Below are 69,423 nucleotides of genomic sequence, written 5' to 3'. Positions count from 1 at the left end.
AAACATGACCATCATGACATCCCTCATGCAACATGGCCACAATGAAGTCCCCTTGCAAAATGGTCACAATGAAGTCCCCCATGCAACATGGCCACCATGACAACCCCCATGCAACATGGCCATCATGACATCCCTCATGCAACATGGCCGCAATGAAGTCCCCCTTGCAAAATGGCCACAATGAAGTCCCCCATGTAACATGGCCACCATGACGACCCCCATGTAACATGGCCGCTGTGATATCCCCCATGCAACATGGCCATCATGACATCCCTTATGCAACATTACTGCAATGATGTCCCCCTTGCAAAATGGCCACAATGAAGTCCCCCATGCAACATGGCCATCATGACATCCCTCATGCAACATGGCCGCAATGAAGTCCCCCTTGCAAAATGGCCGCAATGAAGTCCACCATGCAACATGGCCACTCTAACGACCCCCATGCATCATGGCCACCGTGAAATCCCCCACGTAACATGGCCATAGTGATGTCCCCCATGCAAAATGGCTGCCGTGACATCCCCCATGCAACGTGGCCATCGTGAAGACCCCTATGCAACATGGCCACCGTGAAGTCCCCCATGCAAAATGGCGGTAGTGACTTCCCCCCCATTCACCGTGGCCACGTTCCGCTCACTGCTGTTCTCACCTCGAGGCGATTTACAGCGGATAGGTCCGGTGCCGGCTGCGGACAGCGCGCTCCACGTGTTGCCACAGACTCCCTCCCTCCTTCTCGCTGCAGCTTGGCTCGTCTACACGCACACACACACACACAAAAACAATATTGCAGTAGGCTCCTCTACACACACAGACTTCACGTGAACAGTAGGCGTTAGTGCCGGGGTCGAACCCACGACCTCCTGTATACAAAGTGAGGTTGTTAACATCTCCTAGCCACCGTGGTGCCACAGAGTAGTGTACGGGCATCACAAACACACTCACTACATCTGGCGGAGGATCGTTCCCAGGTTCGGATCGCGAGTGCGAGTTGCAAGTCGATGTCAAACAAATACATATTTCATGGAAGCTCGTTCGTAAGTGTGGGTGGTGTTCGTAAGTGAGGGTGGTGTTGGTAAGTGATGGTGGTGTTGGTAAGTGAGGGTGGTGTTGGTAAGTGATGGTGGTGTTGGTAAGTGTGGGTGGTGTTGGTAAGTGTGGGTGGTGTTGGTAAGTGAGGGTGGTGTTGGTAAGTGTGGGTGGTGTTGGTAAGTGCTGGTGATGTTGGTAAGTGAGGGTGGTGTTGGTAAGTGTGGGTGGTGTTGGTAAGTGAGGGTGGTGTTGGTAAGTGTGGGTGGTGTTGGTAAGTACTGGTGGTGTTGGTAAGTGAGGGTGGTGTTGGTAAGTGTGGGTGGTGTTGGTAAGTATTGGCGGTGTTGGTAAGTGTGTGTGGTGTTGGTAAGTGCGGGTGGTGTTGGTAAGTGTGGGTGGTGTTGGTAAGTGTGGGTGGTGTTGGTAAGTGTGTGTGGTGTTGGTAAGTGAGGGTGGTGTTGGTAAGTGTGGGTGTTGTTGGTAAGTGAGGGTGGTGTTGGTAAGTGAGGGTGGTGTTGGTAAGTGTGGGTGGTGTTGGTAAGTGAGGGTGGTGTTGGTAAGTGAGGGTGGTGTTGGTAAGTGAGGGTGGTGTTGGTAAGTGAGGGTGGTGTTGGTAAGTGTGGGTGGTGTTGGTAAGTGTGGGTGGTGTTGGTAAGTGTGGGTGGTGATCGTAAGTGAGGGTGGTGTTGGTAAGTGTGGGTGGTGTTGGTAAGTGAGGGTGGTGTTGGTAAGTGTGGGTGGTGGTCGTAAGTGAGGGTGGTGTTGGTAAGTGTGGGTGGTGTTGGTAAGTGTGAGTGCTGTTGGTAAGTGTGAGTGCTGTTGGTAAGTGTGGGTGGTGTTGGTAAGTGAGGGTGGTGATCGTAAGTGTGGGTGGTGTTGGTAAGTGAGGGTGGTGTTGGTAAGTGAGGGTGGTGTTGGTAAGTGTGGGTGGTGTTGGTAAGTGTGGGTGGTGTTGGTAAGTGAGGGTGGTGTTGGTAAGTGAGGGTGGTGTTGGTAAGTGTGGGTGGTGTTGGTGAGGGTGGTGTTGGTAAGTGCGGGTGGTGTCGGTATGTGAGGGTGGTGTTGGTAAGTGTGGGTGGTGTTGGTAAGTGCTGGTGATGTTGGTAAGTGAGGGTGGTGTTGGTAAGTGTGGGTGGTGTTGGTAAGTGAGGGTGGTGTTGGTAAGTGTGGGTGGTGTTGGTAAGTACTGGTGGTGTTGGTAAGTGAGGGTGGTGTTGGTAAGTGTGGGTGGTGTTGGTAAGTATTGGCGGTGTTGGTAAGTGTGTGTGGTGTTGGTAAGTGCGGGTGGTGTTGGTAAGTGTGGGTGGTGTTGGTAAGTGTGGGTGGTGTTGGTAAGTGTGTGTGGTGTTGGTAAGTGAGGGTGGTGTTGGTAAGTGAGGGTGGTGTTGGTAAGTGAGGGTGGTGTTGGTAAGTGTGGGTGGTGTTGGTAAGTGTGGGTGGTGTTGGTAAGTGTGGGTGGTGTTGGTAAGTGTGGGTGGTGATCGTAAGTGAGGGTGGTGTTGGTAAGTGTGAGTGGTGTTGGTAAGTGAGGGTGGTGTTGGTAAGTGTGGGTGGTGGTCGTAAGTGAGGGTGGTGTTGGTAAGTGTGGGTGGTGTTGGTAAGTGTGAGTGCTGTTGGTAAGTGTGAGTGCTGTTGGTAAGTGTGGGTGGTGTTGGTAAGTGAGGGTGGTGATCGTAAGTGAGGGTGGTGTTGGTAAGTGAGGGTGGTGTTGGTAAGTGTGGGTGGTGTTGGTAAGTGTGGGTGGTGTTGGTAAGTGAGGGTGGTGTTGGTAAGTGAGGGTGGTGTTGGTAAGTGTGGGTGGTGTTGGTGAGGGTGGTGTTGGTAAGTGCGGGTGGTGTCGGTATGTGAGGGTGGTGTTGGTAAGTCGAGTGTAGGGGCCCATGCGTTACCTGCATGGTGTTGATGCTCAGAGTGGCTTCGCTCACGCAGCAGTCCCCAAGGTCTCTGTGTGGGTGGGGGGGTGGAGATGATGTAGAGAGTCACAACACGAACTCACATCCTCACCACTGACCCACATTCCCCCCACCAGGAACCCACCATTCTCACAACGAACCCCCATCCTCACCAGGAACTCCCAATACAGACTCACATCCTCACCACGAACTCACATGGACTCACATCCTCACCACGAACCCACAACACGAACCCACACACCACGAACCCACAACACTCACCACGAACCCACAACACTCACCACGAACCCACAACACGGACCCACACACCACGATCCCACAACACTCACCACGAACCCACAACACGGATCCACACACTCACCACGAACCCACAACACGGACCCACACACTCACCACGATCCCACAACACTCACCACGAACCCACAACACGGACCCACAACACTCACCACGAACCCACAACACTCACCACGAACCCACAACACGGACCCACACACTCACCACGAACCCACAACACGGACCCACAACACTCACTACGAACCCACAACACGGACCCACACACTCACCACGAACCCACAACACTCACCACGAACCCACAACACGGACCCACAACACTCACCACGAACCCACAACACTCACCACGAACCCACAACACGGACCCACACACACACCACGAACCCACAACACGGACCCACACACTCACCACGAACCCACAACACTCACCACGAACCCACAACACGGACCCACAACACTCACCACGAACCCACACACTCAGCACGAACCCACAACACTCACCACGAACCCACAACACGGACCCACACACTCACCACGAACCCACAACACTCACCACGCACCCACAACACTCACCACGAACCCACAACACGGACCCACACACTCACCACGAACCCAAAACACTCACCACGAACCCACAACAGGGACCCACACACTCACCACGAACCCACAACACTCACCACGAACCCACAACACGGACCCACACACTCACCACAGACCCACAACACTCACCACGGACCCACAACACTCACACGAACGAACAACACGGACCCACAACACTCACCACGAACCCACAACACGGACCTACACACTCACCAAGAACCCACAACACGGACCCACAACACTCACCACGAACCCACAACACGGACCCACACACTCACCACGGACCCACAACACTCACCACGGACCCACAACACTCACCACGAACCCACAACACGGACCCACAACACTCACCACGAACCCACAACACGGACCCACACACTCACCACGGACCCACAACACTCACCACGAACCCACAACACTCACCACGAACCCACAACACGAACCCACAACACTCACCACGGACCCACAACACGGACCCACAACACTCACCACGAACCAACAACACTCACCACGCACCCACAACACTCACCACGAACCCACAACACGGACCCACAACACTCACCACGAACCCACAACACGGACCCACACACTCACCACGGACCCACAACACTCACCACGGACCCACAACACTCACCACGAACCCACAACACGGACCCACAACACTCACCACGAACCCACAACACGGACCCACACACTCACCACGGACCAACAACACTCACCACGAACCCACAACACTCACCACGAACCCACAACACGAACCCACAACACTCACCACGGACCCACAACACGGACCCACAACACTCACCACGAACCAACAACACTCACCACGCACCCACAACACTCACCACGAACCCACAACACGGACCCACAACACTCACCACGAACCCACAACACTCACCACGAACCCACAACACGGACCCACACACACACCACGAACCCACAACACGGACCCACACACTCACCACGAACCCACAACACTCACCACGAACCCACAACACGGACCCACAACACTCACCACGAACCCACACACTCAGCACGAACCCACAACACTCACCACGAACCCACAATACGGACCCACACACTCACCACGAACCCACAACACTCACCACGCACCCACAACACTCACCACGAACCCACAACACGGACCCACACACTCACCACGAACCCACAACACTCACCACGAACCCACAACAGGGACCCACACACTCACCACGAACCCACAACACTCACCACGAACCCACAACACGGACCCACACACTCACCACAGACCCACAACACTCACAACGGACCCACAACACTCACACGAACCAACAACACGGACCCACAACACTCACCACGAACCCACAACACGAACCCACAACACTCACCACGAACCCACAACACGAACCCACAACACTCACCACGGACCCACAACACGGACCCACAACACTCACCACGAACCAACAACACTCACCACGCACCCACAACACTCACCACGAACCCACAACACTCACCACGAACCCACAACACGAACCCACAACACTCACCACGGACCCACAACACGGACCCACACACTCACCACGAACCCACAACACTCACCACGCACCCACAACACTCACCACGAACCCACAACACGGACCCACACGCTCACCACGAACCCACAACACTCACCACGAACCCACAACAGGGACCCACACACTAACCACGAACCCACAACACTCACCACGAACCCACAGCACGGACCCAGACACTCACCACGAACCCACAACACTCACCACGAACCCACAACACTCACCACGAACCCACAACACGGACCTACACACTCACCAAGAACCCACAACACGGACCCACACACTCACCACGAACCCACAACACTCACCACGAACCCACAACACGGACCTACACACTCACCAAGAACCCACAACACGGATCCACACACTCACCACGAACCCACAACACTCACTACGAACCCACAACACGGACCCACAACACTCACCACGAACCCGCAACACGGACCCACACGCTCACCACTAAACCCACAAAACTCACCTCGTCAAAAGTTTCTCTAGGATGGCTTCAACAGAAGTTGTTTGAAAAACGACGATGATGAAGCTGAGTCAGCTGACGTTTAAGAACCTGCCGACTCCTTCACGCCAGTCTCGTACCGAGGGAGCTCGTGATGATTGCAGCGTCACCGGTGATGTCAGAGTCCGAGTGACGTGACCACGCCCCCTTCAGCCACACCCCTCCGAGTGACGTGGCAATGCGAGACCACGCCCCCGGAAGCCGCCTTCCGCCCCGAGTCTATGGGCGCCCCCCCCCACCTCCACCCCCAACTTCTACTTCCGCTTCCGGTCGTGGCGAATTGCGGCGATGGCGGGAAAAATCTGAACCCTGACTGGGCCTCCTCGTGGTCGACTCAGCCTGAAGATGCCGACACGGGGCTCTGTGTGAGGTGAGTCTGTGGGTCTCTGTGTGTGTCTGTGTGTGGTGAGTTTGTGTGGTGAGTTTGTGTGGTGAGTCTGTGGGTCTCTGTGTGGTGAGTCTGTGGGTCTCTGTGTGGTGAGTCTGTGGGTCTCTGTGTGAGGTGAGTCTGTGGATGTCTGTGTGAGGTGAGTCTGTGGGTCTCTGTGTGGTGAGTCTGTGGGTCTCTGTGTGGTGAGTCTGTGGGTCTCTGTGTGGTGAGTCTGTGGGTCTCTGTGTAAGGTGAGTCTGTGGGTCTCTGTGTGAAGTGAGTCTGTGGGTGTCTGTGTGAGGTGAGTTTGTGGGTGTCTGTGTGGTGAGTTTGTATTTATCTGTGAGGTGAGTCTGTGCGTCTTTGTGTGAGGTGAGTGTAGGTGTCTGTGTGTGGTGAGTCTGTGGGTCTCTGTGTGTGTCTGTGTGAGGTGAGTGTGTGTGTCTGTGTGAGGTGAGGGTGTGTGTCTGTGTGAGGTGAGTCTGTGGGTCTCTGTGTCGTTAGTCTGTGTGAGGTGAGTCTGTGGGTGTCTGTGTGAGGTGAGGGTGTGTGTCTGTGTGAGGTGAGTCTGGGTCTCTGTGTGAGGTGAGTTTGTGGGTCTCTCTGTGTGGTGAGTTTGTGGGTCTCTCTGTGTGGTGAGTCTGTGGGTCTCTATGTGAGGTGAGTCTGTGGGTGTCTGTGTGAGCTGAGTCTGTTGGTGTCTGTGTGAAGTGAGTCTGTGGGTGTCTGTGTGTGGTAAGTCTGGGTCTCTGTGTGTGTCTGTGTGAGGTGAGTTTGTGGGTATCTGTGAGGTGAGTCTGTCGGTTTCTGGGTGAGGTGAGTCTGTGGGTGTCTGTGAGGTCAGTCTGTGGGTGTCTGTGTGAGGTGAGTTTGTGGGTCTCTGTGTCGTGAGTCTGTGTGAGGTGAGTCTGTGGGTCTCTGTGTGAGGTGAGTCTGTGGGTGTCTGTGTGAGGTGAGTCTGTGGGTGTCTGTGTGAGGTGAGTTTGTGGGTCTCTGTGTGTAGTGAGTCTGTGGGTCTCTGTGTGTGTCTGTGTGAGGTGAGTTTGTGGGTGTCTGTGAGGTGAGTCTGTGGGTTTCTGTGTGAGGTGAGTTTGTGGGTTTCTGTGTAAGGTGAGTCTGTGGGTCTCTGTGTGAGGTGAGTCTGTTCGTGTCTGTGTGAGGTGGGTTTGTGGGTCTCTGTGTGGTGAGTCTGTGTGAGGTGAGTCTGTGGGTGTCTGTGTGAGGGGAGTCTGTGCGTCTCTGTGTGAGGTGAGTCTGTGGGTCTCTGTGTGGTGAGTCTGTGTGAGGTGAGTCTGTGGGTGTCTGTGTGAGGTGAGTGTGTGTGTCTGTGTAAGGTGAGTTTGTGGGTATCTGTGAGGTGAGTTTGTGGGTCTCTGTGTGTGTCTGTGTGAGGTGAGTCTGTTGTTCTCTATGTGGTAAGTCTGTGGGTCTGTGTGCGTGTGAGGTGAGTTTGTGGGTATCTGTGAGGTGAGTCTGTCGGTTTCTGTGTGAGGTGAGTTTGTCGGTTTCTGTGTAAGGTAAGTCTGTGGGTCTCTGTGTGAGGTGAGTCTGTGAGTGTCTGTGTGAGGTGAGTTTGTGGGTGTCTGTGTGGTGAGTTTGTGGGTATCTGTGAGGTGAGTCTGTGCGTCTTTGTGTGAGGTGAGTGTAGGTGTCTGTGTGGTGAGTCTGGGTCTCTGTGTGTGTCTGTGTGAGGTGAGTGTGTGTGTCTGTGTGAGGTGAGGGTGTGTGTCTGTGAGGTGAGTCTGTGGGTCTCTGTGTCGTTAGTCTGTGTGAGGTGAGTCTGTGGGTGTCTGTGTGAGGTGAGGGTGTGTGTCTGTGTGAGGTGAGTCTGGGTCTCTGTGTGAGGTGAGTTTGTGGGTCTCTCTGTGTGGTGAGTTTGTGGGTCTCTGTGTGTGGTGAGTCTGTGGGTCTCTGTGTGTGTCTGGGTGAGGTGAGTCTGTGGGTGTCTGTGAGGTGAGTCTGTGGGTGTCTGTGTGAGGTGAGTTTGTGGGTCTCTGTGTCGTGAGTCTGTGTGAGGTGAGTCTGTGGGTCTCTGTGTGAGGTGGGTCTGTGGGTGTCTGTGTGAGGTGAGTCTGTGGGTGTCTGTGTGAGGTGAGTTTGTGGGTCTCTGTGTGTGGTGAGTCTGTGGGTCTCTGTGTGTGTCTGTGTGAGGTGAGTTTGTGGGTGTCTGTGAGGTGAGTCTGTGGGTTTCTGTGTGAGGTGAGTTTGTGGGTTTCTGTGTAAGGTGAGTCTGTGGGTCTCTGTGTGAGGTGAGTCTGTGGGTGTCTGTGTGAGGTGAGTTTGTGGGTCTCTGTGTGGTGAGTCTGTGTGAGGTGAGTCTGTGGGTGTCTGTGTGAGGGGAGTCTGTGCGTCTCTGTGTGAGGTGAGTCTGTGGGTCTCTGTGTGGTGAGTCTGTGTGAGGTGAGTCTGTGGGTGTCTGTGTGAGGTGAGTGTGTGGGTCTGTGTGCATGTGAGGTGAGTTTGTGGGTATCTGTGAGGTGAGTCTGTCGGTTTCTGTGTGAGGTGAGTTTGTCGGTTTCTGTGTAAGGTGAGTCTGTGAGCCTCTGTGTGAGGTGAGTCTGTGGGTGTCTGTGTGAGGTGAGTTTGTGGGTGTCTGTGTGGTGAGTTTGTGGGTATCTGTGAGGTGAGTCTGTGCATCTTTGTGTGAGGTGAGTGTAGGTGTCTGTGTGTGGTGAGTCTGGGTCTCTGTGTGTGTCTGTGTGAGGTGAGTGTGTGTGTCTGTGTGAGGTGAGGGTGTGTGTCTGTGTGAGGTGAGTCTGGGTCTCTGTGTGAGGTGAGTTTGTGTGTCTCTCTGTGTGGTGAGTCTGTGGGTCTCTGTGTGTGTCTGTGTGAGGTGAGTGTGTGTGTCTGTGTGAGGTGAGTCTGGGTCTCTGTGTGACTGAGTTTGTGGGTTTCTGTGTAAGGTGAGTCTGTGGGTCTCTGTGTGAGGTGAGTGTGGGTGTCTGTGTGAGGTGAGTTTGTGGGTCTCTGTGTCGTGAGTCTGTGTGAGGTGAGTCTGTGGGTCTCTGTGTGAGGTGAGTCTGTGGGTGTCTGTGTGAGGTGAGTTTGTGGGTCTCTGTGTGGTGAGTCTGTGTGAGGTGAGTCTGTGGGTGTCTGCGTGAGGTGAGTTTGTGAGTCTCTGTGTGTGTCTGTGTGAGGTAAGTCTGTGGGTCTCTGTGTGGTGAGTCTGTGTGAGGTGAGTCTGTGGGTGTCTGTGTGAGTTGAGTGTGGGTGTATGTGTAAGGTGAGTTTGTGGGTATCTGTGAGGTGAGTTTGTGGGTCTCTGTGTGTGTCTGTGTGAGGTGAGTCTGTTGTTCTCTATGTGGTAAGTATGTGGGTCTGTGTGCATGTGAGGTGAGTTTGTGGGTCTCTGTGTGTGTCTGTGTGAGGTGAGTCTGTTGTTCTCTATGTGGTAAGTATGTGGGTCTGTGTGCATGTGAGGTGAGTTTGTGGGTATCTGTGAGGTGAGTCTGTCGGTTTCTGTGTGAGGTGAGTTTGTGGGTTTCTGTGTAAGGTGAGTCTGTGGGTCTCTGTGTGAGGTGAGTCTGTGGGTGTCTGTGTGAGGTGAGTTTGTGGGTGTCTGTGTGAAGGGAGTCTGTGTCTCTCTGTATGAGGTGAGTGTGGGTGTCTGTGTGAGGTGAGTTTGTGGGTTTCTGTGTAAGGTGAGTCTGTGGGTCTCTGTGTGAGGTGAATCTGTGGGTCTCTGTGTGGTGAGTCTGTGTGAGGGTGAGTCTGTGGGTGTCTGTGTGAGGTGAGTGTGGGTGTCTGTGTAAGGTGAGTTTGTGGGTATCTGTGAGGTGAGTTTTTGGGTCTCTGTGTGTGTCTGTGTGAGGTAAGTCTGTTGTTCTCTATGTGGTAAGTCTGTGGGTCTGTGTGCGTGTGACGTGAGTTTGTCGGTTTCTGTGTGAGATGAGTTTGTGGGTGTCTGTGTGAGGGGAGTCTTTGGGTCTCTGTGTGGTGAGTTTGTGGGTCTCTGTGTGAGGCGAGTCTGTGGATCTCTGTGTGTGTCTGTGTGAGGTGAGTCTGTGGGTCTCTGTGTGTGTCTGTGTGTGGTGAGTCTGTGTGTCTCTGTGTGAGGTGAGTCTGTGGGTGTCTGCGTGAAGTGAGTGTGGGTAAATGTGTGAGGTGTGTTTGTGAGTCTCTGTGTGGTGTGTTTGTGGGTCTCTGTGTGATGAGTGTGTGGGTCTCTGTGTGTGTCTGTGTATGATGAGTCTGTGGGTGTCTGTGTGAGGTGAGTCTGTGGGTCTCTGTGTGAGGTGAGTATGTGGTTCTCTGTGTGAGGTGGGTCTGTGGGTCTCTGTGTTTGTGTGTGTGAGGTGAGTCTGTGGGTCTCTGTGTGTGTCTGTGTGTGGTGAGTCTGTGGGTCTCTGTTTGTGGTGAGTCTGTGGGTCTCTGTGTGGTGAGTTTGTGTGTATGTGTGTGGCGAGTGTTTGGGTCTCTGTGTGATGAGTCTGTGGGTGTGTGTGTGAGGTGATTGTGGATCTCTGTGTGAGGTGAGTTTGTGGGTCTCTTTGTCTTCAGCAGAAGTTGTTTGAAAGGCGACGATGATGAAGCTGAAGCAGCTGAAGTTTGAGAAGCTGCCGTCTCCTTCATGTCTCGTACTCTGAGGAAGCACGTGGTGATTGCGACGTCACCGGTGATATCACAGTGCGAGGGACGTGACCACGCCCCCTTCAGCCACGCCCCTCCAAGTGACGTGACAGTGCGAGTCCACACCCCCGGAAGCCGCCTCCCGCCCCTCCTTTTTGGGCGTCCCCTCCACCTCCACCCCCAGCTTCGACTTGCGCTTCCGGTCGGGGCGGATGGCGGGAAAATTCTGAACCCTGTCTGGGGCTCCTCGAGGTCGACTCAGCCTGAAGATGCCGATACGAGGTTCTGTGTGAGGTGAGTTTGTGGGTGTCTGTGTGAGGTGATTCTGTGGGTCTCTGTGTGTGTCTGTGTGAGATGAGTCTGTGTGTGTCTGTGTGAGGTGAGTCTGTGCGTGTCTGTGAGGTGATTCTGTGGGTTTCTGTGTGAGTTGAGTCTGTGGGTCTCTGTGTGAGGTGAGTCTGTGGGTCTCTTTGTGAGGTGAGTTTGTGGGTGTCTGTGTGAGGGGAGTCTGTGCGTCTCTGTGTGAGGTGAGTGTGGGTGTCTGTGTGAGGGGAGTCTGTGCGTCTCTGTGTGAGGTGAGTGTGGGTGTCTGTGTGAGGTGAGTCTGTGGTTCTCTATGTGGTGAGTCTGTGGGTCTCTGTGTGAGGTGAGTCTGTGGGTTTCTGTGTCGTAAGTCTGTGTGAGGTGAGTCTGTGGGTGTCTGTGTGAGGTGTGTGTTGGTGTCAGTGTAAGGTGAGTTTGTGGGTATCTGTGAGGTGAGTTTGTGGGTCTCTGTGAGGTGAGTCTGTCGGTTTCTGTGTGAGGTGAGTTTGTGGGTTTCTGTGTAAGGTGATTCTGTGGGTCTCTGTGTGAGGTGAGTCTGTGGGTGTCTGTGCGAGGTGAGTTTGTGGGTGTCTGTGTGAGGGGAGTCTGTGGGTCTCTGTGTGGTGAGTTTGTGTGTCTGTGTGAGGTGAGTTTGTGGGTTTCTGTGTAAGGTGAATCTGTGTATCTCTGTGTGAGGTGAGTCTGTGTGTGTCTGTTAGGTGAGTCTGTGGTTCTCTATGTGGTGAGTCTGTGGGTCTCTGTGTAAGGTGAGTCTGTGGGTCTCTGTGTGGTGAGTCTGTGTGAGGTGAGTCTGTGGGTGTCTGTGTGAGGTGAGTGTGTGTGTCTGTGTGAGGTGAGTGTGTGTGTCTGTGTGAGGTGAATTTGTGGGTCTCTGTGTGTGGTGAGTCTGTTGGTCTCTGTGTGTGTCTGTGTGAGGTGAGTCTGTGGGTGTCTGTGAGGTGAGTCTGTGGGTCTCTGTGAGGTGAGTCTGTGGGTCTCTTTGTGAGGTGAGTTTGTGGGTATCTGTGAGGTGAGTCTGTGCGTCTCTGTGTGAGGTGAGTGTGGGTGTTTTGTGTGAGGTGAGTCTGTGGGTCTCTTTGGCTCCAGCAGAAGTTGTTTGAAAGGCGACGATGATGAAACTGAAGCAGCTGAAGTTTGAGAAGCTGCCGTCTCCTTCACGTCTCGTACTCTGAGGAAGCACGTGGTGATTGCGACGTCACCGGTGATGTCACAGTGCGAGGGACGTGACCACGCCCCTTTCAGCCACGCCCCTCCGAGTGACGTGACAGTGCGAGACCACACCCCCGGAAGCCGCCTCCCGCCCCTCCTTTTTGGGCGTCCCCCCCACCTCCACCCCCAGCTTCGACTTCCGCTTCCGGTCGGGGCGAATGGCGGCGATGGCGGGAAAATTCTGAACCCTGTCTGGGGCTCCTCGAGGTCGACTCAGCCTGAAGATGCCGATACGGGGCTCTGTGTGAGGTGAGTTTGTGGGTGTCTGTGTGAGGTGATTCTGTGGGTCTCTGTTTGTGTCTGTGTGAGATGAGTCTGTGTGTGTCTGTGTGAGGTGAGTCTGTGGGTCTCTGTGTGTGTCTGTGTGAAGTGAGTCTGTGGGTGTCTGTGTGTGGTAAGTCTGGGTCTCTGTGTGTGTCTGTGTGAGGTGAGTTTGTGGGTATCTGTGAGGTGAGTCTGTCGGTTTCTGGGTGAGGTGAGTTTGTGGGTTTCTGTGTAAGGTGAGTCTGTGGGTGTCTGTGTGAGGTGAGTCTGTGGGTTTCTGTGTGGTAAGTCTGTGTGAGGTGAGTCTGTGGGTGTCTGTGTGAGGTGAGTTTGTGGGTGTCTGTGTGAGGGGAGTCTGTGGGTCTCTGTGTGGTGAGTTTGTGTGTCTGTGTGAGGTGAGTTTGTGGGTATCTGTGAGGTGAGTCTGTGCGTCTCTGTGTGAGGTGAGTGTGGGTGTCTGTGTGAGGTGAGTTTGTGGGTTTCTGTGTAAGGTGAATCTGTGTATCTCTGTGTGAGGTGAGTCTGTGTGTGTCTGTGTGAGGTGAGTCTGTGGTTCTCTATGTGGTGAGTCTGTGGGTCTCTGTGTAAGGTGAGTCTGTGGGTCTCTGTGTGGTGAGTCTGTGTGAGGTGAGTCTGTGGGTGTCTGTGTGAGGTGAGTGTGTGTGTCTGTGTGAGGTGAGTGTGTGTGTCTGTGTGAGGTGAATTTGTGGATCTCTGTGTGTGGTGAGTCTGTTGGTCTCTGTGTGTGTCTTGTGTGAGGTGAGTCTGTGGGTGTCTGTGAGGTGAGTCTGTGGGTCTCTGTGAGGTGAGTCTGTGGGTCTCTTTGTGAAGTGAGTTTGTGGGTATCTGTGAGGTGAGTCTGTGCATCTCTGTGTGAGGTGAGTGTGGGTGTTTTGTGTGAGGTGAGTCTGTCGTTCTCTATGTGGTGAGTCTGTGTGTGATGAGTCTGTGCGTCTCTGTGTGTGGTGAGTCTGTGGGTCTCTGTGTGATTTGAGTGTGGGTGTCTGTGTGTGGTGAGTCTGTGGGTCTCTGTGTGAGGTGAGTCTGTGGGTCTCTGTGTGAGGTGAGTCTGTGGGTCTCTGTGTGGTGAGTCTGTGGGTCCCTATGTGGTGAGTCTGTGGGTCTGTGTGTGTGTGTGTGAGGTGAGTCTGTTGGTCTCTGTGTGAGGTGAGTGTGGGTGTCTGTGTGAGGTGAGTCTGTGGTTTCGCTATGTGGTGAGTCTGTGGGTCTCTGTGTGGTGAGTTTGTGGGTCTCTGTGTGGTGAGTCTGTGTGTCTGTGTGTGGTGAGTCTGTGGGTCTCTGTGTGAGGTGAGTCTGTGGGTCTCTGTGTGGTGAGTTTGTGGGTCTCTGTGTTTGTCTGTGTGAGGTGAGTCTGTGGGTATCTGTGTGTGTCTGTGTATGGTGAGTCTGTGGGTCTTTGTGTGTGTCTGTGTGTGGTGAGTCTGTGGGTGTCTGTGTGTTGAGTGTTGGTAAATGTGTGAAGTGTGTTTGTGGGTCTCTGTGTGGTGAGTCTGTGGGTCTCTGTGTGAGGTGAGTCTGTGGATCTCTGTGTGTGTCTTTGTGTGGTGATTCTGTGTGTCTCTGTGCGAGGTGAGTCACTGGGTGTCTGTGTCAAGTGAGTGTGGGTGTCTGTGTGTGGTGAGTCTGTGGGTGTCTGTGTGTGATGAGTTTGTGGGTCTCTGTGTGTGGTGAGTCTGTGGGTCTCTGTGTGGTGAGTTTGTGGGTCTCTGTGTGGTGAGTCTGTGTGTGTCTGTGTGTGGTGAGTCTGTGGGTCTCTGTGTGAGGTGAGTCTGTGGATCTCTGTGTGGTGAGTTTGTGGGTCTCTGTGTTTGTCTGTGTGAGGTGAGTCTGTGGGTATCTGTGTTTGTCTGTGTGTGGTGAGTCTGTGGGTCTTTGTGTGTGTCTGTGTGTGGTGAGTCTGTGGGTGTCTGTGAGTTGAGTGTTCGTAAATGTGTGAAGTGTGTTTGTGGGTCTCTGTGTGGTGAGTCTGTGGGTCTCTGTGTGAGGTGAGTCTGTGGGTCTCAGTGTGATGAGTCTGGGTCTCTGTGTGAGGTGGGTCTCTGTATTTGTCTCTGTGAGGTGGGTCTGTTGGTCTCTGTGTGTGTCTGTGTGTGGTGGAGTCTGTGCGTCTCTGTGTGAGGTGAGTCTGTGGGTGTCTGTGTGAGTTGAGTTTGGGTAAATGTCTGAGGTGTGTTTGTGGGTCTCAGTGTGATGAGTCTGGGTCTCTGTGTGAGGTGAGTCTTTGTGTTTGTCTGTGTGAGGTGAGTCTGTGGGTCGCTGTGTTTCTGTGTGTGTTGAGTCTGCGCGTCTCTGTGTGTGGTGAGTCTGTGGGTGTCTGTGTGATTTGAGTGTGGGTGTCTGTGTGTGGTGAGTCTGTGGGTCTGTGTTTGTCTGTGAGTTGAGTATGTGGTTCTCTGTGTGATGAGTCTGTGGATGTCTGTGTGAGTTGAGTTTGGGTAAATCTGTGAGGCAAATTTGTGGGTCTCTGTGTGGTAAGTCTGTGGGTCTCTGTGTGAGGTGAGTCTGTGGGTCTCTGTGTGATGAGTATGTGGGTCTCTGTGTGATGAGTGTGTGGGTCTCTGTGTGTGTCTGTGTATGATGAGTCTGTGGATGTCTGTGTGAGGTGAGTCTGCGGTTCTCTGTGTGAGGTGGGTCTGTGGGTCTCTGTGTTTGTCTGTGTGAGGTGATTTTGTGGGTCTCTTTGTGTGTCTGTGTGAGGTGAGTCTGTGGGTCTCTGTGTGAGGTGAGTCTGTGGGTCTCTGTGTTTGTCTGTGTGTGGTGAGTCTGTGGGTCTCTGTTTGTGGTGAGTCTCTGGGTGTCTGTGTGAGGTAAGTGTGGGTGTCTGTGTGTGGTGAGTCTGTGGGTCTCTGTGTGAGGTGAGTCTGTGGGTCTCTGTGTGTGTCTGTGTGAGGTGAGTCTGTGGGTCTCTGTGTGTGTCTGCGTGTGGTGAGTCTGGGTATCTTTGTGTGGTGAGTCTGTGGGTGTTTGTGTGTTCTGAGTCTGTGGGTGTCCGTGTGTGGTGAATCTGTGTGTCTCTCTGTGAGGTGAATCTGTGGGTCTCTGTGTGAGGTGAGTCTGTGGATCTCTGTGTGTGTCTTTGTGTGGTGATTCTGTGTGTCTCTGTGCGAGGTGAGTCACTGGGTGTCTGTGTCAAGTGAGTGTGGGTGTCTGTGTGTGGTGAGTCTGTGGGTGTCTGTGTGAGTTGAGTTTGGGTAAATGTGTGAGGTGTGTTTGTGGGTCTCCGTGTGGTGAGTCTGTGAGTCTCTGTCTAAGGTGAGTCTGTGGGTCTCTGTGTGAGGTGAGTCCGTGGGTCTCTGTGTGAGGTGAGTCTGTGGGTCTCTGTGTGAGGTGTGTATGTGGTTCTCTGTTTGAGGTTGGTCTGTTGGTCTCTGTGTGTGCTGAGTCTGTGGGTCTCTGTGTGATGAGTATGTGGGTCTCTGTGTGATGAGTGTGTGGGTCTCTGTGTGTGTCTGTGTATGATGAGTCTGTGGATGTCTGTGTGAGGTGAGTCTGCGGTTCTCTGTGTGAGGTGGGTCTGTGGGTCTCTGTGTTTGTCTGTGTGCGGTGAGTCTGTGGGTCTCTGTGTGGCGAGTCTGTGGGTCTCTGTGTGATGAGTATGTGGGTCTCTGTGTGATGAGTGTGTGGGTCTCTGTGTGTGTCTGTGTATGATGAGTCTGTGGATGTCTGTGTGAGGTGAGTCTGCGGTTCTCTGTGTGAGGTGGGTCTGTGGGTCTCTGTGTTTGTCTGTGTGAGGTGAGTCTGTGGGTCTCTGTGTGGTGAGTCTGTGGGTCTCTGTGTGAGGTTAATCAGTGGGTCTCTGTTTGAGTTGAGTTTGTGGGTCTCTGTGTGTGTCTGTGTGAGGTGAGTTTGTGGGTCTCTTTGTGTGTCTGTGTGAGGTGAGTCTGTGGGTCTCTGTGTGAGGTGAGTCTGTGGGTCTCTGTGTTTGTCTGTGTGTGGTGAGTCTGTGGGTCTCTGTTTGTGGTGAGTCTCTGGGTGTCTGTGTGAGGTAAGTGTGGGTGTCTGTGTGTGGTGAGTCTGTGGGTCTCTGTGTGAGGTGAGTCTGTGGGTCTCTGTGTGTGTCTGTGTGAGGTGAGTCTGTGGGTCTCTGTGTGTGTCTGCGTGTGGTGAGTCTGGGTATCTTTGTGTGGTGAGTCTGTGGGTGTCTGTGTGTTCTGAGTCTGTGGGTGTCTGTGTGTGGTGAGTCTGTGTGTCTCTCTGTGAGGTGAATCTGTGGGTCTCTGTGTGAGGTGAGTCTGTGGATCTCTGTGTGTGTCTTTGTGTGGTGATTCTGTGTGTCTCTGTGCGAGGTGAGTCACTGGGTGTCTGTGTCAAGTGAGTGTGGGTGTCTGTGTGTGCTGAGTCTGTGGGTCTCTGTGTGATGAGTATGTGGGTCTCTGTGTGATGAGTGTGTGGGTCTCTGTGTGTGTCTGTGTATGATGAGTCTGTGGATGTCTGTGTGAGGTGAGTCTGCGGTTCTCTGTGTGAGGTGGGTCTGTGGGTCTCTGTGTTTGTCTGTGTGCGGTGAGTCTGTGGGTCTCTGTGTGGCGAGTCTGTGGGTCTCTGTGTGATGAGTATGTGGGTCTCTGTGTGATGAGTGTGTGGGTCTCTGTGTGTGTCTGTGTATGATGAGTCTGTGGATGTCTGTGTGAGGTGAGTCTGCGGTTCTCTGTGTGAGGTGGGTCTGTGGGTCTCTGTGTTTGTCTGTGTGAGGTGAGTCTGTGGGTCTCTGTGTGGTGAGTCTGTGGGTCTCTGTGTGAGGTTAATCAGTGGGTCTCTGTTTGAGTTGAGTTTGTGGGTCTCTGTGTGTGTCTGTGTGAGGTGAGTTTGTGGGTCTCTTTGTGTGTCTGTGTGAGGTGAGTCTGTGGGTCTCTGTGTGAGGTGAGTCTGTGGGTCTCTGTGTTTGTCTGTGTGTGGTGAGTCTGTGGGTCTCTGTTTGTGGTGAGTCTCTGGGTGTCTGTGTGAGGTAAGTGTGGGTGTCTGTGTGTGGTGAGTCTGTGGGTCTCTGTGTGAGGTGAGTCTGTGGGTCTCTGTGTGTGTCTGTGTGAGGTGAGTCTGTGGGTCTCTGTGTGTGTCTGCGTGTGGTGAGTCTGGGTATCTTTGTGTGGTGAGTCTGTGGGTGTCTGTGTGTTCTGAGTCTGTGGGTGTCTGTGTGTGGTGAGTCTGTGTGTCTCTCTGTGAGGTGAATCTGTGGGTCTCTGTGTGAGGTGAGTCTGTGGATCTCTGTGTGTGTCTTTGTGTGGTGATTCTGTGTGTCTCTGTGCGAGGTGAGTCACTGGGTGTCTGTGTCAAGTGAGTGTGGGTGTCTGTGTGTGGTGAGTCTGTGGGTGTCTGTGTGAGTTGAGTTTGGGTAAATGTGTGAGGTGTGTTTGTGGGTCTCCGTGTGGTGAGTCTGTGAGTCTCTGTGTGAGGTGAGTCTGTGGGTCTCTGTGTGAGGTGTGTATGTGGTTCTCTGTTTGAGGTGGGTCTGTTGGTCTCTGTGTGTGCTGAGTCTGTGGGTCTCTGTGTGATGAGTCTGTGGGTCTCTGTGTGGCGAGTCTGTGGGTCTGTGTGTGTATGTGTGTGGTGATTCTGTGGGTGTCTGTGTGAAGTGAGTGTGTGTGTATGTGTGTGGTGAGTCTGTGGGTGTCTGTTTGAGTTGAGTTTGGATAAATGTGTGAGGTGTGTTTGTGGGTCTCTGTGTGGCGAGTCTGTGAGTCTCTGTGTAAGGTGAGTCTGTGGGTCTCTGTGTGAGGTGAGTCTGTGGGTCTCTGTGTTAGGTGAGTATGTGGCTCTCTGTGTGAGGTGGGTCTGTTGGTCTCTGTTTGTCTGTGTGAGGTGAGTCGGTGGGTCTCTGTGTGGTGAGTCTGTGCGTCTCTGTGTGAGGTGAGTCTGTGGGTGTCTGTGAGTTGAGTTTGGGTAAATGTGTGAGGTGTGTTTGTGGGTCTCTGTGTGGTGAGTCTGTGTGTGTCTGTGTGTGGTGAGTCTGTGGGTTTCTGTGTGATGAGTCTGTGGGTTTCTATGTGATGAGTCTGTGGGTCTCTGTGTGATGAGTTTGTGGGTCTCTGTGTGTGTCTGTGTATGATGAGTCTGTGGGTGTCTGTTTGAGGTGAGTGTGGGTCTCTGTGTGACGTGAGTCTGTGGGTCTCTGTGTGAGGTGTGTATGTGGTTCTCTGTGTGAGGTGGGTCTGTTGGCCTCTGTGTTTGTTTGTGTGAGGTGAGTCTGTGGGTCTCTGTGTGTGTCTGTGTGTGGTGAGTCTGTGGGTCTCTGTGTGTGTATGTGTGTGGTGAGTCTGTGGGTCTCTGTGTGTGTATGTGTATGGTGAGTCTGTGGGTGTCTGTGTGAGTTGAGTTTGGGTAAATGTGTGATGTCTGTTTGTGGGTCTCTGTGTGGTGAGTCTGTGGGTCTCTGTGTGAGGTGAGTCTGTGGGTCTCTGTGTGTGTCTGTGTATGATGAGTCTGTGGCTGTCTGTGTGAGGTGAGTCTGTGGGTCTCTGTGTGTGTCTGTGTGTGTCTGTGTGTGGTGAGTCTGTGCGTCTCTGTGTTAGGTGAGTCTGTGGGTGTCTGTGTGAGTTCAGTTTGGGTAAATGTCTGAGGTGTGTTTGTGGGTCTCTGTGTGGTGAGTCTGTGGGTCTCTGTGTGAGGTGAGTCTGTGGGTGTCTGTGAGTTGAGTTTGGGTAAATGTGTGCGGTGTGTTTGTGGGTCTCTGTGTGGTTAGTCTGTGTGTGTCTGTGTGTGGTGAGTCTGTGGGTCTCTGTGTGTGTATGTGTGTGGTGAGTCTGTGGGTGTCTGTGTGAGTTGAGTTTGGGTAAATGTGTGAGGTGTGTTTGTGGGTCTCTGTGTGGTGAGTCTGTGGGTCTCTGTGTGTGGTGAGTCTGTGGGTCTCTGTGTGTGTATGTGTGTGGTGAGTCTGTGGGTGTCTGTGTGAGTTGAGTTTGGGTAAATGTGTGAGGTGTGTTTGTGGGTCTCTGTGTGGTGAGTCTGTGCATCTCTGTGTGAGGTGAGTCTGTGGGTGTCTGTGTGAGTTCAGTTTGGGTAAATGTGTCTGAGGTGTGTTTGTGGGTCTCTGTGTGGTGAGTCTGTGGGTCTCTGTGTGAGGTGAGTCTGTGGGTGTCTGTGAGTTGAGTTTGGGTAAATGTGTGAGGTGTGTTTGTGGGTCTCTGTGTGGTGAGTCTGTGTGTGTCTGTGTGTGGTGAGTCTGTGGGTTTCTGTGTGATGAGTCTGTGGGTCTCTGTGTGAGGTGTGTATGTGGTTCTCTGTGTGAGGTGGGTCTGTTGGCCTCTGTGTTTGTTTGTGTGAGGTGAGTCTGTGGGTCTCTGTGTGTGTCTGTGTGTGGTGAGTCTGTGGGTCTCTGTGTGTGTATGTGTGTGGTGAGTCTGTGGGTCTCTGTGTGTGTCTGTGTATGATGAGTCTGTGGCTGTCTGTGTGAGGTGAGTCTGTGGGTCTCTGTGTGTGTCTGTGTGTGTCTGTGTGTGGTGAGTCTGTGCGTCTCTGTGTTAGGTGAGTCTGTGGGTGTCTGTGTGAGTTCAGTTTGGGTAAATGTCTGAGGTGTGTTTGTGGGTCTCTGTGTGGTGAGTCTGTGGGTCTCTGTGTGAGGTGAGTCTGTGGGTGTCTGTGAGTTGAGTTTGGGTAAATGTGTGCGGTGTGTTTGTGGGTCTCTGTGTGGTTAGTCTGTGTGTGTCTGTGTGTGGTGAGTCTGTGGGTCTCTGTGTGTGTATGTGTGTGGTGAGTCTGTGGGTGTCTGTGTGAGTTGAGTTTGGGTAAATGTGTGAGGTGTGTTTGTGGGTCTCTGTGTGGTGAGTCTGTGGGTCTCTGTGTGAGGTGAGTCTGTGGGTCTCTGTGTGTGTCTGTGTATGATGAGTCTGTGGCTGTCTGTGTGAGGTGAGTCTGTGGATCTCTGTGTGTGTCTGTGTGTGTCTGTGTGTGGTGAGTCTGTGCGTCTCTGTGTGAGGTGAGTCTGTGGGTGTCTGTGTGAGTTCAGTTTGGGTAAATGTGTCTGAGGTGTGTTTGTGGGTCTCTGTGTGGTGAGTCTGTGGGTCTCTGTGTGAGGTGAGTCTGTGGGTGTCTGTGAGTTGAGTTTGGGTAAATGTGTGAGGTGTGTTTGTGGGTCTCTGTGTGGTGAGTCTGTGTGTGTCTGTGTGTGGTGAGTCTGTGGGTTTCTGTGTGATGAGTCTGTGGGTCTCTGTGATGAGTTTGTGGGTCTCTGTGTGTGTCTGTGTATGATGAGTCTGTGGGTGTCTGTTTGAGGTGAGTGTGGGTCTCTGTGTGACGTGGGTCTGTTGGCCTCTGTGTTTGTTTGTGTGAGGTGAGTCTGTGGGTCTCTGTGTGTGTCTGTGTGTGGTGAGTCTGTGGGTCTCTGTGTGTGTATGTGTGCGGTGAGTCTGTGGGTGTCTGTGTGAGTTGAGTTTGGGTAAATGTGTGAGGTGTGTTTGTGGGTCTCTGTGTGGTGAGTCTGTGGGTCTCTGTGTGAGGTGAGTCTGTGGGTCTCTGTGTGTGTCTGTGTATGATGAGTCTGTGGCTGTCTGTGTGAGGTGAGTCTGTGGGTCTCTGTGTGTGTCTGTGTGTGTCTGTGTGTGGTGAGTCTGTGCATCTCTGTGTGAGATGAGTCTGTGGGTGTCTGTGTGAGTTCAGTTTGGGTAAATGTGAGGTGTGTTTGTGGGTCTCTGTGTGGTGAGTCTGTGGGTCTCTGTGTGAGGTGAGTCTGTTGGCCTCTGTGTTTGTTTGGGTGAGGTGAGTCTGTGGGTCTCTGTGTGTGTATGTGTGTGTTGAGTCTGTGGGTGTCTGTGTGAGGTGAGTGTGGGTGTTTGTGTGTGGTGAGTCTATGGGTGTATGTGTGAGTTGAGTTTGGGTAAATGTGTGAGGTCTGTTTGTGGGTCTCTGTGTGAGGTGAGTTTGTGGGTCTCTGTGTGGTGAGTCTGTGTGTGTCTGTGTGTGATGAGTTTGTGGGTCTCTGTGTGTGGTGAGTCTGTGGGTCTCTTTGTGTGTCTCTCTGTGTCTCTGACTCTCTGTGTGTCTCTATGGGTCTCTGTCTATCTCTATGGGTCTCTGCGTGTGGGTCTCACGATCATCATCATCCATAATATTCTCTTAGTCTTTCACGAAGCTATGTGTGTCGGTGTTGTTGTGTGTGTCACAGTAGGGGGCACAGGTAGTGCATCGGCCAGTCAGTCGACCCGTGGCACCTGCTGGGTCTGCCCCATGACCTCCTCCTCATGCACCTAGCCTGGCACAGCAGTCAACCCACGGCACCTGCTGGGTCTGCCTCGTGACCTCCAAGTGCACCTAGCCTGGCACAGCAGTGAACCCATGGCATCTGCTGGGTCTGTTCCGTGACCTCCTCCTCCTGCACCTAGCCTGGCACAGCAATCAACCCACGGCACCTGTTGGGTATGTCCCATGGCTATCGCACACGCACACACACACGCATGGATATCACACACACACGCATGGATATCACACACACACGCGCGCCGGTGGTGTTGGCTACGTTGTTTATTGAGTTTCGCTACAGACACGGACAGAGAGACACCAACGCGATCATAGCGACAGACACAGCAGCAGCAGCCTGCAATCATCTCAGGCACCATCATCAGCATTACCGCCAGCATCATTACCACCACCATCATTACCGCCACACGGCAGTAGCAGCAGATGGCTCATGCACAGGGGCAGCTGCCACTGGGGGTGCCCCGAGGCTATAGGACCCACACAGCAGCTGACTCACACACAGGGACAGCTGCCTCTGGGGGTGCCCCCTAGGCTACGGCACCACACAGCAGCAGCAGACTCGCACACAGGGACAGCTGTCACTGGGGGTGCCCCCTAGGCTACGGCACCACACAGCAGCAGCACTCCCACACACGGACAGCTGTCACTGGGGGTACCTTTAGGCTATAGGATCCACACAGCAGCCTCGCACACAGGGACAGCTGCTACTTGGAGTGCCCCTAGGCTATAGGCACCACACAGCAGCAGACTCACACACAGGGACAGCTGTCACTGGGGGTGCCCCCTAGGCTACGGCACCACACAGCAGCAGCAGCAGACTCACACACAGGGACAGCTGCTGCTGGGGGTGCCCCCTAGGCTATAGGACCCACACAGCAGCAGCAGCAGACTCACAGGGACAGCTGCCACTGGGCGTGCCACAAGACCACACAGCAGCAGCTGACTCACAACACAGGGGCAGCTGCCGCTGGGGGTGCCCCCTATGCTACAGGACCACACAGCAGCAGCAGCAGACTCACACACAGGGACAGCTGCCCCCTCCCCGTGTGGCAGAGGAGGGGAACGCTGTAAAATTAAAGTGCAGTCCTCTCTAGTCACGTACACGCGCACGCACACACACACACCTGAGTTAAATTCCCGCTCGCCAGTATGGGTGGGAATCCAACGCGGGTCAGTGCCAGGTTCGTAGTAGTACCGGCACAGCGCAAACCACTACAGCACTCATGGAGACAGACACACACACAGAGATACACAGACACACACAACAACCGCCATTCGCCACTGGAGTGGAAAATATGGCATCTGTGCAGGACCGCCCTTTCCTGAAACCGCATTGGGGCTCCGCAAGCCTCTCCTGAGCGTGCCTGGCAAGGCGATGTTGAATAATCCTTGCCAGGACCTTTCCCGGCACACTGAGGAGTGAGATGCCCCTGTAGTTGTTACAGTCTGTGCGGTCCCCCTTCTTAAAGAGGGGGACCACCAGGGCATCATTCCAATCCTGCGGAACCCGTCCAGTGGTTCAGACTGTTGTTATGATGTCATATAGGGCAGTCTGTGCACAAACGCCACCCTCCCTCAGCATTTTGCTTGGGAGATCATCTCTGCCGGCTGCCTTTCCTGGTCTCAGACTCCGGATCGCCTTCAGTACTTCCTCAACAGATGGCACCTCAGCCAGCCACTCACAGGGGGGGACTTTGAGGCACCGAATATTTGAGGCACCGCAGCCTCAGCAGGGTCATCCCCACTTTGTGCCACGATGTTTTCCTGGCTGAGGGATTTTCCCTCCCCCAGGACCTCACAGAAATGCTCAGCAAATCTGCAAACCTGTTTCTGGGGGTCAGAGATTGGTTCACCGTTTTTTCCCCTAATGATGGTAATAGGTGTGGCGCTGCAGGTTACTTTTTGGATGGAGTTAAATAGAGATTTGTGATCACGGGCCACTGAGGCAGACTCCATCTCCTCAGCAACCCGCGACCACCACCCATCCTTGCAGCGCCTCACGGCTCTCCGAACCTCCGAGCGAAGGCTGCGGTAAGCCTCCTCATTCTCTGACTTTGGATACTGTAGACAATTAGAATGGGCCTGTCGCTTTGTCTCAACTATCCTGAACACCTCCTCTGTCAGCCAGGGTCTCTGGGGAGGTCTGGACCGCACTCAAAGCAGCCATTGCAGCTGCATGAGTCACAGTCCTAAACCTCGCCCATTTACCCTCGACATCTGGAGGAGTGGGGGACGATGCCAAGCCCAGCCGCAAGCGATGACGAAATTCTCGATTGCAACTTTCATCAGATAATTGAGACCAGGCCACTTTAGGTTGGAATGGGGTCCTGGGTGTACACCCACCACCGGAGTGGAAGAATGGCAGGAGCATCTTACAGATGACTAGTCGATGGTCAGAGGGCAGATCAGCTCCACGGTAGGTCCTGGTGTCAAGGACATGGGCTCGCATCTGCTGGTCCGTCACTATGTAGTCCAGCAGATGTTCTTGCTTGGACCCGGCATGCATCCATGATGTTGTGTGGATGCGCCGATGCCGAAACAGCGTGTTTGTAATTACAAGCCCATGGGCTGCACAAAAATCTACCAGCCTCCTACCGAGACACACACAGAGATACACAGACTCACTCCCCACAGAGACACACAGACACGCAGAAACACAGACACATAAAACTCGCTCCCCACAGAGACACAGACACATAGACACACACAAAACTCGCTTCCCACAGACACACACAGACTTGCTCCCCACAGAGAGAGACAGACACACACAGAGACACACAAGATTCGCTCCCCATAGAGACACAGAGACTCGCTCCCCACAGACACAGACTCGCTCTCCACAGAGACACACGGAGACTTGCTCCGCACAGAGACACACACACAGAGAGACACACACAGAGACTCGCTCCCCACAGAGACACACACACAGACAGACACAGACACACACACACACAGAGACTCGCTCCCCACAGAGACACACGAAGACTTGCTCCGCACAGATACACAGACTTGCTTCCCACAGAGAGACACACACACAAGACTCGCTCCCCACAGAGACACACAGACACACACACAGAGAGACACAGACACACAGAGACACACAGACTCGCTCCTCACAGAGACACACACACACAGAGACACACACACACAGAGACACACACAGAGACTCGCTCCCCACAGAGACACACAGACACACACACAGATAGACACAGACACACACACAGACACACACAGAGAGACACAGACACACAGAGACTCGCTCCCCACAGAGACACACACACAGAGAGACACAGGCACTCGCTCCCCACAGAGAGACACAGACACACAGAGACTCGCTCCCCACAGAGAGACACACACAGAGACTCGCTCCCCAGAGAGAGGCACACACACAGACACACACACAGACACGCACAGAGACTCGCTCCCCACAGAGAGAGACACACAGAGACTCGCTCCCCATAGAGACACACACAGACACACACAGAGACACACACAGAGACTCGCTCCCCACAGAGAGACACACACATAGACACTTTCTGCTGCTCCCACTTAAGAAGCCATCACAATCAAATAAATAACCCTCCCACCCACCCGCCCGATGCCCCGTCACACTACGTCAAGTATACTACCACTACTCACACCTCCCCCCGAAGCTACGAGACTACATCACGTCACCATCCCTACTCAACTCACCAGCTACCCCGACCCACCGACGCACACCACCACATCAAGTATACACCGGCCACACGCATCTTGTGGGGAGGGGTGGCGACGTGGATAATATTTACAAGTGGCAGGCGGGAATTGAGGAATCTGTGCGGCGTTTGAGAGGCGAGGGAGTTTCCGCCGCTTTGGGGTGATGTTCCAGGACGAGTGGGGGTGGTGGTGATGATGGCGATTGTGGTGATTGATGGTGGTGACGATGATGTTGATGGTGGTGATTGTGGTGACGATGGTGGTGATTATGATGGTGGTGATTGTGATGATGATGATGGTGATGATGATGATGGTGGTGATGATGGTGATGATGGTGGTGATGATGGTGGTGATGGGTTCAAATGGAACAGGCCCTGGCTAGCTCAGCTGATGCTCGTTAACCCCGAAACCCCCATATCGCTCAGGGGGCGGGGCCTAACAGTATAGGGGCGGGGCTAGCAGTTTAAGGGCGGACCTAAAGTTTGTGGGGGCGTGACTAGGATAGTTAGGGGGGTGGGGCTACTGTTTAGGGGAGGGGCTAGGGGAGTTGAGGGTGGGGCTAGTGTTTCAGGGAAGGGCCAGGGGAGTTGAGGGCGGGGTTAGGAGAGGGGCTCTGGGAGTTGAGGGTGGAGTCAGTGTTTGGGGGAGGGGCCGGGGGAGTTGAGGGCGGGGTTAGTGTTTGAGGGAGGGGCCAGGGGAGTCGAGGGCGGGGTTGGTGTTTGGGGGAGGAGCCATCGGGGTTAAGGGCGGGGTTAAGGGGAGGGTTAGTGTTTGGAGGCAGGGCCAGGGGAGTCTAGGGCGGGGTTAGTGTTTGGGGGAGGGGCCATCGGGGTTAAGGGCAGGGTTAGTGTTTGGAGGCGGGGCCAGGGGAGTCTAGGGCGGGGTTAATGTTTGGGGGAGTGGCCATCGGGGTTAAGGGCGGGGTTAGTGTTTGGAGGCGGGGCCAGGGGAGTCTAGGGCGGGGTTAGTGTTTGGGGGAGTGGCCATCGGGGTTAAGGGCGGGGTTAGTGTTTGGAGGCGGGGCCAGGGGAGTCTAGGGCGGGGTTAGTGTTTGGGGGCGGGGTTAGGGGGGTTGGGGGAGGGGCCGCCTCAGGTGGAGAAGTCGCTGGAGCGACGGCGGCTGCCCATCTTGGACCTGGGGTGGGTGGGGGGGGTCACAGAGAGAGTTCAGAGGGGGCTAGACCACAGCGTGTCTCGTCACTGTTCTGGCGTGAGTCCACCCCCGTGAGTCTCTCACCGTTAGTCTCTCACCGTGAGTCTCTCACCGTGAGTCCACCCCCGTGAGTCTCCCCCCGTGAGTCCACCCCCGTGAGTCCACCCCCGTGAGTCCACCCCCGTGAGTCTCTCACCGTGAGTCTCTCACCGTGAGTCTCTCACCGTGAGTCTCCCCCCGTGAGTCTCTCACCGTGAGTCTCTCCCCTGTGAGTCCACTCCCGTGAGTCTCCCACCGTGAGTCTCTCACCGTGAGTCTCTCACCGTGAGTCTCTCACCGTGAGTCTCTCACCGTGAGGCTCCCCCCGTGAGTCTCTCACCGTGAGTCTCTCACCGTGAGTCTCTCACCGTGAGTCCACCCCCGTGAGTCCACCCCCGTGAGTCTCTCCCCGTGAGTCTCTCACCGTGAGTCTCCCCCCGTGAGTCTCTCACCGTGAGTCACTCACCGTGAGTCTTTCACCGTGAGTCTCTCACCGTGAGTCTCTCACCGTGAGTCTCCCCCCGTGAGTATCTCACCGTGAGACTCTCACTGTGAGTCTCTCACCGTGAGTCTCTCACCGTGAGTCTCTCACCGTGAGTCTCTCACCGTGAGTCTCTCCCCTGTGAGTCCACCCCCGTGAGTCTCTCACCGTGAGTCTCTCACCGTGAGTCTCTCACCGTGAGTCTCTCCCCTGTGAGTCCACCCCCGTGAGTCTCTCACCGTGAGTCTCTCACCGTGAGTCCCTCACCGTGAGTCTCTCCCCTGTGAGTCCACCCCCGTGAGTCTCTCACCGTGAGTCTCTCACCGTGAGTCTCTCACCGTGAGTCTCTCCCCTGTGAGTCCACCCCCGTGAGTCTCTCACCGTGAGTCTCTCACCGTGAGTCTCCCCCCGTGAGTCTCCCCCGTGAGTCCCTCACCGTGAGTCTCTCACCGTGAGTCTCCCCTCGTGAGTCTCTCACCGTGAGTCTCTCACCGTGAGTCTCTCACCGTGAGTCTCTCACCGTGAGTCTCTCACCGTGAGTCTCTCACCGTGAGTCTCCCCCCGTGAGTCTCTCACCGTGAGACTCTCACCGTGAGTCCACCCCGTGAGTCTCTCACCGTGAGTCTCTCACCGTGAGTCTCTCACCGTGAGTCCACCCCCGTGAGTCTCCCCCCGTGAGCTCTCACCGTGAGTCTCTCACCGTGAGTCCACCCCCGTGAGTCTCTCACCGTGAGTCCACCCCTGTGAGTCTCTCACCGTGAGTCTCCCCCCGTGAGTCTCTCACCGTGAGTCTCTCACCGTGAGTCCACCCCCGTGAGTCTCTCACCGTGAGTCTCCCCCCGTGAGTCTCTCACCGTGAGTCTCCCCCCGTGAGTCCACCCCCGTGAGTCTCTCACCGTGAGACCCTCACCGTGAGTCTCTCCCCGTGAGTCTCTCACCGTGAATCTCTCACCGTGAGTCTCTCCCCCGTGAGTCTCCCCCCGTGAGACTCTCCCCGTGAGTCTCTCCCCGTGAGTCCACCCCCGTGAGTCTCTCCCCGTGAGTCTCTCACCGTTAGTCCACCCCCCCCGTGAGTCCACCCCCGTGAGTCCACCCCCGTGAGTCCACCTGTAAGTCCCCCCGTGAGTCCACCCCCGTGAGTCCACCCCCGTGAGTCCACCCCCGTGAGTCTCTCACCGTGAGTCTCTCACCGTGAGTCTCTCACCGTGAGTCTCCCCCCGTGAGTCTCTCACCGTGAGTCTCTCCCCTGTGAGTCCACTCCCGTGAGTCTCCCACCGTGAGTCTCTCACCGTGAGTCTCTCACCGTGAGTCTCTCACCGTGAGTCTCTCACCGTGAGGCTCCCCCCGTGAGTCTCTCACCGTGAGTCTCTCACCGTGAGTCTCTCACCGTGAGTCCACCCCCGTGAGTCCACCCCCGTGAGTCTCTCCCCGTGAGTCTCTCACCGTGAGTCTCCCCCCGTGAGTCTCTCACCGTGAGTCACTCACCGTGAGTCTTTCACCGTGAGTCTCTCACCGTGAGTCTCTCACCGTGAGTCTCCCCCCGTGAGTCTCTCACCGTGAGACTCTCACTGTGAGTCTCTCACCGTGAGTCTCTCACCGTGAGTCTCTCACCGTGAGTCTCTCACCGTGAGTCTCTCCCCTGTGAGTCCACCCCCGTGAGTCTCTCACCGTGAGTCTCTCACCGTGAGTCTCTCCCCTGTGAGTCCACCCCCGTGAGTCTCTCACCGTGAGTCTCTCACCGTGAGTCTCTCACCGTGAGTCTCTCCCCTGTGAGTCCACCCCCGTGAGTCTCTCACCGTGAGTCTCTCACCGTGAGGCTCTCCCCTGTGAGTCCACCCCCGTGAGTCTCTCACCGTGAGTCTCTCACCGTGAGTCTCCCCCCGTGAGTCTCCCCCGTGAGTCCCTCACCGTGAGTCTCTCACCGTGAGTCTCCCCCCGTGAGTCTCTCACCGTGAGTCTCTCACCGTGAGTCTCTCACCGTGAGTCTCTCACCGTGAGTCTCTCACCGTGAGTCTCTCACCGTGAGTCTCCCCCCGTGAGTCTCTCACCGTGAGACTCTCACCGTGAGTCCACCCCCGTGAGTCTCTCACCGTGAGTCTCTCACCGTGAGTCTCTCACCGTGAGTCCACCCCCGTGAGTCTCCCCCCGTGAGCTCTCACCGTGAGTCTCTCACCGTGAGTCCACCCCCGTGAGTCTCTCACCGTGAGTCCACCCCTGTGAGTCTCTCACCGTGAGTCTCCCCCCGTGAGTCTCTCACCGTGAGTCTCTCACCGTGAGTCCACCCCCGTGAGTCTCTCACCGTGAGTCTCTCACCGTGAGTCTCTCACCGTGAGTCTCTCACCGTGAGTCCACCCCCGTGAGTCTCCCCCCGTGAGCTCTCACCGTGAGTCTCTCACCGTGAGTCCACCCCCGTGAGTCTCTCACCGTGAGTCCACCCCTGTGAGTCTCTCACCGTGAGTCTCCCCCCGTGAGTCTCTCACCGTGAGTCTCTCACCGTGAGTCCACCCCCGTGAGTCTCTCACCGTGAGTCTCCTCCCGTGAGTCTCTCACCGTGAGGCTCCCCCCGTGAGTCCACCCCCGTGAGTCTCTCACCGTGAGACCCTCACCGTGAGTCTCTCCCCGTGAGTCTCTCACCGTGAATCTCTCACCGTGAGTCTCTCCCCCGTGAGTCTCCCCCCGTGAGACTCTCCCCGTGAGTCTCTCCCCGTGAGTCCACCCCCGTGAGTCTCTCCCCGTGAGACTCTCACCGTTAGTCCACCCCCCCCGTGAGTCCACCCCCGTGAGTCCACCCCCGTGAGTCCACCTGTAAGTCCCCCCGTGAGTCCACCCCCGTGAGTCCACCCCCGTGAGTCCACCTGTAAGTCCCCCCGTGATTCCACCCCCGTGAGTCCACCTGTAAGTCCCCCCGTGAGTCCACCCCCATGAGTCCACCCCCGTGAGTCCACCCCCCCCGTGAGTCCACCCCCGTGAGTTCACCCCCGTGAGGAGTCCACCTGTAAGTCCCCACGGCCAGGGGGTTGAATGTGTAGAGCCAATCCTGCAGGTCGCGGGAGCTGGAGGCCTGCAGCAGCAGCCCGCGGTGCTGTGTGCAGAGCACAAACGTGAACGGGGTCTGGGTGGGGGGGGGTGAGGGGGGGTTGAGGGGGGGTGAGGGGGGTGAGGGGGGGGGTGAGGGGGGGGTGAGAAAACCATTACACTCCATCTTTCGCCAATCTCCCCTCTCCCTCACCTCTCTCTCCCCCTCCCCTCTCCCCCTCAACTCTCACCCCTCCCCCCCCACCCCTCCCCTCCCCCCCCTCCCCCCACCGTGCAGCCCGGAGGTCCAGGGCCCCACGCTCACAGCGGTCGCTCTCCGCGTTGGTGAGGAGCTCAAACGGCCACCGCACGCACAGCCAGCGGCGGGTCCAGACGCCCGCTGGGGACTCGTTCAGGGAGCCGCTCTTGGTCACCACGGTGGGTGGGTGGTGGGTGGGTGGTGGGGAGAGAGAGGTTCAGGTAGCCGCTCTTGGTCACCACGGTGGGTGGGTGGTGGGTGGGTGGTGGGGAGAGAGAGGTTCAGGTAGCCGCTCTTGGTCACCACGGTGGGTGGGTGGTGGGTGGGTGGTGGGGAGAGAGAGGTTCAGGTAGCCGCTCTTGGTCACCACGGTGGGTGGGTGGTGGGTGGGTGGTGGGGAGAGAGAGGTTCAGGTAGCCGCTCTTGGTCACCACGGTGGGTGGGTGGTGGGTGGGTGGTGGGGAGAGAGAGGTTCAGGTAGCCGCTCTTGGTCACCACGGTGGGTGGGTGGTGGGTGGGTGGTGGGGAGAGAGAGGTTCAGGTAGCCGCTCTTGGTCACCACGGTGGGTGGGTGGTGGGTGGGTGGTGGGGAGAGAGAGGTTCAGGTAGCCGCTCTTGGTCACCACGGTGGGTGGGTGGTGGGTGGGTGGTGGGGAGAGAGAGGTTCAGGTAGCCGCTCTTGGTCACCACGGTGGGTGGGTGGTGGGTGGGTGGTGGGGAGAGAGAGGTTCAGGTAGCCGCTCTTGGTCACCACGGTGGGTGGGTGGTGGGTGGGTGGTGGGGAGAGAGAGGTTCAGGTAGCCGCTCTTGGTCACCACGGTGGGTGGGTGGTGGGTGGGTGGTGGGGAGAGAGAGGTTCAGGTAGCCGCTCTTGGTCACCACGGTGGGTGGGTGGTGGGTGGGTGGTGGGGAGAGAGAGGTTCAGGTAGCCGCTCTTGGTCACCATGGTGGGTGGGTGGTGGGTGGGTGGTGGGGAGAGAGAGGTTCAGGTAGCCGCTCTTGGTCACCACGGGGCTGTGTGGATAAGTAAAGGTGCTTATGTCATGTAGGAAATGTGGCGGAAAGGCTGACGTAAATCCTATAGAAGTCTATGGGAGTAGCCAGTGAATGATTGCAATTTGTAGTGTGGATAGGTTAGGTAAGCCGTCCGTGCAGAACTCATTCAATGCAACTCAGTGACGTGCCCCCCTTGTGACGTCACCACGGCGCTTTGTATTGGCTAGGTGCATGCACTCTGAGGCCACGTGAAGTGTCAAAGGGTCGCTGCTGGCAGGTCACGTGACAGACCCAGCAGGTGCCATGGGTTGACTGCTGTGCCAGGCTAGGTGCAGGAGGAGGTCACGGACAGACGCAGCGGGTGCCATGGGTTGTACTGCTGTGCCAGGCTAGGTGCATCTGACGACAAACACCTGGGCAGTTCACCACCATTGGTTCAAGCAGAGCCTGTCTCTTGCTTCTGCTGATGAGACACAGAGCTGGGCAGACTTCGAATACAGCAGCAGCAGCAGGCATCGTCAGGGTCGGGATGGAACCCACGACCTCCTCTGTACCAGGCAAGGTAGTTAACATCTCGTCAGGGTCGGGATCGAACCCACGACCTCCTGCGTACCAGGCGAGGTAGTCAACATCTGAACCCAAGTCACCTTAGACCCAGGCAGCAGCAACTCGCCACAACAAACACAATTGCAACGTTATGTTGAGTCCGCTTATTTATTAACAACAATCGATAATCAAACAAATGTCTAGATATATATGTACACATGATTACATTATAACTTATTTATAATATCTCTATCCTAACTCTTCACACGCGCGCGTGGTTAGGCAAGCTGTAGTCCATTGTGTGGTGAGTGTGGGTGGTGAGTGTGAGTGTTGTGTGGGTGGTGAGTGTGGGTGGTGAGTGTGGGTAGTGAGTGTGGGTGGTGAGTGTGGTGAGTGTGAGTGTGGTGGGTGTGGTGAGTGTGGGTGGTGAGTGTGGTGAGTGTGAGTGTGGGTGGTGAGTGTGGGTGGTGAGTGTGGGTGGTGAGTGTGGTGAGTGTGGGTGGTGAGTGTGGGTGGTGAGTGTGAGTGTTGTGTGGGTGGTGAGTGTGGGTGGTGAGTGTGGGTAGTGAGTGTGGGTGGTGAGTGTGGGTGGTGAGTGTGGTGAGTGTGAGTGTGGTGGGTGTGGTGAGTGTGGGTGGTGAGTGTGGTGAGTGTGAGTGTGGGTGGTGAGTGTGGGTGGTGAGTGTGGGTGGTGAGTGTGGGTGGTGTGGGTGGTGAGTATGGTGAGTGTGGGTGGTGAGTGTGGTGAGTGTGGGTGGTGCGTGTGGGTGGTGCGTGTGGGTGGTGAGTGTGGGTGGTGAGTGTGGTGAGTGTGGGTGGTGAGTGTGGGTGGTGAGTGTGGTGAGTGTGAGTGTTGTGTGGGTGGTGAGTGTGGGTGGTGAGTGTAGTGAGTGTGAGTGTGGGTGGTGAGTGTGGGTGGTGTGGGTGGTGAGTGTGGTGAGTGTGGGTGGTAAGTATGGTGAGTGTGGGTGGTGAGTGTGGTAAGTGTGGTGAGTGTGGGTGGTGAGTGTGGTAAGTGTGGTGAGTGTGGTGAGTGTGGGTGGTGAGTGTGGGTGGTGAGTGTGGTAAGTGTGGTGAGTGTGGTAAGTGTGGTGAGTGTGGGTGGTGAGTGTGGTAAGTGTGGTGAGTGTGGTGAGTGTGGGTGGTGAGTGTGGTAAGTGTGGTGACGGTGGTGAGTGTGGTGTCCAGTCCAATCTCGGTATCAGTTCTGGCGTCCTCTCATCAGGCTTCTGCCACAGCTGGGCCCACGGTGGTGAGCGGTGATGATGACGATGGCGATGATGATGGTGATGATGATGGTGATGATGACGGCGATGGTGATTGGAGCTTCTCCTCCGGCTCCGCTCTGTGGAGAGAGAGGCAGCAGCACCACAGCAGCGCATCATCATCATCATCGTCATCATCGTCATCATCATCGTCATCATCATCATCGTCGTCATCATCATCATCGTCGTCATCATCATCATCGTCGTCATCATCGTCATCATCGTCATCGTCATCATCATCATCGTCACCGTGATGATATCGAGCCCACGACTTCCTGCATACCAGGCAAGGGAGTTAACATCTCCTAGCCACCGTGATGATGATGAGAGAAAGAGAGAGACGCAGACTGCAAATATACAGCAGCAGCAGCCAGGCATCGTCAGTCGGGATCGACCCCACGACCTCCTGTGTACCAGGCGAGGTAGTTAACATCTCATCAGGGTCGGGATTGAATCCACGACCTCCTGCGTACCAGGCGAGGTAGTCAACATCTCATCAGGGTTGGGATCGAACCCCTGACCTCCTGTATACCAGGCGAGGTAGTTAACATCTCATCAGGGTCGGGATTGAACCCACGACCTCCTGTGTACCAGGCGAGGTAGTTAACATCTCATTAGGGTCGGGATTGAACCCACGACCTCCTGCGTACCAGTCGAGGTGGTTAACATCTCATCAGGGTCAGGGTTGAACCCACGACCTCCTGCGTACCAGGCAAGGTACACAGAGAGAGAGGCTCACCGTGGCTCAGCAGCTGCAGAGCCCTGCACAGGAGTGGTGCCGCCGCTGCTGCTGATGGTGGTGGTTGCCCAGCTGGTGGTGTCGGCCCAGCTGGTGGTGGTGGCCCGGATGGTGGTGGTGGTGGTGGCCCAGCTGCTGGTGGTGGCCCAGTTGATGGTGATGGGCCGGATGTAGATGATGATGGGAGTGGTGGTGGCGGTGGTGGGGGAGGCCCTGCTGGTGGTGGCCTCGCTGGTGGTGGGGGTGGCCTCGCTGGCGGTGGGCGTGGCCTGGCAGGTGGTGGGGGTGGCCTCGCTGGTGGTGGCCTCGCTGGCGGTGGGTGTGACCTAGCTGGCGGTGGGGGTGGCCTCGGTGGTGGTGGGGGTGGCCTCGCTGGTGGTGGGCGTGGCCTCGCTGGTAGTGGGGGTGGTCTCGCTGGTGGTGGGGGTGGCCTCGCTGGTGGTGGAGGTGGCCTCGGTGTGGGTGGGGGTGGCCTCGCTGGTGGTGGGGGTGGCCTCAGTGTGGGTGGGGGTGGCCTCGCTGGTGGTGGGGGTGGCCTCGGTGTGAGTGGCACTGCTGGTGGTGTGGGTGGCCCTGCTGGTGGTGGGGGTGGCCCTGCTGGTGGTGGAGGTGGCCCTGCTGGTGGTGGGGGTGGCCCTGCTAGTGGTGGGGGTGGCCCTGCTAGTGGTGGGGGTGGCCCTGCTAGTGGTGGGGGTGGCCCTGCTGGTGGTGGGGGTGGCCCTGCTGGTGGTGTGGGTGGCCCTGCTGGTGGTGGGGGTGGCCCTGCTGGTGGTGGGGGTGGCCTTGCTGGCGGTGGGAGTGGCCCTGCTGGCGGTGGGAGTGGCCCTGCTGGCGGTGGGAGTGGCCCTGCTGGTGGTGGGAGTGGCCCTGCTGGTGGTGGGCGTGGCCCTGCTGGTGGTGGGAGTGGCCCTGCTGGCGGTGGGAGTGGCCCTGCTGGCGGTGGGAGTGGCCCTGCTGGCGGTGGGAGTGGCCCTGCTGGCGGTGGGAGTGGCCCTGCTGGCAGTGGGCGTGGCCCTGCTGGCGGTGGGAGTGGCCCTGCTGGCGGTGGGAGTGGCCCTGCTGGCGGTGGGAGTGGCCCTGCTGGCGGTGGGAGTGGCCCTGCTGGCGGTGGGCGTGGCCTTGCTGGCGGTGGGCGTGGCCTTGCTGGCTGTGGGAGTGGCCTTGCTGGCGGTGGGAGTGGCCTTGCTGGCGGTGGGCGTGGCCTTGCTGGTGGTGGGCGTGGCCCTGCTGGTGGTGGGGGTGCTGCTCGTGGTGGTGGTGGTGGTGATGATGGTTTGGAGCCAGCTGTGAGCCAGCGCCTTCTTAGGCGTCATCCGGAGTTTCGGATCCCATCTGTTGGGAGGGACACGGGGAGGGAGGGAGGGGGGAGGCGCACACGTGGTGAGAGGGGCATGGTGAGATGATTTGACAGTGCAACCGTTTCAATTCGGGTAGCAACAAAAACAAATTCGTGTACATTTGTGTTTGTGTTTCTCCCTTGCGATGGGACTTTGTAGGATGAACGCTGAGATTTATAAGGGGGCACGGGGGGTGACCGATGAGTTCTGAAATTGGGTCTGCAGCGAGGCAGGGCACCGATAAGCTGTTGACAGGTATGGGGTGGTGAGCGGGGGGGTGAGTGAGGGGTGAGCGAGGGGGTGAGCGAGAGGGTGAGCGAGGGGGTGAGCGTGCTTCGTACTGCAGACAGCGGCTGACGAAGTCCACCAGCTGAGGGTGACGGCCCCGCAGGGCGCGGTCCAGGGGGAGACTTCCCGGTAGCCTCTGCTTGGACAGGTTGTCGGGGAGTCCCTCAGAGTCTGCAGAGAGACAGAGAGACAGAGAGACGCGCGCAGAGTCACCAACCACCACGTGGCCAACACACCCCGCTCATCCACTTAACCACCCACCCTTCCTATCCACCTACACACCCACTCACCCCACTTACATACCCACTCATCCACTTAACCACCCACCTTCCTATCCACCTACACACCCACTCACCCCACTTACACACCCACCCATCCACTTAACCACCCACCTTCCTATCCACCTACACACCCACTCACCCCACCTACATACCCTCTCACCCACCCACCCACCCACCCCTATAAGAGCCTCACTGCCACCACCCCCCACCCCACCTAACAAAACGGAATGGGTTACATCGCTAGCGCCGGCCTGCCCGAGCCCTTCAACTCACCAAAGTAATTTTTCCTGTAAGGGGCTTCGTCCACCATCTTCTTCGGGGGCATGCCCAGCATCTGCGCACGATTTCGGACGAAGACAAAAGGAGGAGGAGGAGGCGGGGGGGACAGTTACAGCCGGTGTAGCCTCAGCGGGCCCATTGGGGCAAGTGCCGTCAGTCAGCGGTGAGTAGTGCCGGAGGCAGCTCGTGTGGAGGCCAGCACTGTGTACAAAGATAACAATCCCCTCCTCCACGTATTAGCCTCATCTCATCGCTGGGGCAAGCGCTGTTAGTAGCGAGCAGCACCTACGAAGGCCAGCACTGTGTACAAAATCAACAATCCCCCCACTCCACGTATTAGCCTCATCTCATCGCTGGGGCAAGCGCTGCTAGTAGCGAGCGGCACCTATGAAGGCCGGAACGGCACACGAGGGGGTGGGTGCCCAGCGCCACGCCCGGCCACCTTTGTCTCCCCCAGTATAAAATGTTTACTACACACCGCTACGCCAGGTACTCGTTTGAGGCTGACTCAACCTATGATAGGCCCAGGACCAGTTCGGATATTCCTCGCTGGTGTTTGTGGCTGTGGGAGGGATACAACTCTATGGGTCTTTACGGGGTCTCTATGAGTATGGGTCTCTGTGCAGACCCACAGAGACCCATACCCATAGAGACCTGCCCGCCCGCTCACCCACCATACAGACCCATCGTACCCACCGTACCCACCCACCATACCCACCGTACCCACCCGCCATACCAACCGTACCCACCCACCATACCCACCGTACCCACCCACCATACCCACCGTACCCACCCACCCACCGTACCCACCCACCCGCCCGTACCTCGATGCAGCGGTGCAGGTGGTCTTTGTAGGTCTGTGAATTGAAGAGCACCTTGCCGGTGGCCAACTCGGCCACAGTGCAGCCCAGGGCCCACATGTCCACGGCGCAGGTGACACGGTAGCCCAGCAGCAGCTCCGGGGCCATGTAGGGCAACGTCCCGCCCACGGTTTGGGCTGAGCAACAACAACAACAACAACGACGACAACAACGACGACGACGACGATGACTACAAAGTGGTCCCTCCGTCAACAGCGACGCGGGTGGAACAGTTTTTTCCTTCGGTCGGTTAAACGCGTGGTCGGCTTCTGCGACCGATACGTCACGGCGGATGGCGAGTGTTTTTTTTCGGGTTGGACCGCGTACTCTGGCTGCCCGCCCGATGACGATGATGACGATGATGATGACGACGATGATGATGACGATGATGATGATGACGATGATGATGATGACGATGATGATGACGATGATGATGACGATGATGATGACGATGATGATGATGCTCGGCTGCAAGCGCTCGAATTGTAAACGTCGTAGCGGGTTTACAACTCCAGCGCACCGGTTAGCGCTGTGAAAGCGACGAATCGATTGGCCGCGTCCCGCCCGCGTGACGCTGAACCTCACCGGCCGGCTGCACTTTAGGTGTTCTGTCGGCTTAATGGACGCGACCTGGCTTGACTTTCTTAATTCCAATTCAAAACAACGTTTGCATTTCTAGATTTAAAGCTTTCGTGACTTGCAAGGATCCGTACTCTTTGGTTCTGTTCGGTAAAGTCACGTAGTAGGTAAAAAAATAAAACGACGAAAATCACGACGTTTCGGCCACAACACAAGCGGCCTTCATCAGGTGAAGGGATCAGGCTGTCTCGCGCCAACCGGTATGTGCACCCGCACGTACACCACCTCTATGCTAAGTCGGCCAATCAAATGCTAATTTGTTATGCTAATTCCTTTGTCAAGGCACCTTGTTTCCTCGCACACAGCTTAAAGGTCCGCGGTCTGAGCGTGGCTGTGTTCCACTCCAGCGCTGTCCTCCAGACAACCTGGTCCCTTCACTTGATGAAGGCCGCTTGTGTTGTGGCCGAAACGTCGTGATTTTTGTTGTTTTATTTTTTTTACCTACGTGACTTTACCGAATAGAACCAAAGAGTATGGATCCTTGCAGTCACGAAAGCTTCAAGCCTAGAATTACAAACGCAACGATGACGTTGACGCGAGATAACCCCCGAGCAAAATATATATATATATAAAACTCCACGCACGCAAAAGCCCCACTCACTCACTTTTATACTTCAGGTAGAAGCTGCACCCGAAGTCGTTGACCCTCACTTTGCCATCCGCGGTGAGCAGAATGTTGTCCTGGAACAAAGAGCAGAGACGGGGGAAGGGATTCCACGCTCGGAGGTTACGGCAGGAGCGTCCAGCCAGCAGTGGGTCGATCACGCGAGGTGGCGCATTTACACCCACACGGGCAGCCCTCCCCGCCCGCCCCACCCCACCCCCCACCCCGACTTGTGACACGGGCCACGTGCCTGAGACCCGTTCGAAGTCAATGAAGAATTAAAGCTTTCGTGACCGCGTAATTCGCTCGTTGTTTTTTTTCCGGTAAAGTCACGTGTGTAGGAATACCGTAAAATTATATTGAAATAAATCAATCGCGACGTTTCGACGCGCAGCACAAGTGATCCTCATCAGGTGTAAAGTAAAAAAAACAAATCACGGAGGTAAATACAACAAGAATATGAGAGACGAGAATTCATCAAACCTAGGAAAAAACATTACGTGAAGCACAACCAGTCAGGTCAACAACACAGTTAGACACTTACCTGGTGGACCACGAATTTCAGAAGAGTGTTAAATTTCGTGGTCCGCCAGGTAAGTGTCTAACTGTGTTGTTGGCCTGACTGGTCGTGCTTCTATTTAAAGCTTTCGTGACTGCAAGGATTCATCTTCTTTGGTTCTTTCGGTAAAGTCATGTAGAATGAGACTAAAATAATAAATTGATAAAATAAAATAACACAATAATATTCTCACGACGTTTCGGCCACAACGCAAGCGGCCGTCTTCAGGTGAAAGGTACGGACCCGTCGGGACGACAGAGCTTCAATGAACGATGTTAAGATTCGTAGCGACTTCTCCCAACCAGCTTAAAAGTCGCTACGAATCTTAACATCGTTTATTGAAGCTCTGTCGTCCCGACAGGTCCGTACCTTTCACCTGAAGACGGCCGCTTGCGTTGTGGCCGAAACGTCGTGAGAATTTTATCGTGTTATTTTATTATTTTATTCTCATTCTACCTGGTGACTTTACCGAAAGAACCAAAGAAGATGGTTGTGCTTCGCGTGATTTTTTTCTTAGCTGTGTTGAATTCTCGTCTCTCATCTTCTTGTTGTATTTACCTCCGTGATTTGTTACTTTTTACACCTGATCAAGATCGCTTGTGTTGCCGTTCGAAGTCGTTTTAAGAAACCACAAAACCTATTTTTACTTCACTATCAGGGTGTAAGGGCCCGGCAGAGCTGCTGTGAAGCTCTTTCATCAGACACGACCTGGCCATCACGTAATGAGAGCAGCTCAACCAAGTGGCTGATATCATCATGTGCATCATCAGCAGCAGCATCATCATCGCATGGACATTTATCACAGCAGCCAAACACTCTAAACACGTGTTTCAACAGGCCCATAGAGACCCATACAGACCCACAGAGACCCATACTGACCCACAGAGACCCATACTCATAGAGATCCATACAGACCCACAGAGACCCATACTCATAGAGACACATACAGACACACAGAGACCCATACAGACCCATACTCATAGAGACCCATACACACCCAGAGACCCATACTCATAGAGACCCATACAGACCTACAGAGACCCATACTCATAGAGACACATACAGACACACAGAGACCCATACTCATAGAGACCCATACACACCCAGAGACCCATACTCATAGAGACACATACAGACCTACAGAGACCCATACTCATAAAGACCCATAGACCCACAGAGACCCATACTCATAGAGACACATACAGACACACAGAGACCCATACTCATAGAGACCCATACACACCCAGAGACCCATACTCATAGAGACCCATACAGACCTACAAAGACCCATACTCATAGAGACCCATAGACCCACAGAGACCCATACTCATAGAGACACATACAGAGACCCATACTCATAGAGACCCACAGAGACCCATACTCATAGAGACCCACACAGAGACCCATACTCATAGAGACCCATACTCATAGAGACCCACAGAGGCCCATACTCATAGAGACCCATACTCATAGAGACCCACAGAGACCCATACTCATAGAGACTCACACAGAGACCCACAGAGACCCATACTCATCGAGACCCACATAGAGACCCACAGACGGACGGGGCCCACGGTTGGCCCCCCCCGCGGGTCGACCGTGGGCCCCGGGGGTGGCCGCCTCCGCGCCAGCCGAGCGAGCGCCCCGGCGGGAGGTGGCCACCACCGCGGCCCGCCCCCCGCTCACCGGCTTGATGTCCGCGTGGACGACGCCCCGCCCCTTGGCGTACAGCAGGAAGTCGAGGATGGCCCCGGTGTACTCCCTCAGACGCCTCGGGTAGATCCGCCCGGCGCTCCCTTTTCTCACGACGTCTTTGAGGCTCCTCCTGAGGCCACAACGACAACAACGACGACGTTAAATAAAAACCCCTTTGCCGTTCCGATGACGTCCGCAGGGCCCCAAACGGACTGTACCACTTGGTTAGTTTCGCGGGAGGGTTGGGGGGGGGGTGGTGTAAAGCCTCGTCGCTCCGCCGGTGTTCATCCGCGGCCTCGCCACGCCGCACTGCTTGCGCTGACGGAGCCAACGCCCACAAAACGACGTTGAGTATTTTACGACGGTGATTTCGTTAAATTTCTATTTGAAGCTTTCGTGACTGGCAGTGATTCATATTGTTGGTTCTTTCGGTAAAGTGACGTCGTGAGAGTTTTATTGTTTTACGTGTATATATATTTTTATAGTTTTTATTGTTTCCCTTTCAACGTGGTGACTTTACCGAAAGAACCAAGAATATAATGATTTAATGATTTTATTGTAATTTCAACTGTTTTATAAAAATTTTATTTAAAGCTTTCATGACTGCAGTAATTCATATTCTTAGTTCTTTCGGTAAAGTCAAGTTGAAGGGAAACAATAAAATATATATCAAACAATAAAAAAAATGTTTTTAATACAATTATTTTTATACAATATTTTTTATTGTTTTATGTATATTTTATTATTTTATTGTTTCCCTTCAACGTGACTTTACCGAAAGAACTAAGAATAATTTATTATTTTGTCACCATCGTTTTATCGCTACGATTTCATCGCAATTTAATCAACGCATTATTTTCATTATTGCTTTATTATCAGCGTTTCACGATTTTGATTTCTACGAGCGGTATATTTTTATTTCATCACAATATCCTCGTTGCTGTTTTACAATTGTTCCGTCATTTTATTACCATCTTATCAGGCGTTATTTTTTTGTGTTGCATCATTACCCACCTATTAATAATGTATCATTTCATAATTTTCTCACTAACCTTTCAGTGGAAATATTTTATTACTATATTATATATATTTTTAAAAAAAATGTGAACGTGTAATTCGTGGGGAGCGTTTCCGTTGAATCGCGAGGACTTCCTGCGTCCATCTAAACAAACTGTCAAATCGCTCTCCGTGGTGCTAACGTTTAAAAATAAATAAACACAAAGCGCCACTCCTTTAAAATGTTTCTTGCCGTTGGATTTCGCACCTGATGATGACTGCTTGCGTTGCGGTCGAAACGTCGTGGGAATTTTATTGTTTATATATATTTGATTATTTTCATTGTTTCCCTATGTAATTATTATTCTTGGTACTTTCGGTTAAAGTCACCGCCACGTAGATACGTAAATACATGGTGGTGACTTTAACCGAAAGAACCAAGAATAATAATTTTATTGTTTTACAATAATTTTATTGTTTTATATATTTTATATATTTTATTATTCCCCTATCTACGTGGCGGTGACTTTACCGAAAGAACCAAGAATAATAATTTTATTGTTTTACAATAATTTTATTGTTTTATATTTTTATTATTTTATTGTTTCCCTATCTACGTGACGGCGGTGGCTTTACCGAAAGAACCAAGAATAATAATTTTATTGTTTTATATTTTTATTATTTTTTTGTTTCCCCTATCTACGTGGCGGTGACTTTACCGAAACAACCAATAATATGAATAGCTGCAGTCGCGAAAGCTTTAAATAGAAAAATAAAAATAGTTTATAGTTTAGTGATTTTTCGATTTAAAGCTTTCGTGACTGCAGGGATTCATATTCTTGGTTCTTTTGGTAAAGTCACCACGTAGTAGAAGGGAAACAATAAAATAATAACAATATAAAACGATAAAGTTATTGTAAAACAATAAAATTATTATTCTTGGTTCTTTTGGTATAGTCACCACCACGTAGATAGGGGAAACAATAAAATAATAAAAATATAAAACAATAACATTATTGTAAAACAATAAAATTATTATTCTTGGTTCTTTCGGTAAAGTCACCGCCACGTAGATAGGGAAACAATAAAAATAATAAAATATAAAACAATAAAATTATTGTAAAACAATAAAATTATTATTCTTGGTTCTTTCGGTAAAGTCACCGCCACGTAGATAGGGAAACAATAAAATAATAAAAATATAAAACAATAAAATTATTATTCTTGGTTCTTTCGGTAAAGTCACCGCCACATAGATAGGGAAACAATAAAATAATAAAAATATAAAAAATAAAATTAATGTAAAACAATAAAATTATTATTCTTGGTTCTTTCGGTAAAGTCACCGCCACGTAGATAGGGAAACAATAAAATAATAAAAATATAAAACAATACAATTATTGTAAAACAATAAAATTATTATTCTTGGTTCTTTCGGTAAAGTCACCGCCACCACGTAGATAGGGAAACAATAAAATAATAAAAATATAAAAAATAAAATTATTGTAAAACAATAAAATTATTATTCTTGGTTCTTTCGGTAAAGTCACCGCCACGTAGAAGGGAAACAATAAAATAATAAAAATATAATACAATAAAATTATTGTAAAACAATAAAATTATTATTCTTGGTTCTTTCGGTAAAGTCACCACCACGTAGATAGGGAAACAATAAAATAATAAAAATATAAAACAATTAAATTATTGTAAAACAATAAAATTATTATTCTTGGTTCTTTCGGTAAAGTCACCCCCGCGTAGTAGAAGGAAAACAATAAAATAATAAAAATATAAAACAATAAAATAATAAACAAAAACATGTAACGTACACTACACTATACACTACACTACTACACACTACACTTTACACTACACACTACTATACACTACACTATACACTACACTATACACTACACTATACACTACACTATACACTACACTCTACACTACACTCTACACTACTATACACTACACTCTACACTACTATACACTACACTATACACTACACTATACACTACACTCTACACTACACTACTATACACTACACTACACTTTACACTACACTCACTACTATACACTACACTGTACACTACACTATACACTACTACACACTACACTACTACACACTACACTACACACTACTATACACTACACTGTACACTACACTATACACTACACTACACTATACACTACACTATACACTACACACTACACTATACACTACACACTACTATACACTACACTATACACTACACACTACACTTTACACTACACTATACACTACACTATACACTACACTTTACACTACACACTAGTTTCAGTTTCATTTATTTTGGTATAGCCCCGTGAGCCATCCGGTTCTTGAATCGGGTGCAACCGCAACAAACAAAAACCAAAAACACGACCAAGAAAAACATCTTAAGGTGACTTTGTGTGTGTTGACTGTGCAAAACAGAAAATCCATGGGGAAAAAACAGCAAAAATATTCCAGAAAAAGCACCGTGCACACCACCAACGCTGCGTGCAAAAATCCCAGTGTGGGATGCAAAGTCAAACAACAACCACAAGACAACTTTAGATTAAGGCCGTCAGTCTAACGCCGTACTACAACAAAACAAACATGTCCAAACCAAAAAAAACGTTTTCAAAATCACCAAAATAAAGTCATAAAAGCAATGTAACAGTGATCATAGAAACTGTGACCGAATTTTTTTACAATAAACTACATAAACAACATGTACCACCAAACCCTAGAGCCATAGCTGGCTGCATGAGTCACTCCACAATAGCAGGAGCATCGGTCGGAGTATCACATTTTAAAATGCACCTTTAAGATCAGCGCGCTAAATCAAAATACAGATAATACTTTGCAGCGGTCATCCGGAGCGAAACATTTTATTTTATTTTAGGCCACTGAATAGCAGTGGCAGCTAGGGGTGTACAACTCCTCTAGAGCAGTTTTGAGTGAAGATCTCATAAGCAGTGATTCAAGTTGCAGTTTATTGGCAGGGCCTTTGCATCGATAGCAAAGGCCCTTCCTCCAGTATTTGCACGGCAATAGGGAATGTGAAAGCTGGTAAATGAGCGAAGACCTTAGGTCAAATTTGTTCTTTGAAGCAGAGAGGAGATCCAGCAGGTAGTCTGCGGATTTTTTCGTAAGTACATCGTGAATGAATAATATCTGGTGCACAATCCGTCGAACATTAAGAGATGTTCAGTTTGACCCAATGTAGAGATCACAGCGGTGAGTCCTATACGGGCAGTTCAATGTCAATCTTAAGGCCGAGTGATAGATGGAATCAAGCTTCTTCAGTACAGTACTTGGGGCTGATTTATACACGATGTCACAGTAGTCAAGTAGAGGCGGTATGGTAGCTTTCATCAATTCCAAACGGAACATTGGCGGGTAAGCAGTGCCTGTGTCGATACAGAAAACCAATCTTTTATTTTTGTCTTTTTACCAATATAATCAATGTGCCCTTCAAAATTCAGTCTTGAATCCAGGATGACCCCAACGAATTGCCACGTTCTGTCTGCGTGACAACAAGCTGTAAACGTTGTGGGTTCACTCTTCAACACACCGGTGGGCTAAAGCAGTGAACGAATTTTGCCTTTTGTCAACGTGACACTTTATTTTTGCCGATTGGCCGTGTCGGGTGGTGGAGGGTTAACGACACGTTTATAAATAACGGCGATCTAATCCACAAAAAAACCTTCATCACTGAACCCTTACTAGTCGGCCGTGTCGGGTGGTGGCGGATTTCACGACACGACATTGATGCATTTACGCGATCCAACCCCCCCCAAAAAACAAACCAAACCTATTAAGGATGACATTGGTCGCGACAGCCCTGCGAGTGAAACTCATTCAAAGTGATAAATCGACGAATTGAGTTGCTTGATTAACCGTTAAATCAATATTAATTCCGAAATAAAGAAACCATCGAGCGGAGCAATGGACACGCACGTGGGTGGGCGGGGTGGGTGGGTGGGTGGGTGGGGTGGGTGGGGTGGGTGGGGGTAAGCGGAGGTTCGCGTACTTCAAGAGCTCGACGACGAGGCAATTGTGCCCGCGGAATTGGAACGTGTCGAGGACCCGGATGACTCCGTAGCGCTCATCGCTGGCCCTGCCCTGCAGCTCCTTGGCCATCTTCAGCTCCCTTCTCTGGCAGGCCGCTATCGAGGGGCTGTGGAGCGGGAGGTGGAAGGTCGCGAAATCGATGACGGTGACTCTGTGTGGGTGACTCTGTGTGGGTGACTCTGTGTGGGTGACTCTGTGTGGGTGACTCTGCGTGGGTGACTCTCTGTGTGGGTGTCTCTGTGTGGGTGTCTCTGCGTGGGTGACTCTGTGTGGGTGTCTCTGTGGGTGTCTCTGTGTGGGTCCGGGTGTCTCTGTGGGTCCGGGTGTCTCTGTGGGTCTGGGTGTCTCTGTAGCTCTCTGTGGGTCTCTGTGTGGGTATCTTTGTGTGGGTATCTCTGTGTGGGTCTGGGTGTCTCTGTGGGTGTCTCTGTGTGGGTGTCTCTGTGGGTATCTCTGTGTGGGTGTCTCTGTGGGTCTCCATAGGTCTGTTGGTTACACTTCACGTAGCCTCAAGGTGCACATGGCCTGGCAGAAGCAACGTGGTGACGTCACCGCCACCTAGTGGCCAATGGCGATTGTTGTTGTTAGTTTGTAGTTAGCAATAGTGGTACGGCAGTTATTATTCTGTTGGTTAACTTTGATTCACAGCAGTAGTCTTACGGCAGGTTATTATTTAGTGAGTTAGTTGATATTTAGCAGTAAGTTTTACGGCGGTAAAATTTTGTTTGTGAGTTTTATAGTTAGCAGCAGTTTTATGCCAGTTAGTATTTTGTTAGTTTATAGTTAGCAGCAGTTTTATGGCAGTAAGATTTTGTTAGTTTATAGTTAGCAGCAGTTTATGGCAGTTAGTATTTTGTTAGTTCATAGCAGCAGTTTTACAGCAGTTAGTATTTTGATAGTTCATAGTTAGCAGCAGGTTTACGGCAGTTAGTATTTTATTAGTTTATAGTTAGCAGCAGTTTTACGGCAGTTAGTATTTTGTTAGTTTATAGTTAGCAGCAGTTTTACTGCAGTTTGCATTTTGTTAGTTTATAGTTAGCAGAAGTTTTATGTCAGTTAGTATTTTGTTAGTTTATAGTTAGCAGAAGTTTTTCGGCAGTTAGTATTTTGTTCGTTTATAGTTAGCGGCAGTTTTACGTCAGTTAGTATTTTGTTAGTTTATAGTTAGCAGAAGTTTTACGGCAGTTAGTATTTTGTCGGCGAGTCCACAGTTGGTGGCAGTTTCACGGCGGTGCCTCCGATCATTTGATGATTATTTCCCGAGAATCGCGGGCCACCGCGGAAGGCCCTCCCGGCTCACCGCGAGGCCATCGACAGCATCTTGACGGCCACGAGCGTTTTGGTTTTGTGGTCGAGGCACTGCAGCACCAGGCCCTGGCCTCCCTTGCCGATCTTCTTCTGCACCTCGTAGCGGTACTGGAGCTGTTCCTTGCGGACCTAGGGAGGCGGAGGAGGAGGAGGCGGAGGCCGGTGGTCAGAGCCGTCGCGAACGGAGCGCCTGACGCTCGGTGGTGGCGGCGACGGCGGCAGTCGGGGATTCCACGACCGCCATTCTCCACCACGAAGGTTTGTTTTTGCTCGGGTATCGGATCGCGGAAACGTTTAAATGTTGCGTTAAACTTGCCGAACGCTGCTTGACTTGAAGCTTTCGTGACTGCAGGAATTCACATTCTTGGGTCCGTCGGTAAAGCCACCACGTGGATAGGCTCAAAGGAAATAATCAAAGATAACGGAAAACTCCGACGTTTCCATCGCAACGCAAGCGGTCGTCTTCCCGTTACTTTTATTATTGTCTTTGAACCTATCTACGCGACTTTACCGACGGACCCAAGAAGGCCGAATGATGTTAAAACTTGGGGGGGGTTGTTCGCCTTTTTGCGTTTATCCATCTAACACTGGGTAGTGAGACGCTGGTAGTGAGACACTGGTAGTGAGACACTGGTAGTGAGACACTGGTAGTGAGACACTGGTGGTGAGATACTGGTAGTGAGACACTGGTGGTGAGACACTGCGTAGTGAGACACTGTGTAATGAGACACTGTGTAATGAGACACTGGTGGTGAGACACTGGGTAGTGAGACACTGTGTAATGAGACACTGGTGGTGAGACACTGGGTAGTGAGACACTGGTGGTGAGACACTGGGTAGTGAGACACTGGGTAGTGAGACACTGGAAGTGAGACACTGGTGGTGAGACACTGGTAGTGAGACGCTGCTAGTGAGACACTGGTGGTGAGACACTGGGTAGTGAGACACTGTGTAATGAGACACTGGTGGTGAGACACTGGGTAGTGAGACACTGGTGGTGAGACACTGGGTAGTGAGACACTGGGCAGTGAGACACAGGTGGTGAGACACAGGTGGTGAGACACTGGATAGTGAGACACTGGGTAGTGAGACACTGGTGGTGAGACACTGGGTAGTGAGACACTGGGTAGTGAGACACTGGTAGTGAGACACTGGTAGTGAGACACAGGTAGTGAGACACTGGGTAGTGAGACACAGGGTAGCGAGACACAGGGTAGTGAGACACTGGGTAGTGAGACACTGGTGGTGAGACACTGGTGGTGAGACACTGGTAATGAGACACTGGGTAGTGAGACACTGGGTAGTGAGACACTGTGTGGTGAGACACTGGGTAGTGAGACACTGGTGGTGAGACACTGCTGGCGAGACAGGTAGTGAGACACTGGGTAGTGAGACACTGGGTAGTGAGACACTGTGTAATGAGACACTGGTGGTGAGACACTGGGTAGTGAGACACTGGGTAGTGAGACACAGGTGGTGAGACACAGGTGGTGAGACACTGGGTAGTGAGACACTGGGTAGTGAGACACTGGTGGTGAGACACTGGGTAGTGAGACACCGCCAGTGAGACACAGGTAGTGAGACACTGGGTAGTGAGACACTGGGTAGTGAGACACTGGTAGTGAGACACTGGTAGTGAGACACAGGTAGTGAGACACTGGGTAGTGAGACAGAGGGTAGTGAGACACTGGTAGTGAGACACTGGTGGTGAGACACTGGTGGTGAGACACTGGTAATGAGACACTGGGTAGTGAGACACTGGCTAGTGAGACACTGTGTGGTGAGACACTGGGTAGTGAGACACTGGTGGTGAGACACTGCTGGCGAGACACAGGTAGTGAGACACTGGTAGTGAGACACTGGGTAGTGAGACACTGGGTAGTGAGACACTGGGTAGTGAGACTGGTGGTGAGACATTGGTAGTGAGACACTGGGTGGTGTGATACTGGTAGTGAGACACTGGGTAGTGAGACACTGGGTAGTAAGACACTGGTAGTGAGACACTGGGTAGTGAGACACTGGGTGGTGAGACACAGGTAGTGTGACACTTGTAGTGAGACACTGCTAGTGAGACACTGGGTAGTGAGACACTGGTAGTGAGACACTGGGTAGTGAGACACTGGTAGTGAGACACTGGTAGTGAGACAATGGGTAGTGAGACACTGGTAGTGAGACACTGGTAGTGAGACATTGCTAGTGAGACACTGGTACTGAGACACTGGTGGTGATACACTGCTAGTGAGACACTGGGTAGTGAGACACTGGTAGTGAGACATTGCTAGTGAGACACTGGGTAGTGAGACACTGGTAGTGAGACACTGGGTAGTGAGATACTGGTAGTGAGACACTGGGTAGTGAGACACTGGTAGTGAGACAATGGGTAGTGAGACACTGGGTAGTGAGACACTGCTAGTGAGACACGGGTGGTGAGACACTGGTAGTGGGACAGGTTGTGAGACACTGGTAGTGAGACACTGGTGGTGAGACACTGGTGGTGAGACACTGGGTAGTGAGACACTGGTGGTGAGACACTCGGTAGTGAGACACTGTTAGTGAGACACTGGTAGTGAGACACTGGTAGTGAGACACTGGTGGTAAGACACTGCTAGTGAGACACTGGGTAGTGAGACACTGGTAGTGAGACACTGGTGGTGAGACACTGCTAGTGAGACACTGGGTAGTGAGACACTGGGTAGTCAGACACTGCTAGTGAGACACTAGGTAGTGAGACACTGGGTAGTGAGACACTGCTAGTGAGACACAGGTAGTGAGACACTGGGTAGTGAGACACTGGGTAGTGAGACACTGGGTAGTGAGACACAGGTAGTGAGACACTGCTAGTGAGACACTGGGTAGTGAGACACTGGGTAGTGAGACACTGGGTAGTGAGACACTGGGTAGTGAGACACAGGTTGTGAGACTAGGGCCTAAAGAAGGACGCTCTCTCTGGTGCAGACCAATTAGTGTCAAAGGCAATGCCACTTATTACCAGAGCCTGTTTTTGTTTGCATGTTCACCACAAGGTTGTGTTTTTATTTACAGAAATGGTACAGCCTATTGTTACGCTGTTAAAGACCCCACCACTTGAACTGCCTATGTAGCTCTTCTATCTCAAAAGCGACCTGGCCATCGCAAACCGTAGCTCAACGAAGTGGCCTCATCATTACCACCGTGTGGCAATGATGAGGCCCGTGGGTTCTAAATGTGCGGTGACGTCGTCTCTAAATGTCTCTAAGGAAAAACGACGGAGGGAGGACCCCGGCGGAAAGAAATCCACGCCACCCACGAGGAGAGAGATCGAGACGTAAACTCCGCATACGCAACAGCTAACAACAGCGGCATCAGCGGGTGTCAGGGCCGGTATCGAACCCACGACCTCCTGCACACCGGGCGAGGGAGCTAACATCTTCTGGCCACCGCGGCCGACGTCCTCGTCGTCGTGAGTGGATTGGCCAAAGTTCGCGACAAAACGGTGCGAAATAACTTTAACGCGATGTGTGGCGGCGCCATAGATGGAGCAAGGGGCATCAAAGGGGACCTCCCCAGGTCGATCTGGACCAGTTGAAGACCGAAAGCCTAAGACCAGCAGCTAGACAGGAAGGCCCAAGCCCAGCTAGATAGGAGACCCCCCTAGCCCCCGCTGCCCTTAGCAGGGCCGGGGGACTTTGTGCGGCTCGGCCGTGAGACTCTGGGAACCCCTGGTCCCCTGACGTCCTCGTGAGGGCCGCGTCCAGTGGGTCAGTGGTCGGAACTCGGAACCGTGGCTAGGGCCGAGTTAGAACGGCCTCCCCCCTAGGCACCCATAGCCGGAGGACCCTGAGTGTAGCCCTGTGTTACAGGGCACGTTAGCCCGGAGGCAGTACCCTCACTAGACAGTGGTGTAGGAGGACCCTGAGTGTAGCCCTGTGTTACAGGGCACGTTAGCCCAGAGGCAGTACCCTCCCTAGACAGTGGTGTAGGAGGACCCTGAGTGTAGTTCTGTGTTATAGGGCACGTTAGCCCGGAGGCAGTACCTCCCTAGAGAGTGGTGTAGGAGGACCCTGAGTGTATCCCTGTGTTATAGGGCACGTTAGCCTGGAGGCAGTACCCTCCCTAGACAGTGGTGTAGGAGGACCCTGAGTGTAGTTCTGTGTTATAGGGCACGTTAGTCCAGAGGCAGTACCCACCCTAGACAGTGGTGTAGGAGGACCCTGAGTGTAGCCCTGTGTTATACGGCACGTTAGCCCAGAGGCAGTACCCTCCCTAGACAGTGGTGTAGGAGTACCCTGAGTGTAGTTCTGTGTTACAGGGCACGTTAGCCCGGAGGCAGTACCCTCCCTAGACAGTGGTGTAGGAGGACCCTGAGTGTAGCCCTGTGTTATAGGGCACGTTAGCCCGGAGGCAGTACCCTCCCTAGACAGTGGTGTAGGAGGACCCTGAGTGTAGTTCTGTGTTATAGGGCACGTTAGCCCAGAGGCAGTACCCTCCCTAGACAGTGGTGTAGGAGGACCCTGAGTGTAGCCCTGTGTTAGGGCACGTTAACCCTAGGTGTAGAGGACAGTAACCCTGAGTGTACTGGGACTGTACTGCCGAGCGAGGTGGTTTAATGAACAGTGTTGCCTCCAAGAACCGACTCCGACGTCTCCTGAATCCACAACACTACACGTGCACAGAGACCCAGATCCCGAGAGACCCACAGAGACCCACAGACACCCAGACCAATCAAGGCTCACACAGATCATTAGAGACCCACAGAGACCCCCAGAAACCCGTAGCACAAAACCTTAACCGACTGTCTGTGTCTGGTGGTGGTGGCAGGTTTAACCATTGCACATTTATACTCGTGCCTTCTAACCCAACAAAAAGCTCTGTGGGTGTCTAATGGTGTCTCTTTGGGTGCCTGAGTGGGTCTCAATGGGAGTGGGTCTCTGTGGGTGTCTCTGTGGGTGTCTCTTTGGGTCTCTGTGGATCTCTGTGGGTGTCTCTGTGGGTGTCTCTGTGGCTGTCTCTTTGGGTCTCTGTGGGTCTCTATGGGTTTCTCTGTGGGTGTCTCTTTGGGTCTCTGTGGGTGTCTCTATGGGTGTCTATGGGTGTCTCTGTGGGTGTCTCTGTGGGTTTCTCTTTGGGTTTCTGTGGGTCTCTATCGATGTCTCTGTGGGTGTCTCTTTGGGTCTCTGTGGGTCTTTGTGGGTCTCTATGGGTGTCTCAATGGGAGTGGGTCTCTGTGGGTGTCTCTGTGGGTGTCTATGGGTGTCTCTGTGGGTCTCTGTGGGTGTCTCTGGGTGTCTCTGTGGGTGTCTCTGGGTGTCTCTGTGGGTCTCTGTGGGTGTCTCTGTGGGTGTCTCTGTGGGTCTCTGGGTATCTCAATGGGAGTGGCTCTCTGTGGGTGTCTCTGTGGGTGTCTCTGTGGGTGTCTCTTTGGGTCTCTGTGGGTTTCTATGGGTCTCTATTGGTGTCTCTGTGGGTGTCTCTGTGGGTCTCTATGGGTGTCTCTGTGGGTGTCTCTGTGGGTGTCTCTGTGGGTGTCTCTTTGGGTGTCTCTTTGGGTGTCTCTTTGGGTCTCTGTGGGTCTCTGTGAGTCTCTGTGGGTCTCTGTGGGTGTCTCTTTGGGTCTCTGTGGGTCTCTGTGGGTGTCTCAATGAGAGTGGGTCGCTGTGGGTGTCTCTGTGGGTGTCTCTGTCGGTCTCTATGGGTGTCTCTGTGGGTCTCTATGGGTGTCTCAATGGGAGTGGGTCTCTGTGGGTGTCTCTGTGGGTGTCTCTGTGGGTATCTCTGTGGGTGTCTCTGTGTCTCTGTGAGCCTCACAGGGATGTAGTTGTTGTTATCGTCGTCGTAGCCGTCGTTGTTGTTGCCGCCCCGGGGTTTGCCGACCTTGTCCAAAGTGAAGAACCAAATTTGTTTCATGGCCGCCAGCTCCAGCTTTTGGCGATGACTCAGCTGAGGTCCAAAGAGTTCCAGGATCGCTAAACACGTGACAACAACAACAGCTTAAACTTTGAACTATCTCTGTTTTGTTTACATGCCAGGTAAGGCCCCCATGAAACATGACCATCATGACATCCCTCATGCAACATGGCCACAATGAAGTCCCCCTTGCAAAATGGTCACAATGAAGTCCCCCATGCAACATGGCCACCATGACAACCCCCATGCAACATGGCCATCATGACATCCCTCATGCAACATGGCCGCAATGAAGTCCCCCTTGCAAAATGGCCACAATGAAGTCCCCCATGTAACATGGCCACCATGACGACCCCCATGTAACATGGCCGCTGTGATATCCCCCATGCAACATGGTCATCATGACATCCCTTATGCAACATTACTGCAATGATGTCCCCCTTGCAAAATGGCCACAATGAAGTCCCCCATGCAACATGGCCATCATGACATCCCTCATGCAACATGGCCGCAATGAAGTCCCCCTTGCAAAATGGCCGCAATGAAGTCCACCATGCAACATGGCCACTCTAACGACCCCCATGCATCATGGCCACCGTGAAATCCCCCACGTAACATGGCCATAGTGATGTCCCCCATGCAAAATGGCTGCCGTGACATCCCCCATGCAACGTGGCCATCGTGAAGACCCCTATGCAACATGGCCACCGTGAAGTCCCCCATGCAAAATGGCGGTAGTGACTTCCCCCCCATTCACCGTGGCCACGTTCCGCTCACTGCTGTTCTCACCTCGAGGCGATTTACAGCGGATAGGTCCGGTGCCGGCTGCGGACAGCGCGCTCCACGTGTTGCCACAGACTCCCTCCCTCCTTCTCGCTGCAGCTTGGCTCGTCTACACGCACACACACACACAAAAACAATATTGCAGTAGGCTCCTCTACACACACAGACTTCACGTGAACAGTAGGCGTTAGTGCCGGGGTCGAACCCACGACCTCCTGTATACAAAGTGAGGTTGTTAACATCTCCTAGCCACCGTGGTGCCACAGAGTAGTGTACGGGCATCACAAACACACTCACTACATCTGGCGGAGGATCGTTCCCAGGTTCGGATCGCGAGTGCGAGTTGCAAGTCGATGTCAAACAAATACATATTTCATGGAAGCTCGTTCGTAAGTGTGGGTGGTGTTCGTAAGTGAGGGTGGTGTTGGTAAGTGATGGTGGTGTTGGAAAGTGAGGGTGGTGTTGGTAAGTGATGGTGGTGTTGGTAAGTGAGGGTGGTGTTGGTAAGTGTGGGTGGTGTTGGTAAGTGTGGGTGGTGTTGGTAAGTGAGGGTGGTGTTGGTAAGTGTGGGTGGTGTTGGTAAGTGCTGGTGATGTTGGTAAGTGAGGGTGGTGTTGGTAAGTGTGGGTGGTGTTGGTAAGTGAGGGTGGTGTTGGTAAGTGTGGGTGGTGTTGGTAAGTACTGGTGGTGTTGGTAAGTGAGGGTGGTGTTGGTAAGTGTGGGTGGTGTTGGTAAGTATTGGCGGTGTTGGTAAGTGTGTGTGGTGTTGGTAAGTGCGGGTGGTGTTGATAAGTGTGGGTGGTGTTGGTAAGTGTGGGTGGTGTTGGTAAGTGTGTGTGGTGTTGGTAAGTGAGGGTGGTGTTGGTAAGTGTGGGTGTTGTTGGTAAGTGAGGGTGGTGTTGGTAAGTGAGGGTGGTGTTGGTAAGTGTGGGTGGTGTTGGTAAGTGAGGGTGGTGTTGGTAAGTGAGGGTGGTGTTGGTAAGTGAGGGTGGTGTTGGTAAGTGAGGGTGGTGTTGGTAAGTGTGGGTGGTGTTGGTAAGTGTGGGTGGTGTTGGTAAGTGTGGGTGGTGTTGGTAAGTGTGGGTGGTGATCGTAAGTGAGGGTGGTGTTGGTAAGTGTGGGTGGTGTTGGTAAGTGTGGGTGGTGGTCGTAAGTGAGGGTGGTGTTGGTAAGTGTGGGTGGTGTTGGTAAGTGAGGGTGGTGTTGGTAAGTGAGGGTGGTGTTGGTAAGTGTGGGTGGTGTTGGTGAGGGTGGTGTTGGTAAGTGCGGGTGGTGTCGGTATGTGAGGGTGGTGTTGGTAAGTGTGGGTGGTGTTGGTAAGTGCTGGTGATGTTGGTAAGTAAGGGTGGTGTTGGTAAGTGTGGTGGGTGGTGTTGGTGAGGGTGGTGTTGGTAAGTGCGGGTGGTGTCGGTATGTGAGGGTGGTGTTGGTAAGTCGAGTGTAGGGGCCCATGCGTTACCTGCATGGTGTTGATGCTCAGAGTGGCTTCGCTCACGCAGCAGTCCCCAAGGTCTCTGTGTGGGTGGGGGGGTGGAGATGATGTAGAGAGTCACAACACGAACTCACATCCTCACCACTGTCCCACATTCCCCCCACCAGGAACCCACCATTCTCACAACGAACCCCCATCCTCACCAGGAACTCCCAATACAGACTCACATCCTCACCACGAACTCACATGGACTCACATCCTCACCACGGAACCAACCTCACCACGAACCCACAACACGAACCCACACACCACGAACCCACAACACTCACCACGAACCCACAACACTCACCACGAACCCACAACACGGACCCACACACTCACCACGATCCCACAACACTCACCACGAACCCACAACACGGATCCACACACTCACCACGAACCCACAACACGGACCCACACACTCACCACGATCCCACAACACTCACCACGAACCCACAACACGGACCCACAACACTCACCACGAACCCACAACACTCACCACGAACCCACAACACGGACCCACACACTCACCACGAACCCACAACACGGACCCACAACACTCACTACGAACCCACAACACGGACCCACACACTCACCACGAACCCACAACACTCACCATGAACCCACAACACGGACCCACAACACTCACCACGAACCCACAACACTCACCACGAACCCACAACACGGACCCACACACACACCACGAACCCACAACACGGACCCACACACTCACCACGAACCCACAACACTCACCACGAACCCACAACACGGACCCACAACACTCACCACGAACCCACACACTCAGCACGAACCCACAACACTCACCACGAACCCACAACACGGACCCACACACTCACCACGAACCCACAACACTCACCACGAACCCACAACACGGACCCACACACTCACCACGAACCCAAAACACTCACCACGAACCCACAACAGGGACCCACACTCTCACCACGAACCCACAACACTCACCACGAACCCACAACACGGACCCACACACTCACCACAGACCCACAACACTCACCACGGACCCACAACACTCACACGAACGAACAACACGGACCCACAACACTCACCACGAACCCACAACACGGACCTACACACTCACCAAGAACCCACAACACGGACCCACAACACTCACCACGAACCCACAACACGGACCCACACACTCACCACGGACCCACAACACTCACCACGGACCCACAACACTCACCACGAACCCACAACACGGACCCACAACACTCACCACGAACCCACATCACGGACCCACACACTCACCACGGACCCACAACACTCACCACGAACCCACAACACTCACCACGAACCCACAACACGAACCCACGACACTCACCACGGACCCACAACACTCACCACGAACCAACAACACTCACCACGCACCCACAACACTCACCACGAACCCACAACACGGACCCACAACACTCACCACGAACCCACAACACGGACCCACACACTCACCACGGACCCACAACACTCACCACGGACCCACAACACTCACCACGAACCCACAACACGGACCCACAACACTCACCACGAACCCACAACACGGACCCACACACTCACCACGGACCCACAACACTCACCACGAACCCACAACACTCACCACGAACCCACAACACGAACCCACAACACTCACCACGGACCCACAACACGGACCCACAACACTCACCACGAACCAACAACACTCACCACGCACCCACAACACTCACCACGAACCCACAACACGGACCCACAACACTCACCACGAACCCACAACACTCACCACGAACCCACAACACGGACCCACACACACACCACGAACCCACAACACGGACCCACAACACTCACCACGAACCCACAACACGGACCCACAACACTCACCACGAACCCACACACTCAGCACGAACCCACAACACTCACCACGAACCCACAACACGGACCCACACACTCACCACGAACCCACAACACTCACCACGCACCCACAACACTCACCACGAACCCACAACACGGACCCACACACTCACCACGAACCCACAACACTCACCACGAACCCACAACAGGGACCCACACACTCACCACGAACCCACAACACTCACCACGAACCCACAACACGGACGCACACACTCACCACAGACCCACAACACTCACAACGGACCCACAACACTCACACGAACCAACAACACGGACCCACAACACTCACCACGAACCCACAACACGGACCTACACACTCACCAAGAACCCACAACACGGACCCACAACACTCACCACGAACCCACAACACGGACCCACACACTCACCACGGACCCACAACACTCACCACCAACCCACAACACTCACCACGAACCCACAACACGAACCCACAACACTCACCACGGACCCACAACACGGACCCACAACACTCACCACGAACCAACAACACTCACCACGCACCCACAACACTCACCACGAACCCACAACACTCACCACGAACCCACAACACGAACCCACAACACTCACCACGGACCCACAACACGGACCCACACACTCACCACGAACCCACAACACTCACCACGCACCCACAACACTCACCACGAACCCACAACACGGACCCACACGCTCACCACGAACCCACAACACTCACCACGAACCCACAACAGGGACCCACACACTAACCACGAACCCACAACACTCACCACGAACCCACAGCACGGACCCAGACACTCACCACGAACCCACAACACTCACCACGAACCCACAACACTCACCACGAACCCACAACACGGACCTACACACTCACCAAGAACCCACAACACGGACCCACACACTCACCACGAACCCACAACACTCACCACGAACCCACAACACGGACCTACACACTCACCAAGAACCCACAACACGGATCCACACACTCACCACGAACCCACAACACTCACTACGAACCCACAACACGGACCCACAACACTCACCACGAACCCACAACACGGACCCACACGCTCACCACTAAACCCACAAAACTCACCTCGTCAAAAGTTTCTCTAGGATGGCTTCAACAGAAGTTGTTTGAAAAACGACGATGATGAAGCTGAGTCAGCTGACGTTTAAGAACCTGCCGACTCCTTCACGCCAGTCTCGTACCGAGGGAGCTCGTGATGATTGCAGCGTCACCGGTGATGTCAGAGTCCGAGTGACGTGACCACGCCCCCTTCAGCCACACCCCTCCGAGTGACGTGCAATGCGAGACCACGCCCCCGGAAGCCGCCTTCCGCCCCGAGTCTATGGGCGCCCCCCTCCCACCTCCACCCCCAACTTCTACTTCCGCTTCCGGTCGTGGCGAATGGCGGGAAAAATCTGAACCCTGTCTGGGCCTCCTCGTGGTCGACTCAGCCTGAAGATGCCGACACGGGGCTCTGTGTGAGGTGAGTCTGTGGGTCTCTGTGTGTGTCTGTGTGTGGTGAGTTTGTGTGGTGAGTTTGTGTGGTGAGTCTGTGGGTCTCTGTGTGGTGAGTCTGTGGGTCTCTGTGTGGTGAGTCTGTGGGTCTCTGTGTGAGGTGAGTCTGTGGGTGTCTGTGTGGTGAGTCTGTGGGTCTCTGTGTGGTGAGTCTGTGGGTCTCTGTGTGGTGAGTCTGTGGGTCTCTGTGTGGTGAGTCTGTGGGTCTCTGTGTAAGGTGAGTCTGTGGGTCTCTGTGTGAAGTGAGTCTGTGGGTGTCTGTGTGAGGTGAGTTTGTGGGTGTCTGTGTGGTGAGTTTGTATTTATCTGTGAGGTGAGTCTGTGCGTCTTTGTGTGAGGTGAGTGTAGGTGTCTGTGTGTGGTGAGTCTGTGGGTCTCTGTGTGTGTCTGTGTGAGGTGAGTGTGTGTGTCTGTGTGAGGTGAGGGTGTGTGTCTGTGTGAGGTGAGTCTGTGGGTCTCTGTGTCGTTAGTCTGTGTGAGGTGAGTCTGTGGGTGTCTGTGTGAGGTGAGCGTGTGTGTCTGTGTGAGGTGAGTCTGGGTCTCTGTGTGAGGTGAGTTTGTGGGACTCTCTGTGTGGTGAGTTTGTGGGTCTCTCTGTGTGGTGAGTTTGTGGGTCTCTGTGTGAGGTGAGTCTGTGGGTGTCTGTGTGAGCTGAGTCTGTTGGTGTCTGTGTGAGGTGAGTTTGTGGGTCTCTGTGTGTGGTGAGTCTGTGGGTCTCTGTGGGTGTCTGGGTGAGGTGAGTCTGTGGGTGTCTGTGAGGTCAGTCTGTGGGTGTCTGTGTGAGGTGAGTTTGTGGGTCTCTGTGTCGTGAGTCTGTGTGAGGTGAGTCTGTGGGTCTCTGTGTGAGGTGAGTCTGTGGGTGTCTGTGTGAGGTGAGTCTGTGGGTGTCTGTGTGAGGTGAGTTTGTGGGTCTCTGTGTGTAGTGAGTCTGTGGGTCTCTGTGTGTGTCTGTGTGAGGTGAGTTTGTGGGTGTCTGTGAGGTGAGTCTGTGGGTTTCTGTGTGAGGTGAGTTTGTGGGTTTCTGTGTAAGGTGAGTCTGTGGGTCTCTGTGTGAGGTGAGTCTGTTCGTGTCTGTGTGAGGTGAGTTTGTGGGTCTCTGTGTGGTGAGTCTGTGTGAGGTGAGTCTGTGGGTGTCTGTGTGAGGGGAGTCTGTGCGTCTCTGTGTGAGGTGAGTCTGTGGGTCTCTGTGTGGTGAGTCTGTGTGAGGTGAGTCTGTGGGTGTCTGTGTGAGGTGAGTGTGTGTGTCTGTGTAAGGTGAGTTTGTGGGTATCTGTGAGGTGAGTTTGTGGGTCTCTGTGTGTGTCTGTGTGAGGTGATTCTGTTGTTCTCTATGTGGTAAGTCTGTGGGTCTGTGTGCGTGTGAGGTGAGTTTGTGGGTATCTGTGAGGTGAGTCTGTCGGTTTCTGTGTGAGGTGAGTTTGTCGGTTTCTGTGTAAGGTAAGTCTGTGGGTCTCTGTGTGAGGTGAGTCTGTGGGTGTCTGTGTGAGGTGAGTTTGTGGGTGTCTGTGTGGTGAGTTTGTGGGTATCTGTGAGGTGAGTCTGTGCGTCTTTGTGTGAGGTGAGTGTAGGTGTCTGTGTGGTGAGTCTGGGTCTCTGTGTGTGTCTGTGTGAGGTGAATGTGTGTGTCTGTGTGAGGTGAGGGTGTGTGTCTGTGAGGTGAGTCTGTGGGTCTCTGTGTCGTTAGTCTGTGTGAGGTGAGTCTGTGGGTGTCTGTGTGAGGTGAGGGTGTGTGTCTGTGTGAGGTGAGTCTGGGTCTCTGTGTGAGGTGAGTTTGTGGGGCTCTCTGTGTGGTGAGTTTGTGGGTCTCTGTGTGTGGTGAGTCTGTGGGTCTCTGTGTGTGTCTGGGTGAGGTGAGTCTGTGGGTGTCTGTGAGGTGAGTCTGTGGGTGTCTGTGTGAGGTGAGTTTGTGGGTCTCTGTGTCGTGAGTCTGTGTGAGGTGAGTCTGTGGGTCTCTGTGTGAGGTGAGTCTGTGGGTGTCTGTGTGAGGTGAGTCTGTGGGTGTCTGTGTGAGGTGAGTTTGTGGGTCTCTGTGTGTGGTGAGTCTGTGGGTCTCTGTGTGTGTCTGTGTGAGGTGAGTTTGTGGGTGTCTGTGAGGTGAGTCTGTGGGTTTCTGTGTGAGGTGAGTTTGTGGGTTTCTGTGTAAGGTGAGTCTGTGGGTCTCTGTGTGAGGTGAGTCTGTGGGTGTCTGTGTGAGGTGAGTTTGTGGGTCTCTGTGTGGTGAGTCTGTGTGAGGTGAGTCTGTGGGTGTCTGTGTGAGGGGAGTCTGTGCGTCTCTGTGTGAGGTGAGTCTGTGGGTCTCTGTGTGGTGAGTCTGTGTGAGGTGAGTCTGTGGGTGTCTGTGTGAGGTGAGTGTGTGTGTCTGTGTAAGGTGAGTTTGTGGGTATTTGTGAGGTGAGTTTGTTGGTCTCTGTGTGTGTCTGTGTGAGGTGAGTCTGTTGTTCTCTATGTGGTAAGTCTGTGGGTCTGTGTGCATGTGAGGTGAGTTTGTGGGTATCTGTGAGGTGAGTCTGTCGGTTTCTGTGTGAGGTGAGTTTGTCGGTTTCTGTGTAAGGTGAGTCTGTGAGCCTCTGTGTGAGGTGAGTCTGTGGGTGTCTGTGTGAGGTGAGTTTGTGGGTGTCTGTGTGGTGAGTTTGTGGGTATCTGTGAGGTGAGTCTGTGCATCTTTGTGTGAGGTGAGTGTAGGTGTCTGTGTGTGGTGAGTCTGGGTCTCTGTGTGTGTCTGTGTGAGGTGAGTGTGTGTGTCTGTGTGAGGTGAGGGTGTGTGTCTGTGTGAGGTGAGTCTGGGTCTCTGTGTGAGGTGAGTTTGTGGGTCTCTCTGTGTGGTGAGTCTGTGGGTCTCTGTGTGTGTCTGTGTGAGGTGAGTGTGTGTGTCTGTGTGAGGTGAGTCTGGGTCTCTGTGTGACTGAGTTTGTGGGTTTCTGTGTAAGGTGAGTCTGTGGGTCTCTGTGTGAGTTGAGTGTGGGTGTCTGTGTGAGGTGAGTTTGTGGGTCTCTGTGTCGTGAGTCTGTGTGAGGTGAGTCTGTGGGTCTCTGTGTGAGGTGAGTCTGTGGGTGTCTGTGTGAGGTGAGTTTGTGGGTCTCTGTGTGGTGAGTCTGTGTGAGGTGAGTCTGTGGGTGTCTGCGTGAGGTGAGTTTTAGAGTCTCTGTGTGTGTCTGTGTGAGGTAAGTCTGTGGGTCTCTGTGTGGTGAGTCTGTGTGAGGTGAGTCTGTGGGTGTCTGTGTGAGTTGAGTGTGGGTGTATGTGTAAGGTGAGTTTGTGGGTATCTGTGAGGTGAGTTTGTGGGTCTCTGTGTGTGTCTGTGTGAGGTGAGTCTGTTGTTCTCTATGTGGTAAGTATGTGGGTCTGTGTGCATGTGAGGTGAGTTTGTGGGTCTCTGTGTGTGTCTGTGTGAGGTGAGTCTGTTGTTCTCTATGTGGTAAGTATGTAGGTCTGTGTGCATGTGAGGTGAGTTTGTGGGTATCTGTGAGGTGAGTCTGTCGGTTTCTGTGTGAGGTGAGTTTGTGGGTTTCTGTGTAAGGTGAGTCTGTGGGTCTCTGTGTGAGGTGAGTCTGTGGGTGTCTGTGTGAGGTGAGTTTGTGGGTGTCTGTGTGAAGGGAGTCTGTGTCTCTCTGTGTGAGGTGAGTGTGGGTGTCTGTGTGAGGTGAGTTTGTGGGTTTCTGTGTAAGGTGAGTCTGTGGGTCTCTGTGTGAGGTGAATCTGTGGGTCTCTGTGTCGTGAGTCTGTGTGAGGGTGAGTCTGTGGGTGTCTGTGTGAGGTGAGTGTGGGTGTCTGTGTAAGGTGAGTTTGTGGGTATCTGTGAGGTGAGTTTTTGGGTCTCTGTGTGTGTCTGTGTGAGGTAAGTCTGTTGTTCTCTATGTGGTAAGTCTGTGGGTCTGTGTGCGTGTGACGTGAGTTTGTCGGTTTCTGTGTGAGGTGAGTTTGTGGGTGTCTGTGTGAGGGGAGTCTTTGGGTCTCTGTGTGGTGAGTTTGTGGGTCTCTGTGTGAGGCGAGTCTGTGGATCTCTGTGTGTGTCTGTGTGAGGTGAGTCTGTGGGTCTCTGTGTGTGTCTGTGTGTGGTGAGTCTGTGTGTCTCTGTGTGAGGTGAGTCTGTGGGTGTCTGCGTGAAGTGAGTGTGGGTAAATGTGTGAGGTGTGTTTGTGGGTCTCTGTGTGGTGTGTTTGTGGGTCTCTGTGTGATGAGTGTGTGGGTCTCTGTGTGTGTCTGTGTATGATGAGTCTGTGGGTGTCTGTGTGAGGTGAGTCTGTGGGTCTCTGTGTGAGGTGAGTATGTGGTTCTCTGTGTGAGGTGGGTCTGTGGGTCTCTGTGTTTGTGTGTGTGAGGTGAGTCTGTGGGTCTCTGTGTGTGTCTGTGTGTGGTGAGTCTGTGGGTCTCTGTTTGTGGTGAGTCTGTGGGTCTCTGTGTGGTGAGTTTGTGTGTATGTGTGTGGCGAGTGTGTGGGTCTCTGTGTGATGAGTCTGTGGGTGTGTGTGTGAGGTGATTGTGGATCTCTGTGTGAGGTGAGTTTGTGGGTCTCTTTGTCTTCAGCAGAAGTTGTTTGAAAGGCGACGATGATGAAGCTGAAGCAGCTGAAGTTTGAGAAGCTGCCGTCTCCTTCATGTCTCGTACTCTGAGGAAGCACGTGGTGATTGCGACGTCACCGGTGATATCACAGTGCGAGGGACGTGACCACGCCCCCTTCAGCCACGCCCCTCCAAGTGACGTGACAGTGCGAGTCCACACCCCCGGAAGCCGCCTCCCGCCCCTCCTTTTTGGGCGTCCCCTCCACCTCCACCCCCAGCTTCGACTTGCGCTTCCGGTCGGGGCGAATGGCGGCGATGGCGGGAAAATTCTGAACCCTGTCTGGGGCTCCTCGAGGTCGACTCAGCCTGAAGATGCCGATACGAGGTTCTGTGTGAGGTGAGTTTGTGGGTGTCTGTGTGAGGTGATTCTGTGGGTCTCTGTGTGTGTCTGTGTGAGATGAGTCTGTGTGTGTCTGTGTGAGGTGAGTCTGTGCGTGTCTGTGAGGTGATTCTGTGGGTTTCTGTGTGAGTTGAGTCTGTGGGTCTCTGTGTGAGGTGAGTCTGTGGGTCTCTTTGTGAGGTGAGTTTGTGGGTGTCTGTGTGAGGGGAGTCTGTGCGTCTCTGTGTGAGGTGAGTGTGGGTGTCTGTGTGAGGGGAGTCTGTGCATCTCTGTGTGAGGTGAGTGTGGGTGTCTGTGTGAGGTGAGTCTGTGGTTCTCTATGTGTTGAGTCTGTGGGTCTCTGTGTGAGGTGAGTCTGTGGGTTTCTGTGTCGTAAGTCTGTGTGAGGTGAGTCTGTGGGTGTCTGTGTGAGGTGTGTGTTGGTGTCAGTGTAAGGTGAGTTTGTGGGTATCTGTGAGGTGAGTTTGTGGGTCTCTGTGAGGTGAGTCTGTCGGTTTCTGTGTGAGGTGAGTTTGTGGGTTTCTGTGTAAGGTGAATCTGTGTATCTCTGTGTGAGGTGAGTGTGGGTGTCTGTGTGAGGTGAGTCTGTGGTTCTCTATGTGGTGAGTCTGTGGGTCTCTGTGTGAGGTGAGTTTGTGGGTCTCTGTGAGGTGAGTCTGTCGGTTTCTGTGTGAGGTGAGTTTGTGGGTTTCTGTGTAAGGTGATTCTGTGGGTCTCTGTGTGAGGTGAGTCTGTGGGTGTCTGTGCGAGGTGAGTTTGTGGGTGTCTGTGTGAGGGGAGTCTGTGGGTCTCTGTGTGGTGAGTTTGTGTGTCTGTGTGAGGTGAGTTTGTGGGTTTCTGTGTAAGGTGAATCTGTGTATCTCTGTGTAAGGTGAGTCTGTGTGTGTCTGTGTTAGGTGAGTCTGTGGTTCTCTATGTGGTGAGTCTGTGGGTCTCTGTGTAAGGTGAGTCTGTGGGTCTCTGTGTGGTGAGTCTGTGTGAGGTGAGTCTGTGGGTGTCTGTGTGAGGTGAGTGTGTGTGTCTGTGTGAGGTGAGTGTGTGTGTCTGTGTGAGGTGAATTTGTGGGTCTCTGTGTGTGGTGAGTCTGTTGGTCTCTGTGTGTGTCTGTGTGAGGTGAGTCTGTGGGTGTCTGTGAGGTGAGTCTGTGGGTCTCTGTCAGGTGAGTCTGTGGGTCTCTTTGTGAGGTGAGTTTGTGGGTATCTGTGAGGTGAGTCTGTGCGTCTCTGTGTGAGGTGAGTGTGGGTGTTTTGTGTGAGGTGAGTGTGTGGGTCTCTGTGTGATGAGTCTGTGGGTGTCTGTGTGAGGTGATTGTGGATCTCTGTGTGAGGTGAGTCTGTGGGTCTCTTTTGCTTCAGCAGAAGTTGTTTGAAAGGCGACGATGATGAAGCTGAAGCAGCTGAAGTTTGAGAAGCTGCCGTCTCCTTCACGTCTCGTACTCTGAGGAAGCACGTGGTGATTGCGACGTCACCGGTGATGTCACAGTGCGAGGGACGTGACCACGCCCCCTTCAGCCACGCCCCTCCGAGTGACGTGACAGTGCGAGCCCACACCCCCGGAAGCCGCCTCCCGCCCCTCCTTTTTGGGCGTCCCCCCCACCTCCACCCCCAGCTTCGACTTCCGCTTCCGGTCGGGGCGAATGGCGGCGATGGCGGGAAAATTCTGAACCCTGTCTGGGGCTCCTCGAGGTCGACTCAGCCTGAAGATGCCGATACGGGGCTCTGTGTGAGGTGAGTTTGTGGGTGTCTGTGTGAGGTGATTCTGTGGGTCTCTGTGTGTGTCTGTGTGAGATGAGTCTGTGTGTGTCTGTGTGAGGTGAGTCTGTGGGTCTCTGTGTGTGTCTGTGTGAAGTGAGTCTGTGGGTGTCTGTGTGTGGTGAGTCTGGGTCTCTCTGTGTGTCTGTGTGAGGTGAGTCTGTGCGTGTCTGTGAGGTGAGTCTGTGGGTTTCTGTGTGAGTTGAGTCTGTGGGTGTCTGTGTGAGGTGAGTTTGTGGGTGTCTGTGTGAAGGGAGTCTGTGGGTGTCTGTGTGAGGTGAGTTTGTGGGTGTCTGTGTGAAGGGAGTCTGTGCGTCTCTGTGTGAGGTGAGAGTGGGTGTCTGTGTGAGGTGAGTCTGTGGGTTTCTGTGTGGTAAGTCTGTGTGAGGTGAGTCTGTGGGTGTCTGTGTGAGGTGAGTGTTGGTGTCAGTATAAGGTGAGTTTGGGGTATCTGTGAGGTGAGTTTGTGGGTCTCTGTGAGGTGAGTCTGTCGGTTTCTGTGTGAGGTGAGTTTGTGGGTTTCTGTGTGAGGTGATTCTGTGGGTCTCTGTGTGAGGTGAGTCTGTGGGTGTTTGTGTGAGGTGAGTTTGTGGGTGTCTGTGTGAGGGGAGTCTGTGGGTCTCTGTGTGGTGAGTTTGTGTGTCTGTGTGAGGTGAGTTTGTGGGTATCTGTGAGGTGAGTCTGTGCGTCTCTGTGTGAGGTGAGTGTGGGTGTCTGTGTGAGGTGAGTTTGTGGGTGTCTGTGTGAAGGGAGTCTGTGCGTCTCTGTGTGAGGTGAGGGTGGGTGTCTGTGTGAGGTGAGTCTGTGGGTTTCTGTGTGGTAAGTCTGTGTGAGGTGAGTCTGTGGGTGTCTGTGTGAGGTGAGTGTTGGTGTCAGTATAAGGTGAGTTTGGGGTATCTGTGAGGTGAGTTTGTGGGTCTCTGTGAGGTGAGTCTGTCGGTTTCTGTGTGAGGTGAGTTTGTGGGTTTCTGTGTGAGGTGATTCTGTGGGTCTCTGTGTGAGGTGAGTCTGTGGGTGTCTGTGTGAGGTGAGTTTGTGGGTGTCTGTGTGAGGGGAGTCTGTGGGTCTCTGTGTGGTGAGTTTGTGTGTCTGTGTGAGGTGAGTTTGTGGGTATCTGTGAGGTGAGTCTGTGCGTCTCTGTGTGAGGTGAGTGTGGGTGTCTGTGTGAGGTGAGTTTGTGGGTTTCTGTGTAAGGTGAATCTGTGTATCTTTGTGTGAGGTGAGTCTGTGGTTCTCTATGTGGTGAGTCTGTGGGTCTCTGTGTAAGGTGAGTCTGTGGGTCTCTGTGTGGTGAGTCTGTGTGAGGTGAGTCTGTGGGTGTCTGTGTGAGGTGAGTGTGTGTGTCTGTGTGAGGTGAGTGTGTTTGTCTGTGTGAGGTGAATTTGTGGATCTCTGTGTGTGGTGAGTCTGTTGGTCTCTGTGTGTGTCTTGTGTGAGGTGAGTCTGTGGGTGTCTGTGAGGTGAGTCTGTGGGTCTCTGTGAGGTGAGTCTGTGGGTCTCTTTGTGAGGTGAGTTTGTGGGTATCTGTGAGGTGAGTCTGTGCATCTCTGTGTGAGGTGAGTGTGGGTGTTTTGTGTGAGGTGAGTCTGTCGTTCTCTATGTGGTGAGTCTGTGTGTGATGAGTCTGTGCGTCTCTGTGTGTGGTGAGTCTGTGGGTCTCTGTGTGATTTGAGTGTGGGTTTCTGTGTGTGGTGAGTCTGTGGGTCTCTGTGTGAGGTGAGTCTGTGGGTCTCTGTGTTTGTCTGTGTGAAGTGAGTATGTGGTTCTCTGTGTGATGAGTGTGTGGGTCTCTGTGTGTGTGTCTTGTGTATGATGAGTCTGTGGGTGTCTGTGTGAGGTGAGTCTGTGGGTCTCTGTGTGGTGAGTCTGTGGGTCCCTATGTGGTGAGTCTGTGGGTCTGTGTGTGTGTGTGTGAGGTGAGTCTGTTGGTCTCTGTGTGGGGTGAGTGTGGGTGTCTGTGTGAGGTGAGTCTGTGGTTTCGCTATGTGGTGAGTCTGTGGGTCTCTGTGTGGTGAGTTTGTGTGTGTCTGTGTGTGGTGAGTCTGTGGGTCTCTGTGTGAGGTGAGTCTGTGGGTCTCTGTGTGGTGAGTTTGTGGGTCTCTGTGTTTGTCTGTGTGAGGTGAGTCTGTGGGTATCTGTGTGTGTCTGTGTGTGGTGAGTCTGTGGGTCTTTGTGTGTGTCTGTGTGTGGTGAGTCTGTGGGTGTCTGTGTGTTGAGTGTTGGTAAATGTGTGAAGTGTGTTTGTGGGTCTCTGTGTGGTGAGTCTGTGGGTCTCTGTGTGAGGTGAGTCTGTGGATCTGTGTGTGTCTTTGTGTGGTGATTCTGTGTGTCTCTGTGCGAGGTGAGTCACTGGGTGTCTGTGTCAAGTGAGTGTGGGTGTCTGTGTGTGGTGAGTCTGTGGGTCTCTGTGTGAGGTGAGTCTGTGGGTCTCTGTGTTTGTCTGTGTGAAGTGAGTATGTGGTTCTCTGTGTGATGAGTGTGTGGGTCTCTGTGTGTGTGTCTTGTGTATGATGAGTCTGTGGGTGTCTGTGTGGTGAGTCTGTGGGTCCCTATGTGGTGAGTCTGTGGGTCTGTGTGTGTGTGTGTGAGGTGAGTCTGTTGGTCTCTGTGTGAGGTGAGTGTGGGTGTCTGTGTGAGGTGAGTCTGTGGTTTCGCTATGTGGTGAGTCTGTGGGTCTCTGTGTGGTGAGTTTGTGTGTGTCTGTGTGTGGTGAGTCTGTGGGTCTCTGTGTGAGGTGAGTCTGTGGGTCTCTGTGTGGTGAGTTTGTGGGTCTCTGTGTTTGTCTGTGTGAGGTGAGTCTGTGGGTATCTGTGTGTGTCTGTGTGTGGTGAGTCTGTGGGTCTTTGTGTGTGTCTGTGTGTGGTGAGTCTGTGGGTGTCTGTGTGTTGAGTGTTGGTAAATGTGTGAAGTGTGTTTGTGGGTCTCTGTGTGGTGAGTCTGTGGGTCTCTGTGTGAGGTGAGTCTGTGGATCTCTTTGTGTGTCTTTGTGTGGTGATTCTGTGTGTCTCTGTGCGAGGTGAGTCACTGGGTGTCTGTGTCAAGTGAGTGTGGGTGTCTGTGTGTGGTGAGTCTGTGGGTGTCTGTGTGAGGTGAGTCTGTTGGCCTCTGTGTTTGTTTGGGTGAGGTGCGTCTGTGGGTCTCTGTGTGATGAGTTTGTGGGTCTCTGTGTGATGAGTGTGTGGGTCTCTGTGTGTGTCTGTGTATGATGAGTCTGTGGATGTCTGTGTGAGGTGAGTCTGTGGTTCTCTGTGTGAGGTGGGTCTGTGGGTCTCTGTGTGGTGAGTCTGTGGGTCCCTATGTGGTGAGTTTGTGGGTCTCTGTGTGGTGAGTTTGTGGGTCTCTGTGTGGTGAGTCTGTGTGTGTCTGTGTGTGGTGAGTCTGTGGGTCTCTGTGTGTGTCTGTGTGTGGTGAGTCTGTGGGTCTTTGTGTGTGTCTGTGTGTGGTGAGTCTGTGGGTGTCTGTGAGTTGAGTTTGGGTAAATGTGTGAAGTGTTTTTGTGGGTCTCTGTGTGGTGAGTCTGTGGGTCTCTGTGTGAGGTGAGTCTGTGGGTCTCAGTGTGATGAGTCTGTGGGTCTCTGTGAGAGGTGGGTCTCTGTGTTTGTCTGTGTGAGGTGGGTCTGTTGGTCTCTGTGTTTGTCTGTGTGAGGTGAGTCTGTGGGTCTCTGTGTGTGTCTGTGTGTGTGTCTGTGTGTGGTGAGTCTGTGCGTCTCTGTGTGAGGTGAGTCTGTGGGTGTCTGTGTGATTTGAGTGTGGGTGTCTGTGTGTGGTGAGTCTGTGGGTCTCTGTGTTTGTCTGTGAGTTGAGTATGTGGTTCTCTGTGTGATGAGTCTGTGGATGTCTGTGTGAGTTGAGTTTGGGTAAATCTGTGAGGCGTGTTTGTGGGTCTCTGTGTGGTGAGTCTGTGGGTCTCTGTGTGAGGTTAGTCAGTGGGTCTCTGTGTGAGTTGAGTTTGTGGGTCTCTGTGTGTCTGTGTGAGGTGAGTTTGTGGGTCTCTTTGTGTGTCTGTGTGAGGTGAGTCTGTGGGTCTCTGTGTGAGGTGAGTCTGTGGGTCTCTGTGTTTGTCTGTGTGTGGTGAGTCTGTGGGTCTCTGTTTGTGGTGAGTCTCTGGGTGTCTGTGTGAGGTAAGTGTGGGTGTCTGTGTGTGGTGAGTCTGTGGGTCTCTGTGTGAGGTGAGTCTGTGGGTCTCTGTGTGTGTCTGTGTGAGGTGAGTCTGTGGGTATCTTTGTGTGGTGAGTCTGTGGGTGTCT

General features: G+C 53.4%; 2 protein-coding genes across 2 annotated transcripts in view; both read right to left on the bottom strand.

The window, feature by feature from the left end:
- Positions 1 to 5,956, bottom strand: part of LOC142907172 (uncharacterized) — a 24,029-nt gene extending 18,073 nt beyond the window's left edge. The window contains exons 1-3 of the mRNA XM_076056422.1: positions 5,865 to 5,956; positions 2,922 to 2,976; positions 653 to 755 (exon numbers count right to left, since the gene is read on the bottom strand). Coding sequence (XP_075912537.1) covers positions 653 to 755; positions 2,922 to 2,927 — 109 coding nt within the window. The 5' untranslated portion in view covers positions 2,928 to 2,976; positions 5,865 to 5,956. The remainder of the gene's footprint in view (positions 1 to 652; positions 756 to 2,921; positions 2,977 to 5,864) is intronic.
- Positions 5,957 to 32,289: 26,333 nt separating this feature from the next.
- LOC142907205 (uncharacterized) lies at positions 32,290 to 58,282 on the bottom strand. The gene is made up of 11 exons (XM_076056468.1): positions 58,098 to 58,282; positions 55,082 to 55,136; positions 53,629 to 53,731; positions 52,741 to 52,898; positions 40,563 to 40,701; positions 37,039 to 37,211; positions 36,209 to 36,269; positions 35,708 to 35,825; positions 34,670 to 35,361; positions 34,030 to 34,338; positions 32,290 to 33,370 (listed from the first exon to the last, which is right to left on the bottom strand). Exons 2-11 carry the CDS (start codon positions 55,085 to 55,087, stop codon positions 32,304 to 32,306), a joined length of 2,826 nt encoding a protein of 941 aa, XP_075912583.1. The 5' UTR covers positions 55,088 to 55,136; positions 58,098 to 58,282; the 3' UTR covers positions 32,290 to 32,303.
- Positions 58,283 to 69,423: the final 11,141 nt, after the last annotated feature.

This window comes from Petromyzon marinus, chromosome 75 (assembly GCF_048934315.1).
Source record: "Petromyzon marinus isolate PM22_M1 ecotype Great Lakes invasive population chromosome 75, UKy_Petmar_22M1.pri1.0, whole genome shotgun sequence".
Lineage (NCBI taxonomy): Eukaryota > Metazoa > Chordata > Hyperoartia > Petromyzontiformes > Petromyzontidae > Petromyzon > Petromyzon marinus.
Note: the sequence above shows the minus strand (reverse complement) of the source record. Positions and strands in the feature narration are given on the sequence as shown.

Bases quoted from the DNA above. Each gene is read 5' to 3' on its own strand.
- LOC142907205 (XM_076056468.1), bottom strand. The intron at 37,212-40,562 runs GTGAGCGGGGGG...GTTGTTGCTCAG, and splicing joins TCCACGCGGACATCAAGCCG to CCCAAACCGTGGGCGGGACG. The intron at 36,270-37,038 runs GTACGGGCGGGT...AATCGTGCGCAG, and splicing joins ACCTGCACCGCTGCATCGAG to ATGCTGGGCATGCCCCCGAA.